Source organism: Sinohyriopsis cumingii, chromosome 10 (genome assembly GCF_028554795.1).
Source record: "Sinohyriopsis cumingii isolate HCF-2022 chromosome 10, ASM2855479v2, whole genome shotgun sequence".
Classification (NCBI taxonomy): domain Eukaryota; kingdom Metazoa; phylum Mollusca; class Bivalvia; order Unionida; family Unionidae; genus Sinohyriopsis; species Sinohyriopsis cumingii.
The window spans coordinates 49,066,208-49,135,085 of record NC_142970.1 but is presented as its reverse complement, the minus strand read 5'-3'; the positions used below and the strand labels follow the sequence as shown (position 1 = coordinate 49,135,085).

General features: G+C 38.3%; 1 protein-coding gene across 2 annotated transcripts; it reads left to right on the top strand.

The window, feature by feature from the left end:
• The first annotated feature begins 10,779 nt into the window (after window positions 1-10,779).
• On the top strand, window positions 10,780-34,539 carry LOC149790111 (uncharacterized). 2 transcript variants are annotated; one of them, XM_089972108.1, is made up of 2 exons: window positions 10,780-10,867; window positions 31,475-34,539. In XM_089972108.1, exon 2 carries the CDS (start codon window positions 31,499-31,501, stop codon window positions 33,524-33,526), a length of 2,028 nt encoding a protein of 675 aa, XP_089828234.1. In that variant the 5' UTR covers window positions 10,780-10,867; window positions 31,475-31,498; the 3' UTR covers window positions 33,527-34,539. The 2 variants fall into 2 exon arrangements, with proteins under 2 accessions (XP_089828234.1, XP_089828235.1); XM_089972109.1 differs by lacking the exon at window positions 10,780-10,867 and adding an exon at window positions 28,948-29,013.
• Window positions 34,540-68,878: the final 34,339 nt, after the last annotated feature.

Sequence of the window (68,878 nt, the reverse complement as noted above, 5' to 3'; positions counted from 1 at the left end):
TGCTACTTTCAGTATTGAGTACTCCTGAGTCAAGCCTGTAAAAATGCTAAAATTGCATCAGTAGAAATTTGTCAATATTTTTTTTACATTACATATAGGACAAGCTCTCAAAAGATATTTTTCCTAAAATTTTAATTTTCATTATTAACCAATTATGGACCACCAAACCTGTAAATACTCTATCATTTCTTCACCCATTTCTAGACTGGTTCACAGTTCTTCCGTATAATTAGTACCGTGTGTCCTATATAGACTTCCGTCTACTAAATAAAATCATCAGATTTTATGCGGAACCGATACAATGTTTGGAGTTTCTTTCAGAATTGGTTACTCGCCAATACAGTTCAAAGTTTAATTCTCACCAATGGTTATTCGCAGGTGCCTATCGCTATTAATATCCACACATTCGGGACCCTTTACGATCTTTAATAGTTTAATGTGATATATTTGGGGTTTGTCAACTCTGGTGCGTATTGCGTTCTTATTATGAGCAAAGTGTTGAAAGGAATGGAAAACGTAAGCAGTTTCGTTGACGGTAGTATTGTATACACGCAATGTTGGAAAGAGCTTATTCTATTATTAATCGATCTGTTCGACAAACTCCGCAAGGCTAATGCCACAGCTCAACCCAAAATTTTACTATTGCATATTCTAACTTTGAATGCTGTGAACATCTAGTATGCGGGTCCAGGCAGTTAAAACTACACCCCACCCTGTCATAAATGGCACAAGCAGAGCTGGTCCTAAACCAGAAACCAAGACAATAATTCGATCGTTTCTTTGGTTGAATGGGAGTTTACGCGAAATTACGCTGATATAGCTTGTCCATTCACAGACATAATTAGGAAATGACGACTCGATAAAGAGATTTGGAATTCATGATAAGAAAGAGCATTTAACACTCTTAAGTGAAAATTGATCAGTACACCAATCCCAAAGTTGCCAGAACTGGATAAATCAATTGTGATGAGAACTAATGAGATTAGGAGCAGTTTTGTTGCAAGAGCAAGAGGAGGTAATGTTAGCCATTGTCTATGCAGTTAAAAATTGTTGCCTGGGGAACAAACCTATGCTGTGATCGAAAAGAGGTTTTGGCACAAGTGTAGTGAATATAAACATTTCACAATTACCTTTTCGGAAAGAAATTTTGTCCTTGAAATGAACCATCCACCTCTAATGTATTTGAATAAAGCAAAAGTCATCAATTCAATATTGAGCATTGGTCATTGACTTTACATGCCATTTCGGTTCCGGATCGAGGCAGTTCGAGAGTCGTAAAACATAGGCGCCCGTGTATGGAGTAGACTGATTGGAGGACCATGTTGATCCAAAACTGCACGTGTACGATACTTGCAGTGAGAAAACCGATTACCTTTTGCTCTCTGGCGACAAATTGTACCACACCCAGGGTACTTATAGAGTCAGATCATTCAGTATGATCACAACACAATACAAAGTTTCAGGAAGATGTCCACAATACGGGAGAAATTTATTATTGCGCATTGACTTTACAGCCATATCGTTTCCGGATCGGGATAGAGGCAATTCGAGAGTCGTATAATGTAGGGGTTGATTTATGGAGTAGAGTGTGATTGAAAGATGATTTTAAAATTTAAATCTAGTATTGTAAATAGTAAGCTTCAATACTTATTTTTGTTCACATTCTCTGATTTCTAAAAGTGTTATAACTTATTTTAAGGGGGAGGTATTGTCATGGAATTATGTGTACTTAACGGTTATGCATTATACCTGAAGTAAAATATGCTCGTGTTTCTTTTCCGCTATTACGTGTTGGGGCTCTTTCAAACATCAACAAGAAAATACTGAAGTGAACAATCTTTGTAAAATTTAACAGATAATATAGCTTTCTTTGAAAAACGAGGTAAAACTGAAGAAAAAAAAGAAATTAACGTTTTTATGAATCAAGACCAAAAATAATCCAAAACTGAGATATAGAAGTCCTTGTAAAAAAAAGTCCTAAATGAAACTGAATTTGAATCCCGATTGTCGCAGAATAGAAACCGAGTGGGTTTTGGATTAAACGAATAACACAAACACAATGTGTGATAGATGGAAATTTATGAAATGAAATAATAAAGAAAAATATATGGTGTATAAATACAATGATTCTCTCACGCTCTTAAGATACGATTGATCCAATCACTCTACACAAACATTCACACATTGAAAATAAATCAAAAGTATGAATTCCATATGAAATACAGATTCAAGAAACCTCATGGACTGCATATACATTTTAAATAATATTATGCACTAAAAAAGAGATTGACATAATCTCACGTGTGGTACTACGAATAGGATTCAAATAATCTCAAGGTATTCAAATGTGTTTCAAATAATGTTATACTCTGTAAGTGAGATTCACATAATCTCATGGAATACAACTAAGATTGAAAATAATCTTATGTAAATAAAAATGCACCCAATTGAAACAATAATTGGTACACACATATGCTTCTTGACCCTTGTACGGTCGTTCGATTCATAAACAGATGAACCGCACAGTTTCACAGAGTCCTTGGGTTGGCCCACACTTTTATCGGTCGCTCGCACCATTCACGGATCCACCACATTTACTGTCTGTCATACGTATGCACACGTACAGACAGCATACAACACCCTTGAATTAGCTACGTCTAATTCCGTGGCTCGACCACATGTACAGACATGCGTACATACATGCATATCGACAGCACGCAGCCCTAAATACTCTGGAAACTCCAGACTGATATAAACAGCTTTAGACAGCTTCAGACAGCTCTAGTCAGCTCTAGTTAGTCATAATAAAACCAAACTGGTCATACTAATGGGTTCTGAAAAATATATATATAGATATATGCTAATACATTAAACTCTAATAGCAACTTGTAATTCAAAGTTCACAGCGTTTCAATTCTGCGTTGCAATAAATGCATCATTACACAATATGACATTACAAACTGAAAAAGCTTCGCATATCAAATGAAATATAAATTTAACACATACCCCTATGGCTGGAGATTGCAATGGAGAGCGTACACTCCTTGACGAGATCCAAAACGACCAGTGTGTCGGTTAGAAATTGATCTTCCTTAAATCCATTGGAGAGTGAGTAATAGTCAGGGTAAAATACTCGAGCATACCATGTTTTGAATGTCCCTCGTCGCAAGTAATTTCCGGCGAGGTACATGTTAGTATAGTCGCTTACCTGGAAAAACACTTATTCACCTTAACTAAGGTTGTACGCATGTACAACGAAAAATAGTCAAATAGTTCTAAGGCAAAACCAAGTTATTTTTGGCCTAATTCTGTGTCAATACCTCCCCCCTAAGAGAAACATGTACACATGTTTAAAATAAACAAAAACTTTCACAGAATAAAAGAAAAATAAATATTAATGATATGTTACAATATTTACGCTGGTTATACTGCAATATGGATTTTCTATACTGGGTAAAAATTTATCAAAATTTCCAATCATGCCCTACTCAAGTAGTCTGCCCCTATATTTTCAACTCCTCTTATTGCCTCTACACGTAAGCGATAAGGCTGTAGTGTCAGCGCCCAACGCATCAATCGAGCGTTAGCGACCTTGGCCTTGTTTAAATACAATAGGGGTTGGTGATCAGTCTCGAGAACGAAATCTCTCACAAAATGATACGTATGATACTTCCCAATTCCACACACTATGGCCAAACGCTCTTTCTCTATAACGGAATAATTTTTCTCCCTGGATAGCAATTTCCTACTCGAGTAAGCTACTCGAGTAACTAATTGTTATCTTGCTATTGCAGTAAAACTGCTCCCAACCCAGTTTAAGAGGCATCTGTTCTTAAAATAAAAGGTTTGCTAACATCTGGCAATTTTAATATAGGTGCACTGATTAGCTTCTCTTTCAGCGCGCAAAATGTTCTATCTTGTGGCAGTCCCCACTCTAATTTGTTTGGTTGCCCCTTCTTTGTCAGATCAGACAGTGGGCTAGCAATGGATGCAAAGTTTGGTATAAACTTTCTGTAAAACCCTTCTAGACCTAGAAATGAACGAACTTGCGTTTTGTTGTCTGGCTTTGGTTCGTTTCTAATCACTTCCACTTGCTTGGGGTGAGGTTTCAACTGACCAGAACCACTGACCCTATGACCCAAACAATCTAAATTTGTATAGCCAATACTGCATTTAGTGGGTCTCACCGTGATGTTCGCTCTCCGGAGTCTATCAAAGTGTTTCCCCCAAGACGGACACGTGCTCACCCCAATTATTCGTGTACACGAATATGTCGTCTACAAAGCTATCAACGCTTGCTAAACCTCTTAGCAACTTGCGCATCAAACGACAACAGGTGGCACTGGCACCTACTAACCCGAATTACATTGAACTGATATAATCCTTTCTGGGTCGCAAATGCTGTCAATGCACGGGACTCTTGGACAATGAAAACCTGCCAATATCCCTTGGACGGTTCCAATTTGGAAATCCATCAGATGCCCGACAACTTCGCAAATAGACCCTCCATATCTGGCATTGGTTCTGCATCGAACACCGTGATTTTATTTAACTGTCGGAAGTCGATACAGAATCGGTTCGTCCCATCTTTTTTTTCTGACTAGCCCTACGGAAGAAGAATATGGCGAGTTGGAGGGTTTAATCACCCCCAGATGAAACATTTTACTCACCTCTTTGTCCACAGCTTCTCGTGCGTTGTATGGTACCGGATAACCTGTGATTCTAATGGGGGTCAGATGTATTCAGTTTAATTTTGAGGTCTACCTAAGTTGAACAACCTGGTCTGTCGGTGAATACATTCGAGTATTTAACCAAGAGCGCATTAATTTGTTGACGCTGGTCTTTGGTCAACTCTTCACTCACATCGACTTTATCTACTCCTTCCCTTGCAACACCCAAAGGGACACTCAAGGGAAACCTTGTTTTCTGATTCTCCTACGTCGTAGTCGATGATTGCCGTACAAACGATATTTAAGACCCCTTTTCCTACATTGTCGCTCTGTCTCTTGATGTACAACTTAAGCATGTTAGCATGGAATATATTTAAATTACTATGTCAATTTTATAGTCCATGTCACCCTTGACCTCTTTAACTTCGTTGGGACCTTCCCACTGGACTAGTAACTTATTTGTGTTAGTAGGAAAAAGCAATAAAACCTGATCTCCTACAAGAAATTTCCTATTTCGCGCTCTGCGGTTATAATACTTGGCATATCTGCGTCCCGATTTCATTAATTCATCACGTGCCATCTGGCATGTACTTTTTAATTTCTCTCGCAGATCTAACACGTACTGGTAGGCAGTTTTTATTTCCTTGTTCGCTACGTCACCTGTCCATAGTTCGCGTATTATCCGCATCGGGCCTCGAACTGTTCTTCCGTACAGCAATTCGAAGGGTGAAAATCCTAAACTTTCTTGCGGTACTTCACGGTACGCGAACAGAACCGCGTTCAAATAGCGGTCCCAGTCTTGCGGACGTTCCGCGCACATTTTTCGTAGCATATGTTTTAAGGTGCCATTAAATTTCTCTACCAGTCCATTGCGCATCGGATGGTATAAGGTAGTGTTTAGCTGTTTGATGGACAAGAGCCTACTTATTTCACCCATGAGGTTAGAGGTGAATTGGGCACCACAGTCCGTAAGGATTACTTCTGGCACCCCTACCCTACTGAAGATGTCAACCAATGTTTCAGCCACCCGTTCCATTTCAATAGTTGGTAACGCTACGGCTTCGGGATATCTGGTTGCGTAATGCACAAGAGTAGGAATATACCGGTTCTTCCTTTCGGTAACTGGTTGTATTGGGCCTATAATATCCACCACCACTCTTTTAAACGGTGTATCTATTAATGGAATCTGTCCTAAAGGCACCCTTGTGACCCTTCCCTTACATACGGTTTTCCTGGCATACGTCACAAGACCTACAGAGCTGTGTGACATTGCCATTAACGCCGTGCCAGTAGAATTTAGCGACTACTCTGTTGCCGATCTTCGCCTTACCTAGGTGTTCTGCCATGCTAGACTCATGTGCCACCCTAAGTACTTAAGATCTGTATCTCTGGGGTACGACCATTTGCCAATACCTCTTACCCTCCGGAGTGATAAACTCCCTGTGAATTAGCTCGTTTCTCCGAACGAATCTCCAGCTGCCCCCACCCTTGCAGAGTTTAATTGCGCCGGTCGCGATTTTCTCAAGAACGATTTTAATGGATTCGTCACGTTCTTGTTCTCGTTTGAATTCGTCAGGTGAAATTCCGGAGATCGATTCAGGGACTATTACTTTCTTAAACGCGTTTTTCTCGTCGGGTTTGAGCTCGCGTTTCGACTGCCTGGGGAAAGGTATCCTGAAATCGGCCATGGTTGGAAGAAGCGAACCTTCAACATTACCGATCGTCAGATCGTAAATAGGGTTTTCCATACAAAAGGCATGAACAGTTCCGGTTAGGAAACGTGTTTCTACCGTGATCCTTGTTACGGGAATGCGACCGATCGTCTGATCGAGTACCATACATGGGGACTCCCACCCGAGCATTTGGTTATCCTGCGTTTGATCACTAAACTCGTGCAACCAGTGTCACGTAATGCAACGACTTCTCGACCGTTCAGGAAAACTATCGCGGTTGGTACTCGTGCTTCGGGAAAAAAACACGTGCCAAGTGAATGAATACCTGGTTCTACCCGCAAAAGATTATCATATATACCTTTACTCTGTATAGCCACGGCTACCTTATGTACAAGGCCCTTTATTTTAGGACATTTTGCTTGAACATGACCCCATTCCTTACACAAGTAACATTGTATACCCTGACGACCTGTATCCCTAACTGACCTACTTGCCTCAGCTGATTTCACAAGCTCTCTAGGCATCGGTCTCGTAGACTGGTTTCCGGACTTAAAATCTTTTGAAACCATGTTTTGGGTTCCCACATGAACCTCGGCAAAGAAATCGGCATGCTTAGCCATATCTTGTACGTTTGAGAGACTTAGTTCCCGCCCAACTGTGTTCAACAATTGATCTCTGAGCAAGAAATCAGTCAACCCTTCAAACGTTGTCACGGCTTTTCCGCATTCAATCCACCGCTGCAAATAGTTCGCTATTCTAACGATGAACTAACCAATGGTTTCTCCCTTCTCGGGCTTGCTATACCTGAACTTTTTTACGGAAACCCTGTTCAATGAGCTCGTACATTTTCAGAAGTGCTTCCTTGAGGACGTCGTATTTCAGCACATCGTCTCTAGGAAGTCGCAAGTACACAATCAGCGCTTTACCTTTTAATAAAGCACTGAGATGCAGTGCCCAGTCATTTCGACTCCACTTCTGGTTCTCGTCATACCGCTCAAACCGATGAAGATAACTATCCATGTTATCTTTCTCATCGTCAAAGGGGGGTAATTTGAGACCCTTTAATTTACTAGAGACAGAATCGTGTTCTCCTTTTCTAGCTGTTGCTAACTCTACCTTACGTTCATGATCTCGTTGCCTTAATCTTTCTTCTATCTCTAGCTTTCTATTCTCTACTTCTTTAAGCAGTTCTATTTTATCCCTCTCCGCTCCCCTTTCCCATGCTATCCTTTCCTTTTCGGCCTGTTTTCCTAATTCTATGATTTCTAATCTTGCCCGCTTTTCTAACTCTACCCGCCTTTCCTCCGTTTCCCTTTTTTTCCCTTTCAAGTTGTTTGGTCATTTCCATCTCCTTTACCCTTTCATCTCTCTCCCGGGCTTGTTCTTCCTGAATAAATTTCCTTAAACTTTCTCCCTCATACCCAAGTTCTTTGCCTAATGCGACCAAGTCCTTAAAGGATGACATGACTAATAGTAATGTAACAAATATAACTTTACAGAACAGACTAACCTTATATTCCTTATGAAGACAAAAAAAGCAATGCTTTGAATGTGTTTACACTGGACCCACAGACCTAGGACAACTAAGCAAAATAAACACCTACTTGAAGATTAGTTTGTCAAGAAGGTGACACTCGAATATAAACAATAGGTGTAGACTTTCACAAACAAGATGATGACGATTCACTTAATCCAAAGATCCCACTTCTGACACCATTGTAGCAGAATAGAAACCAAGTGGGTTTTGGATTAAACGAATAACACAAACACAATGTGTGAAAGATGGAAATTTATGAAATGAATTAATAAAGAAAAATATATGGTGTATAAATACAATGATTCTCTCACGCTCTCAACATGCAATTGATCCAATCACTCTACACAAACATTCTCACATTGAAAATAAACCAAAAATATGAAGTCCATATAACATACAGATTCAAGAAACCTCTTAATATCCCTCGTCGCATGTAATTTCCGGCGAGGTACATGTTAGTACAGTCGCTTGCCTGGCGAAATACTTATTCACCCTAGGTAACTTTGTACGCATGTACAACGAAAAATAGTCAAAAGTTATAAGGCAAAACCAAGTTATTGTTTTGCCTAATTCTGTGACACCGATGAAATCCAAAAATGGGAGGATATGACGTTTGTTGTGCTCAGTGTCGTACTGATGTGTCAACAGTTCTTTGTTAAATCACAGAAAATAATATTCCAGTTTGAATTCTGTATAAACTTCCATAACTGTCTTGGTTCAAGAATTAATTTAGAGCCAGAGAAAAATAATCTCTTGGAATCCAAATAATAAAACCGATTACCTTAAGCTCTATGGCCGTGAATTCCACCGCAACCAGGCTACCTATAGAGTCAAATCAGATAGTATGACACAACATAACACACACTTTCAGGAAGCTGTCCACTTTCCTGGAACAATCGTCAGGTCTAGAGCTTATTTTCGATGTAGAGCTGATATCTTGTACGGAAAGCTGTACGACGCAATGGAGTTTCGTATAACAGGTAGGCTATAGTAGGTGGTAAGGTTGGTTCAGAGGAGGATAATAGTTTTATGGCGGGGATGGACCAACATCTTCTGGACTTAGTTTGCACAAATTCCATACTTTGATCTTCCTTAATTTTTGTGTTTAAGTCCTAAACATTGATCATCTATGATTATAGATCCACCCATCGATCATATTTGTTTATAAGTTCCATAAGTTGATTGTTAATGATTACTCGTTTAAGTTAAATGTTCTAATTAGTTCCAGTTAGGAACGGTATCATTCCCTTATATCAGTTGTTTAACTCGATGCGCTTCATTCTGTTAAATCCATTCTTGGATTTTATGCGTACGCGTTTGGTGTTCACATTTCAGTCGCCTTATACATAAACATCTCATTCACTAAATTGCTTTCAGTTTCTTCGCCATAATATAATCCCATCCAGGATCAGCCTGTTACAAAGGTAACATATGAAAGGTGTTCCTCCAAATCTGTAGATAGTCTGTTTGCGAAAAAGGGATAATTCTTGAGGAAATACTGACCAATATTACCATTCTGGGGATTGGTAAGCTATATTTATTTACACCTATTTACCGTAAAATTGTGTCCAACTTTGAGGAAGCTCACAATTGAGTTGCGCGTGACAGCCATCACTGTACAAACAACTATGGACATTAAGGCTTAATGTTAAAGAAACGATATGCCTGCATGTCAGACACTTATTTTAGGGACATAACATAATTATTCATCAAACTGAAATTGCAGGGGAAAGAACTATAATGGCATTTTTAGTTTTGATAATAATATCGGGTGATATTCATGTTTAGTATCAGGAAATACATAAACCTGTCTACATAATGTTTTAGTGGTATTTGAAGGGAAAAGTTCCCACCTGTTAATTTAATTGTATCCTGTGTCAATTGGAATAAAACTCATATTCCCACATCAGTCCTGCTAAACCCTATAATGCGGGATTTTTCCCAATTGTCAGAAAATATACAAACGCGCAGAAAACCAATGTTAAAAGCTACGACTTGCCATGTGTGTAAATCAGTTTCTAAAATACAAGACCCACCTGACTGTTTTGACACAAAAAAGCCACCCGACTGCTTTTGACACGAAAAAGTAAGACATTAGACTAGCGATACGATAATTTTATTTATATTGCATGTCGGTAAACCTCACGACCTGTGTACTAATAGTATGAAGGGTAGCTAATGTATATTTTCCAATTATTATATAAAATGAACTTAAATATGTGCACTTACAATCCCGATAAATTAGGATATGATTGAGCCTCATTGTGTGAACCTCTACAATGACCGCGATTTCACGCTACATGTAAAGCCACTGCGTGGGTGGTATAATTTAGCGCGCTATCAGGTTGCCAAAGAACTGCAGCCAATGATTATAAAATAAATTAATCCTTACTCGAAACTATTGTTGAGAATGTACTATCATAATCATATAGTTAAAATGATTGCTGTTTGATATTGCTCTCGTGCTAAAGAAATTAATGTAAAAGAGCAAGATAATAATTACGCCCAGTACAAGATAACCTTTAGTTTGTCACTTACGAACAAAATATAAATATATAAATAGAAAGATGTGCATATATATATGAAAGATCAATGTAAGGCAAACAATAGCGATTTATTTTCGTACCAATACAAATTCTAAACGCTTGTGTTACTATATATATATATATATATATATATATATATATATATATATATATATATATATATATATGCCAACACAAATACTAATCGTTCTTACTCTATCTTGGTCTTCAAAAGTTCAGTGAAACTACATTCTCTTTCACATAACAATCTTCCTTAAAAACCTAAATCAAATTACCTTGTTTCTCTTATTACCTTCTTTGACTAGGTCCTTGTTACGGATACATACTACTTGCAAGCTACATGTACATTATCACGTGACCACTAATAATGGAATGCTACCTACAAGCCGACAGCCGAATACCTAATACACTGTGTTTGGATATTAACCAAGAGGGAATAAGGTAAGATATTGATGATATAGTCAAGCGATTTCTTAATAATGAGCGACATTCTGTAAGTATGACTTGTAAATCAAACATATATGGAAACATGTATTTATGTTAACAATTATTGTAGTGCGGCGAACTTGATCATTGGACCTAAAGGCGAGGTGTAAGTACGTCGCACGATGATTGGTAAACATAAGGCATAGTATAGTAAAATGGCGGAAAACCTTCTGTAATGTCTAATTAATGAACCACACATATATATATATAAATACACACACATACATACATACATACATACATACATACACATAAACATGCATACATACACATACACATACATACATACACATAAACACATACATACATACATACATACATACATACATACATACACATAAACACACATACATACATGCACACACATACATACATATACATACATACATACATATATACATACATACATACACATAAACACACATACATACATACATACATACATACATACATACATACATACATACATACATACATACACATAAACACACATACATACATGCACACACATACATACATACATACATACATACATACATACATACACAGACACACACATATACACACACACACACATACAAGCATTACCTACATTATGAGGACCTTGTAAATCCACATACATTAGGAGGTCCACCTCATGGAAAGCATTTATACGCTTCCTTTACAGAGGATTTTGTTTGATTTTAAACAAAAACTTATCTCAGGGTCTAGATGTTTTGAAAAACTAAATTTTTATTTTATTGATATGATGTGTTTTCCACGTACAATGGGGGATGACACACATATGGTAAATGGCATACACTACAGTGACAGAGATTTACACACCTGTAGTTCACTACTCTTAAGAGGACTTTGCAGAATTACCTCCTCCTTGTCCAAAGGAAAATTTCAGAATTCCGTTTGCTTCGTAAATTTTATTTATTTAATTGATCTATGTTTCCAACTTTTTTTGTGTGTAGTATAAAACAAAATCAAAACAATATATAAGTATATACATTATTCCTATATTTGTTTTACTTTAGTATAAGCCATTCCGATCACTACAAACGACCCAGTAAGAGTTAAATATCGCTTGTCGTTTTACAATTTTATGAGACAATTTAAAATTTTAGGGATTTTATGGATCCAAATAAGACAATAAAAACATGCGATTGCACAACAATAAATTATTTTGGCAGTAGCATATTTTACAAATTTGTCAATTTAAGAGTATGCATTACTTGAGAAAGGGGAAATCAAAATATTAAAAATAAGACAGCTAGAATCGTAAACAATACAAAAGATTTAGTAACTATTGAAGTTTTATGTCGAGAAAAATAAGGCTGGATAATCGTGGATCAAGAGTACAAAAATGCCAACTTACATTTCTGTGCAAAATGGCAACTGGCTCAAGGCTTCCTTAATTATAATATCTCCGATTGCACCAGTTATTAGCGACATAGCTTATGACGTAAATAGCTTCCAGTCTTTACTACAACATTTTCTTCCTTTAGTCATCCGACAGAGAAACACATTATCTCTCAAGATTCGTTAAAGCGATTCCATTAATAAAAAGGTCATTTAACAATTGTGACAATCATGTTCCTAGACACTGTTACTGGGTGGAATGAAATACCATTTTTTCCCTCCTAGACCTAATACAAATTTCGTCTCAAGCAATGTTGTTGTTATTGTTGTTGTGGGATTAAACGCCATTTTTCAGCACACGATAGGCTTTGCATGGCGGTCAGTATTAATGGTGGAGGAAGAACCCGAGAAAACCCCGGGAAGAACCACCGACCCACGAGAATCTATTGGCAAGCTTTCTTACATACCCCCATTGGCCAAATCCTAGACTCGAACCCACACAGACAGAGGTGAGACGACAGTGATCCGTAACGGATAGCGCTTTAGACCTCTTGGCCACTCGGGGCCCCGTCTCAAGTAATGAACAAGCATTTTAAAAAATATTTAATTGGATCACCTCTATATTGATGTTTAATTGAAGAAAGTACACAACACATATTTTTCTCTTGCGAATATTACCAAAACAAGGCCATGTAATGTTCCAAACCTTATTCCATATGGTAAATTAACTTTAAATATCTTTAATATGGTGATACAGTGCTCCCATATGAAATAAGTATTCATGTATTTAGGTCAGTCCAAATTTGTTTGACAATCATGCCTGCTGAGACTCGAACAACCAAACTTTTGCTCAGAAATCAGCCCACAACACAGACGATATAAGTCTTCGATGAACCTAGTTTTCGGCTGTCTGTCTGTCCTTGCTGTGGAATATTTTGTCAGTTTAAAATATTGTATAGAAGGATAGAAAGTACGTTATTGCATGTGTATAAAACAGTGCTAAAATCCATATCTCAGTATGATTTTGTTTTTTCTTTCTTCCCTGTGTTTACTTGTTTTAAAATGATTTATACCGTAGAAACTTATTAATTATTAACATAGGACCTATAACTGTCTCAGTTCTAGAAAGACAGCTCCAGTGGCCTAGTAGTTAGGCATCCGCTTTGTATGCGGGAGGTCGCGGGTTCGAACCCCGATCGAGTCATACCAAAGACTTATAAAAATAGTACTAACAACTGTCTCACCATGCGCTCAGTACTAAGAGGTTAATGTAAGGACTGGTTGGGCTGTTGTCAGGATAATGTGAATGGGTGGCACATGATGCTACATGTCAGTGGTATGATCCCACAGTGCTAGACATCACTATAAAATGCCACAATGCAGACAGCATATATATATATATATATATATATATATATATATATATATATATATATATATATAGATAGATAGATAGATAGATAGATAGATAGATAGCTGAAATATTGTTAAAGCTACGTTAAAACCCCACATTGCACAAACTCATTTCAAGAAGAATGCGTGACCATTAAGTAGCCATATTATATTGCTGTGTATTTTACTGATTGTATTGATTTTCTGTTGGAGGTAGCTTGACCTGGCACACATTCAGATATCGTTCTGTTGTGCCGTCTATCCTCGTCTCGTTTCACCACCAAGGGTCCGTATCTTTTCTAGGGAGATTATGTTCATTTATTATGCAAGTAAAGATCGTAATGTGTTAATTATCAAAATATTCTATGTGCGTTTTTATTGTACCTTCTGTGCCCCACACGAGATGGTATCATTACAAAAGTGCACGTACGCTCGTGCTGTACTGGCGCCCCCCGAACCGGATGCTCTTGATTAAAACACTGTACAAATTTACTCGTAACCATACCTTAGATGGTATTGACTACAATTTATGAGTGCATTCCCCTACACACACACGTGACATATATATACAGCCAGGGTACAGCAAGTAGGTATATCATTATATAACGACAGTGTGGCAGTTAGCAAATTTGAGAAATATACTTCTTTATTCAGACCCCATACCAAATGTATAGAACTATTTTACAATTTACACTAAACTAAATTAAATTCACTATTTTGTTTCCTTCATGGTCGGAATATGTTTAAATGTGTTGAAATGTTTAAGTTTCATATTTGGAAACAAGTTGCATTATGGCTAAAATGGAAATCAGATGTACTCACAGACTCTAATTTTGGTGGTGTGTTTGTTACCTCTCAAAATATAAACCAACCTTTGCTATCTCACGATTATAATTCGTATGTATGTATGTGTTATCTCATTTGGAGTATTAATTTGTAAATGTATACTTTGCATGTATAATGATCACATATTATATAAAAACAATGTATAAACACCGCAATCGTGATGTATTTACAGGATTACATTCTTCTGGGTTCTTCTGAATTCAGTTATACAGTATCATTTGCAAAACGATATGGTCTAATTGATCAAAATGACTGTTTTCTTTACTTTGGTTTGTCGCAATAATTTTCTAACACAATACTAATAAAAACTGGTCACACATGACGCCCCAAAGAAGTAGTTGTAATTAAAAAATATATCGTAAATTTATACTATATTGATCAGGGAGAGGCGTTTGTTTTCATGGCGTTGTAAGGAATTACGAAAATATTATATTTTTGCTGCAAGGTTTCAGATTTATTGGGGATTTAAATAACACATTTTTGTAGTTTTTTTTAGTTGAATTTAAAATTAAAGGCAACACCATAGGTCATATGTATTTTTAGAGTGTTATTCAGTGGATACAGTATCAAAGCACTTTCAAGAAATGCAAAGAAAACTTTTCATTTCTCACTATTTCGGTCTTGATTATGAAAAAGTATACAAAATAATTAGACCAGTATGGTGTCCTGTGACCGTTAGAGAAGCTAACTAGACACAAAATATATTGACTATGAAAGAAGAAACATAAAGTTTCCGTATATTTTGCTGAAGATTGTTGAATCGCTATTGAAACGCGGCAAACATTATACTGGTTAAAATCTCTGTTCATACACATTAATCAGAGATTTGTATTTGAAAACTGACCCTTCCAAAATAATACCAAAGATTGTATAATATCTATGGAAACACGATACACTTTCGAATGGCTGAAACTACATATATAGATCTTAAATGATATTGTGCGTGTGTGTGTGTGTGATGGGTGCGGAGGTGTTGCATTGTGTCCAACGCACCATGAGATACATTGACTTATCACAACAATCATGGAGAGCAACACACATACACACACACACACACACACACACAGATGAATGAATGAGCTAGTGTGTGGTTTATTAGCAGTCGAAATAATCTCACCTACAAAGTCTTGATTTTAATTATGCATTGCTGATTAATCAGTCGTTTGGCAGTTTTCGTCGCTAGGCACATAGTGTATATTTGATTTAAAACGATTGGAGGATTCCATATATCCCTGGAAGGTACCATGCAGTTAGTAATATTTCATTTACATTATCGAGTACTGTTTAGAGTTAGAGCAGAGAAATAACAGATTTTATTTTGCCTGTTATATCGAGGTTATCACTTCCACTTCCTTCATAAAGAACCCTGGGAATAAAAACACAAGTTGGTTAATATAGGTTTACATGATCAAATATAGCTTCGGAAGAAAGAATTTGAAAAATCATCCCGACCACCCGCGAAATTATTTAAATGTTTCTTTGATTAGCTGTCCAGCTTTTTATTACTATGGAATTCAATACTGCATTTCAACAACAAAGGCGGTTGTAGTAGTGAGGAAAGAATCTTTGATTTATCATTTTACCTGCAAATGTGTGTGTCCTCTCTCTCTCCTCTCTCTTTCTCTCTCTCTGATACAAAATACAATTGCAATTGCACAAATAAGGAACGTTTACATAAAGTATCGCCAACGTCTTCACTACTGTATGTTTGGACATTGTTACTGCAATCAAGAACATTGTTTGATTTAAACACACGCCACTTAGTTCCTCATCGTTGATTCGGACCACTCGGAGCCTGATCTCCCTAGGTTAAGTGCTAACACCAATCGAACCAACTGATAAATCATTTTCTTAGCTTAAAACGATCCAAATCAAACACTTATTAATAAAAAAAAGGTTGCAGAGTGTTGATACAACTTCTTGTTAATTAAAAAGCTGGCTGTAGAGTGTTGACACAAATTCTAGTTGACTGACAAATATTTCCCTGATTTAAACTGTTTGATATTTGCCATTTACCTCCTTTGCTCTCATTTGCGACAGTAAAAATCCGGGTGAAAATGCTGAAATATACACATGTTATCCTTAAGATAATATGTACAACATTTTCCAAAAATAGTACAAAATATTTATGTTTCTGCTGTTTTGAGAAACTTGTTAACTTGAATAACAATATGATGGCAAATATAGTAAATATCCGCACATTTCCATAAGACGTATTGGCTAACTCTGCTCACTTAGACGCGCCTGTATGTAGCGTTAAGAGAGACAAATTTTCATGGCTAATACCAGTATCTCACAATTTTTGTATTCTGCCTTGATACTCATTACCAATGATTCAATCACAAAGTAATGTGACTGAAATTAGCAAGATAGTTGAATAAATTTGTCAAACTTATCATATAGGCTGATTCCATAGAATTTGCAGTAGAGGTTTCAAAATGTTTCACTTAACTGTCTGAATCCATGCTGTCCTGAGTTTGATAATTACTGAATGACTTAGCTTATGAAAACAGGATATGTACAATCATGAACATGTTGACGTATCTTAGAGGTTTACAGTGAGATATACTTTGTAGGACAATGTGACGTAACGTAACCTGCTGTTTTATAATGACATTATTTGGTACGCCTTACGATTTTTCTGAAGAAAATAAAATTTCAAATAATGCATAATTCAACATAATTGAAAAAAATGATTTCATTTTCAATCTGGCGTATGTATGTATGTATGTATGTATGGATGCATGCATGCATGCATGGATGGATGGATGGACAGGTCTATGTTAACATTTCAACAATTAAATACAAGCGGCAAAAGTACTTCAGGGTATTTCCTTGTGTTACACGGTTGCACGGGATGTAGATGTTAACGCGCTTTTTGAAAAAGAGCCCATTATATTTGGAATATATCTGACATCCATTTTACCTCTATCAAAGTTAATTCTCTTGACGCTTCATCGCAATTAGGCAATTTAATGAGTTTATTTTATATCATTGGCTTAACTGATCTGAGCAACATATATTTTGTAAAAAATTGAAAGTCGTTATAGAAAAGGCCACTTACATTTAAAACTTCGCTAATATGACTGAAACACGTGTATTCTCCAATTCCAATATATGCCAAAACCAACATTTTAGTTCACGAAACGGATGATTATCAATTGTTCCACGGAACAAAACTTGTCACAAGGTGCAACTTTACCGTACTCCCCGAGTGCTATAGAAATTGTCACAGTTTCTATTAATAGGGCATGGATATACTCAGCAAAACATGAGGGTCTACTGCTGCTGTAGTGCTATGGGCTATTATGTATATGCTGACATTTATTATGTCGTTAGAAAAGTGAGCATCATACATAATATACGTATTTCCATTTTCCTTAAAATCGAATTATGTCGTAAACGAAAGAAAATTCGATCGTTGAAGGCTACAATCGTTTCGAAGGGATGTCATTTTAAGAATGATTAAATAAAGTTGTCGTTTGCTTGTCAAGAGCGATTTGAAAGAAGATAATAGATTAGTTGTATATGTAACGGTGTATTATTTTTTTTTATTGATACTTTCTACTTCAGGAACGATTTTAATTTTAATTTTATATGTATTTGATTCGGGAATGCGAGTGAATGCATGTACATCTATTCGTAGGCGGATCCACAAATATCTTTTAAGATTGTTTAGAAGGAACGTAAAGAAACAGGCAAGACAGAACCTCAAGGCTCAAAGGGTGAAGTCACAGGTAGTTTCTGCCTTTGAAGCGTTTCAAGCATATATTTTAACTGTCTTACTGTAAAGTTACTCTAGGAAGCCTACCCATTTTGTCACCGCCCTTTATCTATTTTAGGAGGGGAGGATGGCACCCAGACTCCTCCATCACCATGGATCCACCATTAGTTACATCAATTATGGCATGATAAATCACGGGAGAAATGTTAACTTACAGAGTATTCATCCGTATTTGTCGTGTAATTGTTATATGTCAAACGAAATATGTGAACTGATGTGACACGTTTGGTTTGAGTTGAAAAATACATGTTTCGCACTCCTAAGTTCAAAAGCTGTGGTAAGAAAAGTCGCTATTTAGCGGCCTTTGTTTCCAGATAAATCGAAGACGTTTGATAGCTACCTGGCTAATATACAGGTGTGGTCTGATTTAATGCTGGTTACTTTGATCAGCATTAGTTATGTATTTGAAACATTTGTTAAAGAGGATGCACTTTAAGATGATAACTATTTATTTTGAATATGTATATGTGTTATATGTTCTGCAGAGTTCAAGAATTGGAGATGTGAGAGGGGGTTCCAGTGTTAAAAATGTCTCATATATTGTTCTCCATATAACTGATTGTTAATCGAATGCGTGATTTCGCTTTCTTTTTTCAAGTAAGTGAACAAAAAATATAAAATTATACAGTTGAAGGCATGGATACGTATCAGAACGGGTCGTTTACGAGTGAGAAGTATTTCACATATGACGGCTTTAGTTTTGTTAAAGAATAGTGCTTGTAGAAGTATCGCTTTCAAGACTGTGCCGCATGTATTATTATTATTTCTAATATGATCAACGCTCTGATAATATAACGTATTCACTTTATTTACATTTCTTGAATGATGGAACGTCTAAAAACAGTTTTTTCTTAGGAAATCGAAATATTCCAACATTGAAGTTTATATAGCACATAACTGTAATCAAACGAAAACTTATTAATAACTAGTGTTCTAAAACAAAATTGCTAAGGCTAATGAATAAAAATTCACAGATGTCACATGTGTAACTTTTTATTATTATTATACAACTTGTCTTGAGGCTAATGACTGGAACAGAGTAACCAGTGGATGGTGTACATGTATAATTACCTGCCGTTGATACTCTTGCACACTGTTTCTTATGACAACTGACTGAAAGATAATAAGCATGGCCGTTATATAAGTAACTTGTCGTCTGCATATATGCCTTCCTTCTGTCCTCCAACTCGCAATATGTCGTATTCCTGTCTGTCTGTTGCACTTTCTTGTAATTTACATAGCTCAGAAACTATAGATTCAATCCAGACCAAATCTGACATTTTTATACCGTAAGCGGATCCAATAACCTCATTAGTTCTGGCGATAATCATCATATTTTAAGTGTGCGTCACAAGTTTTGAACTTTTAGGATCAAATGTTTTCTTTTTTGCACAAAAGCCTTGTTATTACTTTAACGCAAAATTGCTGTATGTAGACAAATGAAAAATTACACGCACATTTGTATGAATAAACCGATCATCTGATGTTCAGACAATTATAACATTTATTCTTTTATATTTTGTTTCACAGTTTAATCAAAACAACGTTTGAACTGAGGCATTTTTTCATATGTATATATACTGGTGATCGCCTTTGCTTCACTCTGACAAACCCACAAGCACAGTTAGCTTCATTATCTCTTTGAATGTAGTTTATATAGCGGTCCAATCTTGACAAAAAAGCAACTTTTTAAGATAGACATTACGGTATGAAAGTAGAACACAGCTGCGTCCTTAAGACTGATAAGTATACAACAGTAACTACAAATAGTAGTTCAATGATTATCTAAGAAATGTTTGTTTCTTGCAACGAACACGTCTTCTTATTGTACAACGCAGCCTTCTTTGTTACAACGCAATCAGTCTTATTTGCTACAACACAATCTTCTTTGTTACAACGCAATCAGTCTTCGTTGTTACAACGCAATCAGTCTTCTTTGTTACAACGCAATCAGTCTTCGTTGTTACAACGCAATCAGTTTTCTTTTTTACAACACAATCAGTCTTCTTTGTTACAACACAATCTTCTTTGTTACAACTCAATCAGTCTTCTTACGTTGCTAAACCTAAACAGTCTTCTTACTTTTTAACAATAAAAACAGTCTTCTTACTTTGTTACAACTAAACAAGTCTTCTTACTTTGTTACAACTAAACCAGTCTTCTTACTTTGTTACAACTAAACCAGTCTTCTTAGTTACAACTAAACCAGACGTTTTACTTTGTTACAACTAAACCAGTCTTTTTACTTTGTTACAACTAAACCAGTCTTTTTACTTTGTTACAACTAAGCCAGTCTTCTTACTTTGTTGACACTCAGCCAGTCTTCTTACTTTGTTAAACTCAACCAGTCTTCTTACTTTGTGAAAACTCAACCAGTCTTCTTACTTTCTTAAAACTCAACCAGTCTTCTTGCTGTTAAAACTCAACCAGTCTTCTTACTTTGTTAAAACTCAACCAGTCATCTTACTCTTTGTTAGAACACAGCCAGTTTTCTTACTTTGTAACAACGTTCTTACTTAATAACAACACAACCTGTATTCTTATTTTGAAACATTGCCATATGTAACCTTGAGAGCTTTGTCGTAACATTCGATTCCTCGCCATTCTATTGAAACAGAGAAGACAAATTATCATCATTAAATCGAGTGTGCGAGTTAACACAATTGTACCGCATTCCTTCATAACCTGGTTGCTTGCCGGTGATTCCAAATTCAACGTTGGTAGCAGGTTAGAGTTGGCGTAATCTTCTTGCTCCTGTTTTTCTCTCACCCAACAACTTTCGAGTCATCAATCATAATTCGGCAGTCATGCGCAGTAAATATTTTCACAAGGTCGACAGAAAGTGCAATGTGCTCAGTTAATCGAGGCTTTATTGTGTCAGCAGCCCCAAGGGCAGCGCGCGATCTAAGACATTTTAAAGGCCTTTAAGCATTTTCAACAGTACACATTTGTTACCTCCATTCCAGACGTGTAAAGAAGCATTCCGTTCAGAAACTGCGATCAAAATCTGCCCCAAACAGATACAGTGCAATCTGGCGAAAATCAAAGCGTGCATCCGATGTTATATTACTGCATTATTACTGAAAGGAAACATAGCAACAATTCGAATATGCTAACTAATACTCATATATCCGTCCATCCAAAGTCACTCCCATAAAAACAGGTTACATTCGCCATTATTAAACAATGAAACTTGCAAATGTCGCAATCATAGGTACACTACATTCACTGTAAGCTACATTCACAGGAAACGGATGTGGACAGTGTGCCAGCCACTAAGCTTCTCACTCCGGAAAGCACTTCAAGCATTCACTATCTGCTGGTGAAATCACAGTTTGGATGGCAGGGCCACACTAGTAGGATATCAGAAGACCGTCTACCAAAGAAGAGATTATGTGGCAAGCTTATGGATTGAACGTGATCTCAGGATGGTCAGAAGAAACGCTTCTAAGATTCCATCAAGTCATTCCTGAAACGCTTCAACATTTAATATGAGCATTAGGAAGATCGCAAACAGAATTGCCTAACCTGGCGGAGTCTCATCCATACTGGAGCTACATACATTCAAGCGGAAGAGAGTTGCATATGCCGTGCAGAATCGCCAGCAGCGGAAATCTCGAAAGTGTAGCATGTTATTCCTGTTCCGTGTGTGACAGACAGTTCAGATCACAAATTGGCCTGATCACCTACTCACAGAAACAAAACCAGTTTGTGATATTATGGTCTTGTTTGAACTCAAAGAACGAACACAACGCAATCACATCCAGACGACTTTGACAGCGAGACTACATTCCTTTTTTTTTGTTCTCAATATTACCATGCAAATTTTGTATTCACAGTAATACAAAATTCCTTGTTTTTTGCGGCGAAGAACTCCACATGTAAACATATACAAAAAAATAATTAATCCACATGCAGAGACAAATTTCCTATAGAAGTGTAATCCAGCAGTTTCATCCTCTTCCTTCGCCAGGACTCTGGCTATCAGTTCTTTCGACAATATATTGTTGATATTGCTTTATTACTTTCAGTGACAATTTAATTTGATACACCAACCCTGTATTTTATGCGTTAAGTTAAAGTTAATTATTCCATTCATAATGATAACATTTTTTACTGTAATCACAAGTTATTTATTTGACAGTTTGTTGATAGACCTTTTATACAATGTACGAACTTTGCGTATTGAAATGAATGACTATGCGATGCGGCTTTTGCTGTTTAATATTCCAGTTCTTTTACGGTGATGCGGTGAAGATGAACCCGGAACAAAGGTAAAGATAGGTGAACAGAAAATATGTCTTGTATTAGTTTTTCTTAATTATAGGATGGCTGTGACGAATAAATTGCAGGGTTGGTGTATCTAAATACATGGCTTATTTGCTATCAGGTCGAACAAAGTCTAAATAGCTCAGGAAAACCTCGCACTCTTAACGTTTTCTAACTTCAAAGGAACAAATAATGTATTCAAGGACACTCACATAGGATTCTAAATGTATTTGTTACATAGGGCTAAAATGAAAATGTGCGCCATTGAAACATTAAAGATGACAAATGTGCACAGGTTATGTTGATTTTTTTTCAGAGTAAGGTAGAAAATGACCTTTTAAAGGCCCTTAAAATCAAATAAACTAAAAACAACATTATTATTTTTAAGCAGAATTGACTGTGAAATATGAAATAATTTATACTGATAAAAAAGAACAGTATTTGTCTAAATTTCTTTTTGTTTTCTTCAGGTAAAGGTATATATCATGCCAGGTGTGGAAACTAATTACTATTAATTAATTATTATTACTATATCAGAATATGAAAATTGATATATATAGAATTTGTATCAACCACTTGCACAATACAATTATGCATACATGTGCACTTTTCAACCCTAACCCTTGTCTCTGAAGAATTTTAAGAACTACCGAATCCGTTTAACGTCTGTCTTCTCCACTCTATAAATGTTTGTGAAAAGTGTCTTCAACCAGTGTGTTTTATCTATAGGTGTGGACGGACAAAAAGGATTGTCTGTTTCTTATAAAATCAGTGTTCTCTGTAGCAAAATTAAACAAAGATGAAAGTTTTTCCAGGAGTTTCTTTCCTCAAATAATAAAGGAAATCTAACTGAACTATTCACTATATATTTGATGGCACATACTTAAATATATGCATCTGTCAAGTCAGCAGTAAAATATTCGTTATATTAGCCGGTTTGTTGCTGTAATACTTTGAGACATGAACTATAGTACTAAATAGCTACCAACATACAAAGCTGCACATAATGTAATGCTGTTCATACGATTGGCACTTGCCTCTTGTTCCGACGCCAACTTAAGGAAGCTAGTGGTACCGCAAAAGGTCAAGGGCAAGAATTCCCGGTCTTACGCATCACCCCTTGCACATGCATCGTGTTAAAGAGGCGTCTAGTTACGGACGATCAAATACTTGGTTGGAAATCTCCCTGTATGTTGTTGGATCAAACGATTGAACGAGTTCCCGTCACGGGGATATAAATTGAGTCGCCTTTCCTAATCGGAACCGTCGAAACTTGGTCATGGACCTTCCCCTTTACGAGTTAGCGATTGAAAATGTCGTATGCTCTTGACTTCTAACCATGTCGAATTTTCGGTTTCATATTATCCAAGCGATCGAACATAGTCATAGGCGAGAGGGACGAAACAGCGTAAGTTGCTACTACTATATCATGCGATTAAGTTTGCGCGAGGAAGAGTTTGATGCATTCTTAAACTCAACAGTGGCCTTAAAAGGCGAGCGGGAATTAGACCTTAATACATACATTCCACATGTATGCCCAATAGGGTATGGAAGGAAGGGACTACACAAAATCAGCGTCTGCCCAGAGATACATAGATGTATCCGTCAGCAAATCTTGGCGATGTTGTGTAAATATTCATATGCATTTGAGGACAGACGAGTCCATATTGGGTTGACAAAACATGACATAAATTTTAATACATCAGAGCTGATCTGAATTAAAGGATATTTAACACCCTTTAATGCACGGGAAACGATCGATGAAGCATTAGGTAAAATCTTAGACCGGGGCGTGAATGAACTCGTATTCGTCTCCCTTGGTATTGGCCAGAAAGAAAGGAGGAAGAAAACGCTTTATATAGACTTTCGTCAACAAAATAAAATCATCCTATTTTATGCGGAACAGATACAAGATATGGAGGGCTTCTCTTAAAATTTTTTGGCTCAACAATATAGTTCAAAGTTTAGTTCTAACATATCGTTGTTAATATCCGCGCATTCGCTGCCCTTTATGGTCTTTACTAGTCTAAAGTCATATATTTTGGTTTTGTCAACTCCAGTGCCTAGCGCGTTCGTCTTATTCGTAAATGGATAAATGGCATGGAAAACGTAAGTAGTTTCGTTGCCTATTTTATCTTATACACGCATAACTGGAAAGACCTTATTAGATTATTCCTCAATCTGTTCGACAAACTCCGCAAGGCCAATGTCACAGATGGACCACCAAGTGTAGTATAGTATATTCAATTTGGAACGCTGTGCCTATGTATTTTGCCGGTCGAGGCAGATAAAACTCCACACTACCCTGACAAAATCGACACGATCAGAGATGCTCCTAGATTAGAAAGCATGACACATTTGATTGTTCCTTGGGCTAATTGGGAATTTACGTGACATTACACTGCTATAGCTTGTCCATTAACAGACTTAACTAGGAAATGGCAACCCGATAGTGTGGCTTGGATTTCGTGTCAAGAAACAGTTTTTAACACTCTCACTTGATAATTGATCAGACACCAATCCTAAAGTGGCCAGAACTGGATAAATTGATGGCAGTGCGAAATATCGAGTTAGACGCAGGAATTAGGAGCAGCTTCGTTGCAGGAGCAAGAGAGGGTTAAGTTAGCCGTTGCTTATGCAGTTACGAAATTGCTGACTCCGTAACAAAACTATGCCATGATCGAAAAGGGGTGTTTGGCACTGGTGTAGTGAATTGGAAAATTTCACAAGTATCTTTTCGGTAGGGAATTTATCCTTGAAACTGATCATCAGCCTCTAGTGTATTTGAATAAAGCGAAAGTCCCCAATTCAAGATTGAGCATTGGTCATTGACTTTACAGTCCTATCGTTTCCGGATCGAGGCAATTCGAGGGTTGTAAAATGTAGGCGCTTGTTTATGGAGCAGACTGAATGGAAGATCATGTTCATCCAAAGATGCACGAGTAAGGTACTTGCAGTGAGAAAACCGATTACCTTGAGCTCTTTGGCCACGAATAGCACCAAAACCAGGGTACTTATAGAGTCATATCAGACAGCATGATCACAACACAACACAAAGGAAGATGTCCACTATACAGGATAATTTTGTCAGCCGAAGAGCTGATTTTGGATGTAGCGCTGACATCTCGGACGCAATGGGGTTTTGTATAACAGGTGGACTGTTGTAGGTGGTGATGTTGGGTCGGAGGAAGATAGTAGTTTTATCGTGGTGATGGACCAAAATCTTCGGGACCAGTGAATCTGCAGCCCTAATGAGGATCTCCTGAGGTATCAATCGGCAAACTTGATGGTGTGGGCCATGCGTGATAGCTTCTCGACTATCCGACGAGAGCGGTGGAAATAAAGATACGTCGTGGTCGTCAATTGGACAGCACGAATTATATTTCTTCGTTGTTAAATTATTTAGTAGTACTATTTGATTGAAAATCAAATCAATATATGCAGTAAAACTATAGGATTAAAATCAAATATGTAAATGTAAACTTTCTACTTGTGGAAACAATACTGTTATCTTTGCACATATTCCATATTTTGATCACCCTTGGTGGTAGATGAATCTTCTTAAATTTTGTGTTTAAATCCTAAACAGTGATCATCCATGATGACAGATCCATATTCGTTTATAAGTTCCATAAGTTGATGTTTTATGGTTACTCGCTTAAGTTAAATGTTCTGATTAGTTCCAGTTAGGAAAGATATCGTTTCTGTATATCAATTATTTAACTCGATGCGCATCATTATGTTAAATCCATTCTTGCATTTTATGCGTACGAGTTTTGTTGTTCACATTTCAATCACATTATACGTAAACATCTCATTCACTAAATTGTTGTCAGTGTCTTCGCCATAATCTAATCCCAACACGGATCAGCCTGTTACAAAGGTAACACGTGAAAGGTGTTTCTTCAAATCTACAGATAGTCTGTTTGAGAAAAGGCAAATTACTGAGGAAATTTTTATTAATTTTACCATTCCGGACTTTATTAAGCTATTTATTTTTACCCATTTAGGATCGAATTATGTTCATCTTTGAAGAAGCTTGCAAATGGGATATGCACAACAACCATCTCTATTCGAAAGACAACAAAGCTTAATTTTCATGAAACGTTTTCAACGACAACGCTGCATGTCAAACACGGATTTCAGGCGACATAGCATAGTTATTTCTTGCTTTGAAACATAAGGGTAGAGAACAATACTGATATTTTGAGTTTTGTAACGAAATGTCTGCATGTCAAACACGGATTTTAGGCGACATAACATAAGTATGTATTGCCTTGAAACAGAAGGGTAGAGAACAATACTGATATTTTGAGTTTTGCAAATAATATGGGGCGACTTCATTTTGTTGTATCAGGAAATATATACACCTATTTATATGACGCTTTAAGGGGATTTAATGGAAATTTCTCACCTGTTAATTTCATTTCTTCCTGAGTCAATTTGAATGAAACCGATTTATATATTCACATCAGTCTTACTAAACCCCTATAATAACACTTTTTTTCTCTCCAATTTATACAGAAAATCTGCAACCCCACATAATACCAGTGTTGATAGCTAGGTCTTGCCATGTGAGTAAATCAGTTTCAAAAAATATAAGACCCACCTGACTCATATCGCCTTTGGAGACCATAAAATATCAAGACCTATATAATAGGAACTCATGTTTGACATGATAAAGTAAGATATTAGGCTAGCGTAAGATAACATTTTATTTATATTGCATGACCGTAAAGCTCTCATTTAGTTCACGAGCTGTGTAATGATAGTATGAAAGGTAGCTTATGTCGATTTTGCAATTATTATATAAAATTAACTTAAATATATGTACTTACGATACCGACAAATTAGGATATGATTGAGCCTAATTTTGTGCACCTCTACAATGACCGCGATTTCACGCTGGCGGTGAGGCCACCGCGTGGCTGGTATCGTTTAGCGCGTTATCGTGTTGCCATACAGCTATGGCCAGTGACTATGAAATGAAATAATCCTTAATAAAACTATTGTAGAAAATTTATCGTTGTACTATCATATTTAGATCGTTAGACATTGCTCTCGTGCTAAATAAATTAATGTAAAAGAGCAAGATAATAGGTACATCATGCACGAGAGAAACCTTAGTTTGTCATATATGTGCAAGAAATCAACCATAATATTTACCAATATATATATATATATATATATATATATATATATATATATATATATATATATATATATATATATATACTTTACAACCCGCCGTACCAACGTGGAAATCAAACGGTATATATCATAGATGATAAAAACATTTTTTTTCGTTTTTTATTTTACCTCGAAAAACGCGTTTTTTTACATTTTTTATTTGTTTGCGTTTTTTATGTTTGGTACTTCCAAATTTTTTGTCATCGGCCATACAGGTTATTATATGGAGGAAACCATAGAAAGGTCAGATCAGTCAGATGGTGAAAACGACGTTGAGTGAAAAAAACGCAATGTTATCTGGACTACGGTTTAAAACTTTTGAAATTTTTTCATATTTGTATCAATGAAACTTTAAAACTGGTATGTAGCGTGTAAATAAGTAAGATATTGATTTTTGTGTTGCCTAAAAACTACTGGAACGTTTTTATTTCGTTTTTTACTTTTTGAGAAAAAATAGCGTTTTTTTACGTTTTTTATTTTAATTTTAACGTTTTTAACATCTATGGACTATATATGCATACCTCGATAATGTCTGCATAAATATAGTGTAAGAAATCCAAAGGTAAGTCAAATGTTTAAGATAATCTACACTTGATCAACTCAGTATCATGCTTGACTTACTATGGCCACTGGTCAAGGGAATATTTATCCTTGAGGCTGCTCTTCTCTCTCGCTCTCTGGGTTCATTCGCCGGTTGTACCATCATTAATAAAGAGAAAGAGACATAGATCTGGTTCCATATAGGAAAAAATTACACTTACAGGCGCATGTTTGCATGTACTAACACTTACAGGCGTATGTATTCATGTATGCTCGAAAGATCAATGTAATGAATAATATTATCAGCTCCTAAACAATAGCTATTTATGTTCGTACAAATACAAGTTAAACGCGTGTCATACTTTATATATATATATATATATATATATATATATATATATATATATATATATATATATATATATATATATACATATATATATATATATATATATATATACCAACACAAATTCTACTCTTCTTCTATCTTGTTCTTTACAAATTCAATTATTTCTGTTATTACCTTCCTTAAAACCCTAAATCAATCAAACTACTTTCTGTTTATCTTAATACCGTCTCTGCCTAGTCCTCGTTACATATACATACTCCTTGCAAGCTACATATACATTATCACGTGAATTATCACGTGACCGCTAATTCAGCAATTTTACCTACAAGCCGACAACCGAATACATAATACACTGTGTTTTGATATTAACCAAGAGGGAATAAGGTAAGATGGGGATGATATAGTCAAGCTATTTACTTAGTATTGAGAAACATTCTGTAAATATGATTGGTATATCAAACATATGTGGAAACAATTATTTATGTTATTTATGTTATTCATGTGCGCTGAACTTGATCATTTTAACCTACAAGCGATGTGTAAATAAGTCGTACGATGACAGGTAAACAACAGACATAGTACAGTAAAATGGCGGACAAACTTCTGTAATATCTAATGTATGACATACATATATACATACATACATACATTACGATACTGTTTGGTTTCCTCTGTCTGCGGTGGTTCGAGTCTAAGATTCAGCCAATGTGGGCATGTAAGAAAGCTTGCCAGTAGCTTCTCGTGGGTCGGTGGTTCTTTCCGGGGTTTTCCGGGTTCTTCCTCCACCATTAATACTGGCCGCCATGTATAGCCTATCGTGCTGAAAAATGGCGTTAAACCCCACAACAACAACAACAACTGTTTGGTTTATTAGCATTGTAAATAATCTTCCCCACCAAGGCTTTATTTTAGTAATGCATTGCTGATTAATCAGTCGTTTGGCAGTTTTCTTCCCTAGGCACAGTGTGTCATCCCGACAACCTCCCTCCGCGAAATTATTTAAATTTTTCTTCGATAAGCTGTCCAACGTTTTGTTACTATGGAATTCAGTTGTTTGGTTTACTGCATTTTAGCTGAACATGGTAATGTATCGTGATACAGGGGGTGCAATTACCCACACACAGTCACATTGTCAGCGTAAACACATATGGTGTTATTTTAGCTGGCAATTTACGAGGGGACGAGTAGCATAAATATTTGAATATTTAATTATAACATTGGTGTTTCCTTGAACCTGTGGAATAAAGTACGTTGGACACATGCAGATATAAGTGTATATAAGGTAAATGAAAATTACCGAGAAATTTCGGAGGATTTGTTGTTGTTTAACGCCATTTTTCAGCACAAGATAGGCTATACATGGCGGCTAGTATAAATGGTGGAGGAAGAACCCGGGAAAACCCCAGAAAGTACCACTGACCCACAAGAAGCTACTGGCAAACTTTCTCTCATACCCACATTGGCCGAATCGGAGACTCGAACACACGCAAACAAAGGTGAGATGGCAAAGATCCGTAACGGTGAGCGCTTTAGACCACTTGGCCACTCGTGGCACCCGGAGAAGGAGAACAATTCTGCTACTGTGAAAACAGCATCATATACAATCCGGGTGCTCTCAGGATATTTTCCGACGGATAATAAGGCTAACTTGGATAAAATTTACGGATATACTACTTTGTCATATTCCACAATTTAGATATGTTTTCGTCGTTCTATGGATATACGTGAATCTCTGATGATGACCCACGTTCTACAAGACCGCAGTGTACGACTGATGAGTGTTAAGTGAATTAAAATATTTATATCATCTCGAACATTAATTCGTCAGTTTGTGTCAATAACCTGAAAATACATTTTAAGCTCTGAAACGCTTGGGTAGATGGATCTCGCATTCGTTGAAGGCTGATCAAAACAAAGCCGGGTTGAAATTACCAAACAGCTACTCGCCAAATATAAAAAAGTGACAAGAAACGTTTGAATCTTACTTTTAAAATAAAGTCTGGATCGTAGAAAATGTACAGAGACCGCAAATCGGAAGACGTAGTCATACTGACAAGTGTTTAGTATTCACGAGTTTTACCTGCAAAATACGCGGTCGTCCAAGTACCATGAATGACTGGGCTTGTGTCGCTGGATATATTTATACATCCTAGGTGTTGCTAAAAGTTATGTGACACATCCAAACCACCCTGAGGGACATACGGTGTTGAAAACCGCCATGCGGTTTAAGTGAAGTTGTTCACTGTATGAACACCATGCCGATAGATTGGCCTTCCCAAATTGGAGAATCAGAATAAGAAAATGTGTAGAGGTGAATGGGAAGGTCATTGATATGATTCATTGACGTCCTCTCCACAAATTAAAGACTTTGTTTTACTGTTGAAACACCCAACGTATCTTGCACAAGATTCCCTGCAAGTTTTGTGCTAATGCAGGTGCTGGAATTGGGTCGGACAAATAATTTCTTTTTCATGGGAGTATGGTGCAAAGAGATTTAAAAAGTGCTGTCTGAAAACATTGGTGCAAAAAGGAGAACATTTGAAACATTGATAGTTGGATACGCTGTAGAATGTTACATTGTAACTATTCCCCGTGCTTCACGTCGGAGTAAATAGAACAGTACGTTATTTCAAGCGCGATAAATTATTTTCCGATATTTCGATTGAATGTTTAATAAATGGGATGTTGCAATATGTATAGCCATAAGTATGGAAAACGTTTTGGAAACATTTTAAGATGAAAGAATATAGAGGATTGAATATATGAAACGAATTATTCTTTTCACATTATTGTTATTATTATTATTATTATTATTATTATTATTATCATCATTATTATTTTGCAGGTATCCAAATGCACGTAGAGAATAATGGAAGGAATCATTCCCGTGTATTATAGCGATGTATCTCTTAGATTATTCAATGTCCTGGACAAAGTGGGACTGAGGGAGGATATACGTTGGAAGAGGATAAACATGATGTTTCTTGTGGATGAGATTGAATCTATGGTTTATGAAAGTCCTATTCATATATTCGGGAGTCAGGCTGAGGCTACCACAACCCAAGGACTAGAGTCAGACATTGATATCATGTTTTGGTGTTCGGACGTCGGCGTGCTGCAGAGTCCCCCGTCTTTGGAAACTTTTAAAGATACATACACCATGGTCAGTGATGCGAGTACTCCACCAGGGTATGTGAAATTACAAAGATTGAACAGATATTCATCATTACCAGTGTTCAATGCGCAATGTGAAGGTCACTTATTGGATTCATTTGGTCGATCTGTTTTATGCAGTCGTAATTTCGTGTCCATTAGTAATATGGAGCGGCATGGTCCTGCAGATAAGACAATCATAAACAGAACGCTTTCTCTGGATTTTGTGAGGGCATTGAGAGTAAGATCGTGGCCTGATCAGGCCTCTCAGTGGGAAAACAGAATCAACAACTACCCATCTCAAGCAAATATAGCTATTATCAAGCAGACTGGTGCTGTACTGGTTCCAGTTGGTCATCCACTCAGTCCAGAGAATCATCTGGAGTGGAGAATATCCATTTCATATGGAGAAAAAATTCTTGTCTGGCAATTCAACTTAACTCAATACAAATGCTATGTTTTGCTGAAAATGATCAAGAAAGATTTCGTGCAACCAATTTGTGGAGAAAAAGCGTTGAGCAGTTATCAATGCAAAACTTGTATGTTCTATATGTTAGAAAGTACACCGTCTACCCTGTGGCAACCCGAAAATATGTTACTGTGTGTTGAGCTATGTTTGAGAACACTGTGCAAATGGGTTCAAAACGGTTACTGCCCAAATTACTTTATACCAGGGGAGAACATGTTCCATGGTAAAGTGTATGGCCATATTCAAGTTCAGGTGCTAGCTGTTCTACATGATCTGATGAGACAGGAGGGAAAATATCTCCTCAGGCTGACATGTGATGATATAGGTCAGAGACTGGCTCGCCTTTGTCAGACACCTCTAATCGATACAGTGCATCAGGTGACAGATGGCATGGAATCTATGGTGTTTGCAATTTGGTATTTAAATTGTAGAATGGACAGTGCTAGGAAGAAATTGGGTTGCCAAGATCTGGTTGACAAAATTGATTTTGTGAAGAAAGTATGTTGTACACATACAACAATGCGGCCAGCACTTAAGATGCTTTGTTGCTCTAGTCTTGGATCAGATTTGGCCTCCCAGTGTTTAGCACAGGCAGTAATTGACCAGGAAAGTCTTGATATGGCTCACGAGCTTCTCGTATTGGGCTGCTCGTCTGATGTGGCCTCTGGAAGACTGAAACTGGCTGCTTTTTATTTGATGCAGGATAATTTCATCATGGCAGAGAATGTTCTTCATCAAATTCAAGAAAATTACACATACCTTGTCATGGATGCCGGTACTGTTCCTTCAGAACATGCTCTCTGTAAAATAATGGAGGACAATCTCTCAGCAGCCGAGTTTGTGAGACAATATGTTGCCTTTCCAGTATCTTTTTTTCCATCAGAGATTCATTGCACGCCTAAAGCAATAATCATTGAGATGCTCCTATCCAGAGGTTCACATATAAGTTATGTCTGTCCTTTCCAGTGCGCTTCTGTCAATCCAAAGTTTTTCTTGCACTACCTTGAGTACCAGTGTTACTTCCGACAGGACAAGAGTTCACATAAGATGGCCGCCTTGGACAACATGATGTGGGTCGCATTTTACAATGATCTAGTGTACAAAGACTCCGCTCTAAACCTGCTGGCATGTTGTTTGAAGCAGGAGGGGATGTATATGGAAGCATGCAAATTACTCTGCATATCGATGAGGTTAAAGAATGAACATAATGCTGCAATGTGGCAGATATCTTTCCTACTTAATGATGCTTTCAGGTTGCTGCGCCAGAGACAATGAACGAAATGGACTTTACATGAGAAAGAAAACATAAAACAAAGATACATTTCCGTGCTAAATGTACCTAATGACATTGTATAATGTTTGTATCTTTCTAATTGCAATCTTAGAACTATTACGACTATGTGGTCTTACAATAAGTAATATAAAAGAGTAAGAAGCAATGACCTTTGTAAAATTAAAATTTTCCTTGGATACAAAAGTCAAAATGTTAAAACTATTATTGCGAATCAAATCTCAAATAATCACAGAATTACAGAAAGAAGACCTAATTATTAAAGTGTTGATTAAACTTCTAGAGGACATCCAAATTAAAACCCAAGGCTGATGGATTGGATATGCCTTTGGTGGGCTATGTAGTGGTGATGTGCCAATTTTTTTTTGTTGGATCACACTAATACAATATCCTTACTTGAAATTTCAATTTTAATTGAAGTACCTATTTCGAACAATGTTTTGCGAGATCTTTTCACTTCCTGTAAGAAATAATTTTTAATAAATCAAATTCCAGCCAAAATTAAATAATGGACACAACAATAATACAATTAATCCTGCTCAGATCTTAAAGCACGAATGACGTATTTTCAAATAGACAAGATTTATATTTTAAACTATCAGAGCACTTAAGATGTGTTTCCCGCATTCGAACTTCTGTGGTTGTAGGTGAACTGGTCCACTTACTGTTGCATATATTTATGCATGATGTGAAACAGAGTTTGGAACTCTACATTGCCCTGTATAGTTCCATTTTCTAGCTCGTGAACTTCTGAAAGTTGTTTACCCACTCTTGTTCTTATTTTCCGACCATTGACGAAATTTATTATCCATTTATGTATACGATCCGCTTACAAATGTAGTGGCTTAACTTTGCAATCAGTCATTGTAACATAAATTAAACCGAGTGTAATTTGGACTAAATGAATGACACAAATGCCATGTGTGTGAATGACGAGACTTGTGTTATGTATGATATGATGATGGTACAAAAATAATAAATGAAACAATATATGCAATACCAGACTCTCGCACACACCCTACACACATTCACAAAATATCAAGTTCCGAACCACGTCGGGTGCACTCTGGTTCAACTTCCCACTTTAAATAAAAAAAACACAAAATATCAGTTTCACTTTGACACAACTTCCCAGGATTATAGTGGCAACTTCACCCTCCACCAGTTTCTGTCTGCGGCAACATCACCTACCACCAATTATTTTATCGCAACAACGCCTCCTAACATTTACAGTCTGGTTCACCTACACCTACCGCTCCACCAGTTTCAGCTACAAATGCATAAAACTGGTAGCGTATAATACGAAATACGCTATCATCCAAAAAAACACAAAATACTCAAATATATGTATACGAAATGTATCAATATCCACTTATTGAAAAGGGTCCCCGACTGGCGGAGTGGTCTAAAGCGCTCTACGATACGGATCACTGCCATCTCATCTCTGTCTGAGCGGGTTCGTGTCTACGATTCGGCCAATGTCGGTATATGAGAAAGCTTGCCAGTAGCTTCTCGTGGGTCGGTGGTTCTTTTGGAGATTTCCCTGTTTCTTCCTCCACCATTAATACTGGCCGCCATGAATAGTCTATCATGTGCTGAAAAACGGCGTTAAACCCAACAACAATAACAACAACAACAACAACCCAATTATTTTAACAGCTGTCACTTACACCTACTGCTGGAGTGTTGTCGTTCCAAAGTGATACCACTTGACAAGATCCAAGCAATGATATACCTCTTGAAGTAAAACCTTATTATTTATACTATATGAACAAACAAGACGTTCAAGAACCAAGGGTAAAATACCCGTGCATGATGAGAAACATGGACATCTCGTTACGGGCGACCTACAGCGAGATGTACTCGTTCAGTAACTATTATTCAATGTAATAAAAACAAGCTATTCTAGTTAATGCTGTTCACTTCCACAGTCAAATATACATTATCATCGTTTAATGCAAAACCGAATTATTATTTTGCCTTATTCCGTGATAGTCCTTTTGTTCAAAATAGATCATAGGTTTTTCAGGATTGAGAAAACTGCGATTAGGTTTTGGTCATATCATATATTCCTTTTGCATTGATAGCCTGTTTTATGCTTAATTGCAAACGTATAAGTTAAAAGTTTGGGGATCTTTTGTGGAGAAACTCCTTTTTCTTTATGCTTGCAAATATTTACTTTCTTGGTCGGTGCTTCGGTCTGCTATTCATTATTGTCTCCATAATTGTACAGATGTTTTTAGTAATGGAGATTGGTCTCCATGACTTTCCATCTGCCGGATCCTTTAAGGGCTTTAGGATAGAATTTATAATTGCTTGTTTCTAATTTGCTGGAATCGATCCCGATCTCCTGATCGCATTCAGCAGATCCAATATTTTGGAGATTTAAAAAAAATACATTTCATAGCTCAGCGTGTCATCCCCGCAAGAGGTTATTTTTTATTTTCTTTCTCAGATGAGTTCCTCCATGAATAGTGGATACATTACACTTGTTTATCAACGACCCTAGGGTACATCAGAGAAAGTATTCCTTGAAATTTTGTCTAGACTAATGCTGAGTTAACTTATGGTCTGGTTGTGTTAACTGTGAACAATCGTCTAATTCTGGCATGCAAAACAAAATGAACAAAATGTAAATTCCATTGCCAAATTATTGCCATATATCCACTCTCTCTCTCTTCATGTTCATTGTTATTGAGAAATTTGGAAATTACTTGTAAAAAAATTGCTTATGAGCTAATTATTTCTAAATTAAACAGTCACTTCCTAAGTCTATTTCGTGTAATTTACACCTACTTAAAAGTCCAACAAATTTTGAAAGAAATGACTACAAATCATATATGTTTGGCTATGAAAGGAAACGTGCCATCGGTGATGTAGTCTAATTCAACAAACACACCTTACGGACAATAATGGGTTTCTTTGTTTTTCATACCTGACAGCATGACTGGAACATCCCCACTGGATATAAGTGGTTAGTTAATACCTTTTTAACGGGAAGTAGAGCAGCTGAATGTAGTAGGAAATGCATATGTTACCCTCAGTCATAACTAAAAATAATTAAGTTTATCCAGCAAAGGTATATTCTATTTAAGACATATAGCTTCAATAACATCTGAAATAATTAAAAATAGCACCATAATAGTATGGTTCTCCAATACAATTGAGCTTCATTTATATTGTGCATCTCTACAGTGACCGTGATATATAAATGTTGTTGTTTTTTGTTGTTGTATGATTTAACGCCATTTTCAGCGCAAGATATGCTATAAATGGTAAACATTATAACTGGTGGAGGACGTACCACCAACGCACGATAAGCTAATGGCTTGAATTTTCATGTACCCACGTTAGGAAAGCCGGTGACACAAACCCACGCAGACAGAGGTGAGATGTCAGTGATCCAGAACTGTGAGCGCGTTAGACCACTCGGTCACTCGGCGCCCCGATATATGACTGAAAGTGAGGCCACCGCATGGAAGGTGTGACTGATAGTGTTGCCAATCAATTGTGGCTAACGATTAAACTTTATAATGTATCTTTCCTTGGAACTATTATCGATAATATACCGTTTTGCTTGGATTTGACCCACAAAGGATACGTTATTTGGAGATACATGAAAAGTGTTCCTCTAATATTGCTGAGAATCCATTTACAAATTGATGGATACTTCAAGTAATGTTGATTATCTTTATCATTTCAGGGCTTAGCAAGCTGTATTTAGACATCATCGAAGTCGGTTCTTTATTTACACCCATGTTCAATAAAAATTACGTCTGAGCTAGACGAGACAGCTGCCTCTGTGTACAAAACTATGCGCATTGAATCGTAATGTTCCTGAACCAATTTTAAAGACATTCCTCTATTTCATAGACAGATATTATTCAATATAAAATAAATATTTATTTCTCTGAAATAACCGGGGAACAAACAATAGTTACATTTTAGTTAAAAACAAGAGAAGCCACAGTTTATCACATATGACCATGAAATGTTTCGAAATGTTCACCGCAATGGATCTACTGTACAGCACGCAGAAACCACGTGAAAACAACATCTGGAAATAACACGGTATATATGGACACCTGCATAATTTAACAGAGACAGAAAGAAGCATTTGGGAACAAGCTTTTATCCTGCAGCAAAACAGCAAGAAGAGGCAAGAAGGAAACGACAAGAAGTAGAAGAAGCAGCGAAGAAACAAGATAGCGAAAGTCAAACTTTTAGCAGAGTTAAGAAGTCTGAAACAAATGTATCAGACATTTTTTTTACGACCGAAGAGAAAAAGACCTTCCCGAGCTAAACAACCCAACCCTGTGGCTACGCCTGCGGTATCATTCCGAGTGATTTTTATCAAATCATCATCGACAGGAGGGAAACCAGAAGTAAGCATTGGCCGTGGCAAAGGCTTAAGGCAGTTAAAGTTGATAGCTTCCCATTTCCAAGTTTGTTTTTAAAACCAACAAATACCCAAAGGCCCTTTTCAGGGCCACGCATATCTCTCGAAAGATAGTATTTCAATTGCCAACATCAAATACAACTCAAAAAGCCCTTTTTACCACTATTGTATATGTGAATGTATGAGTGCATGAGTGTAGGTTTCTTTCTAAAACTTAAACCAAGAGGCACTTACGGTTTATGCCTGGTGTATTCTGCTACAAATTTTACAATTCACAACATAACACTTTACAAAGTTTTTAGGCTTCGTCTGTGTCTGTCTTCACTCTCTCTATTATTCAAATTTCTTCACTTTCACATTTATTTCCTCCACTTCTTCCTCACTTTCTTCCCTTCTTTTCTTCTCCTGTTTCTGTTTCTGCACGTGTCTAGATTCTTCCTTGCGGGAGGCTACCTCTTCTTCCTCTTCATAATCCCTCTCTTATTCTTCTTGTTCCTCTTTTTTCTGAAACCAATCTGAAGACCAATGTCCTTTTTCTTGACATTGATAAGAGTTATCTTGACTTTTGTCTCATCTAGCCCCTGTTTTGCTTTTTGATGGTCTAGACCCTCTGAAGACCAATGCCCTTTCTTCTTTCAGATATAGCAAGTATCTTGACTTTTATCTCGAAACGAGGGTGAGTAGTCGGTCGGCTTGTCTGAAGAAAGTTTTTGATGACCCCTCGCAAAGCTTTGATCAAAAGTTCGATCTGTGTAGGTTCTTCCATCGTTCTGAACTGTTTGAGAGTGAAATGAAATATGGTAAGGTAAGACACACACCCTTTATATATACGATGGTCTGCCATGAATATAAAGTGACTTATGGTGTTTAAAATGTAGTCATTTTACTTTTTTGCAGTCAACATGAAACGCTCGCATCCATTTGAGAAGAAAAAGGAAGAAAGTAAGAGGGAGAAACGTGATGTATCGCCTCATACAATAGCTGAAGTACTGGCACAAATTCATGCCAGTGATTTTGATGATGACATGAGTGAATCAGAAGCCAGACCCAGCGATTCTACATCCAATGAAAATTCACCACCAATAGTAAACCCTGAAAATCACATTCGAGAGACGGAAAAGCGCTCCTCTAGAAAATTTAGAACCACGGCTTACACTTATATGGTGAAGTTTAAAGATTTCAAGACTGACGTACCTCTGGAGAAAGCAGAAGGTATCATCACCGAGTTGTAGAATTCTTTGTTAACCACACTGAAACACCAATGTCAAGCCAAAGAAGACGATCGCTTGAGACTTTCCATGCATCACTACGGTTTGAAATCCCCTGTTTGGATCGAGTATAGTAGCCCAGCAGAAATGACACCTTCCAAAGTCATGCACTAGATGAAACACGTTCAACAATTCAATGACCAATTTCACATCACCGACGGAAAAGCGACACTGTTCATGACTCAAGTCTCTCTACCCAAGGGAACAGGACAACGCAGAAAACTGTTATTGGTGGACAACCTTCGTAACATTAACAGTTGCCTCCTCCAAATTAACAACCCTAAAGACCACATGTGTTGAGTCCATGCCATCTTGGCGGGACGTACGTATGCCAACACGAACGACACGGCAGAATGGAAAAGAGCCTGGAATACTATTCGACAATCGGACCGAGGCAAACAACGAAACGAAACATAATTCCTGTTACAACAAGCTGGTCTGTCCAAAGACATACACTGTGGCATTCCTGAAATGGAAAAATCGCAAGATGTCCTAGCTCCACCCTACACACTGAAAGTGCATCCTCAAGAAGTGAGCGGACCTCTGTTGTTTCGAGGCCATGATTTTAAAGATGGATAAAACATTCACATCTAATATCACAATGAACATTTCGATACCATTACCAGTATAACTGCATTCTTGGAATATTGTTATTACTGCGAGAAATGTGAATATGGCTATAACAATCGAGAGCAACACAAATAGTGTGGTTCTAAATGCTCAGGATGGTTGGCCTCTCAACCATGTGTGGATGAAAGACAAGAACGAGGGCTATGCTCTTCTTGTCAGCGTACCTTTGTCAGCCCTGCCTATTATGTGCTTGTCAACTAATGAGACTGTGTCCTACATGTGGACATGGCATACTTACCAATAATGCCAAAGCACACGTATGTTCAGGAAGGAAGATATTTCACATTTGTCACCAAGTCGTGGACTTGGAACACCAATGCTACATTCAAAAATACCAACTCCATTAGAAAGATGATGACCACATGAAGAAAGGGAATATCATCTTTTTTGCTTTCGAATGCAAGGAAGAGACTGGCATTCACATTCCTAATTTCTGCGTGGCTCATCGTGCGTGCGAAAAGTACATCGAAGAACCAATCTTTAGTCATTGCCCTCACTGTAGCAAGATTCCTGGAGGACGTGAAAAAATATTTCGGGGACCGAACACGCTAACCGAATTTGCTCAATGGATCTTATACCCCATCGACGAGACGTGGAGACAACAGGACATCGAATGTTACGGAAATTTTCATCGCCATGCCATAGTGATGGCTCACAATTTCTTGGGATACGATAGACAGTTTCTTTTGAGATACTATAGAACTCACGGTACGAATTCAGTTCCCATAGTAAGCCTATGCAAACATCATGATATTAAAAATCCAATAACTTAAAATGTTTTAGTGCTCAAAATCAAACCTATATTTATCAATATAGATGAAACCTGAATCTCAGCTTCTTTGCAGAAGAAAGGATATGAGCCGCGGCATTTTCTGGACCTGCATGTGTTTGAAACATGTGCTTTCAATTCCGCACCAAAGAGTCAGGTGCGAATTTTAGTAATGAGTGTTCCAAACTCAAGACTGTTAAAAAACTGAAATTCCATCAATAAAACAATGTCCTATTTTTTCACTTAAAACTAGGATAAGCTCTCAAAAGAGTCTTTTTCTTACAATATAATGTACATTATTAACCTATCCTGGTCAGCCTAACCCATATATGCTCTATTATAGGTTCACCCATTTCCAGGCTGGTTCCCATTTTTGCATACCATTAGTACCGTGTGTCCTATACGGAACAAGGCACAGCACGTCCTAAAGTGACTTTGAACGAAGCCAAATCATTTCCATGCAAGTGGGACAAGTACAGTTTAAAGATTCGATGAGTTATTTGGCCATGCCTTTGAGTCGAATGCCTAAAACGTTTGGAATGACAGAAATGGCCAAAGGTTACTTTCCTTACTTTTTCAAAACCGAAGCAAGTCAACATGCCATTCTACCCCATTTGCCAGAGGCTGACGATTACGACCCCGAGATCATGCGTACCGAACAAAGATAAGCTTTCTACGCTAGGTACCAGGCTCACGCCTCAGACCCTTTCGACTTTCAGGAAGAAATTTTAAATATTGTCGTTCCGACGTGGACATTTTACGGCGTTGCTGTGGAAAGGTTCGATAACTGTTTATGGAACACGGAGGGGTCGATCCTTTGAAAGAAGCTTGCACCATTGGCAAAGCAAGTTCCTTGGTGTACCGCCAACGATTCATGCCTGAAAACACCGTAGCTGTCATAAGTCCTCAAACGGCCAACTTTGTCAAACGTCAGTACTCGGTCAAAGCCATACATTGGTTAAATTACTTGTGCGACAAGGAAGACAAATGGATTCAGCACGCCCGTAACGGAGTGGGCGAAACGACCAGCGAGACCTATTCGATAGATGGCTGGGACTTAGAAAACCACAAGATCGTGTACGAGTTTAACGGTTGCTTATTTCACGGATGTCCCGTTTGCTACCCTGAACGTGGTACTAAAATCGGTTTTTACAACGTATCATGGAAGACTTGTACCAGACCACTTGTCGGCGACGATATAAGTTAGTACAGCAAGGATACCAAGTGGTGGACATGTGGGAACACGAGTACGATCACCGTTTGAAAACCGATCGAGTTTAAACGCATCGTAGAAAGTTACAAGCTGTTGAACCCCCTAAACCCGAGGGATAGTTTGTACGGAGGTTGGACAAATGACACCTGTTTGCCGTACCACGCTGACGAAGAGAAAGGAGAAGAAATCAAATACTTGGACGTGTATTCGTTGTATCATTACGTGTGCAAATAGTGTCGCGTTCCTGCAGGGCACCCGTAATTGCTGACGGAACACATCGACCTGGACCACATTCAACAATACGAAGGTTTGATCAGTTGCAAAGTATTGCCTCCCACGGATTTGTACCATCCCCTGTTACCCCACCATTGCCAAGGCGAACTGATGTTTCCATTATGCCGTACTTGTACCGAAACGTGCAACCAAGACCAGCCGTGTCCGCACACCCAGGGAGAGAGTTCCTTAACGGGAACGTGGGTCAGCGTGGAACTGATTAAAGCTCTAAACCTGGGATACCAGATGTTAGAAGTGTAAGAAATTTACCACTTTCCCAAGACACAACAGTACCACAAGGGTGACCCAACACAGAAAGACATTTTCGCAGACTACGTGGATTACTTTTGGAAACTAAAACAAGAAGCTAGCGGCTATCCTTCCTGGTGTCACACTCCCGAAGATATTCAAAGAGAAATACTGGGAGCAGGAAAGTATCACTTGAGACCACATCGCGAAAAACTGAGGTAGGCGATCGTATGCCAAAGTGATGTTAAATTGCTTGTGGGGCAAAATGGCACAACGACCATATTTACCCAAGACGGAATATCTGACAGAACCTTCCCGCTACTTCCAGATGATTCACGACAAAACCAAATACATGAAACACGTGGACGTTGTTCGTGAGGATTTGATCTTTGGCAATTTCAAAGAAGATTTGGACTTTGTACAAACCGACGATTTTGGAAATGTTATCATCGTGGTTTACGTGACAGCCAATGCTCGCCTAAAATTGTACGAAGCATTGGAACTGTTAGGGGATCGCGTCCTGTACTTTGACACGGACAGTAGCATTTACATTGATCGCCCGGGTCAACGTCACCCTGACATCGAAGGAGACCGTTTATGAGCCTGGACAGACGAGCATCCGACGAGAAAAATTACGGCTACGAATACCGGGACAAACAAGGATAAGTGCACACCGAATGTAAAGTGAAAGGATTGACTCTCAATTATTGCACCAGTCAGGTGGTGAACTTTGGCGTATTTAAAGAAGGCTTGCAGTCTGGAGAGGATGGAAACTTTAAAGTGACCACCTGCCAACCTCACAAGATTGTTCGTTTACCCACTCACTAAATCGTCAGTCGACCCTTGGAAAAAGTCTATAAATCATGTACCAGAAGCGAGTGCGTCTTCCTAACCACTTCACTTTGCCGTATGAACATGTCGGTATAAAACATTGGTTGTAAGAGGATAGGCCCCAACAAGAAGGATGATTTCGCCACAGCAAGAATCGAGTGAGAAACTCAATGAGAACTCCAAGTTCAATCCCTACCATTTTCAGGTCTTCTTGCCTGACTATTGTGATTGTGCCCGTCGATTGGAAACGTTTCAAAAATGGCCCACGAATAGGGAACGATTACCAACTTCAAATGTTTTAGCTAGAACAGGATTTGTCTACTTGGGACCTGTGACTGGATTGGGATACAAAACAGTGTTTCAGCTGTGGCCTGAACGATGTACAAGTTTGAGACTTCATTGCGACTAGTATAAAAAGGGACAATGTCCAATATCGATAGTTCATTGTGACAACCAATACCAAGCGAACAAGATGAATAATTTCAGAGAAACACAAAACAAATTCAAACAGGCACAAATCAAGTTTGGGCCTCTGAAGTGGAGTACGATGCTGAGCCTTGCGATGTGAGCGATGCAGTAAAGCATCATGGGAACTCTGTTCTCACTACTACCACTACGCATATCATGGAAAGTGATGCTGTGCGTGTCAAACTTGATGGATGTGAAAGCAATGCCGCTCGTCCTCGTGGACTCTTTACTGGTTTTCATTGCGGATGTCAACCTTTACGTCTACTACCCTACGGATGTCTTCCAGCCCTGAGCAAATTTCTGTCGATGTCACCCTACCGTCATCGAAAGGAACCTGCGAAAGACGAATATTCGTTCCCTGTGCATTTGCCTGAATACTGCAACTTTGAAAATCGTTTTTAATCGTTCATAGGAAAATGGCCTAAATATATGGGAGCAGCGAGCCCCAAAGAAAAACCAGAGTCGGATTTTACTACTTGGGCGAAGTGGATAAAGTCATGTGCTTCAGTTGCGGTGTGTGACTTCATCAGTGGGAATAACATGATTCGGCCTACCTGGAACATGCTCGATGGTCTCCCAGTTGTCACTAGTTACATTTAGTGGGACCGAGTCATTGAAATGACCTATTATGTCGTTTAAGAAACCAGATTGGCTAGGAGTCAAACGTTGGACACCACCGAGACCAGTATTTAAACTCCATTTAAAAATTGCTATTCAATGATTACCTAAAGAACTGCAAGATAAGGTGTGCAAAGAAGTTTGGCAGGGACTAGCAAGGGCAAAATCTCAATGGGTGACTGTAGAACTTTTGTGTCGAGAAATTGACAAGAGGAAAGTGAAAGAAGTCAACAAATGTGTTAGATTTTTCTGGATCAAGTGTGCGTTCACCCTATTATTCTACATTAGATCGTTTACATTAGAAGATTTAAGTGGCGTTTGTGAGCGTTACCCTGAATGGCAGATTGTAAATTCAATAATACTGACTAATATGATCATGGATAGTTTACAAGAGAACATTCGTAGCGTGCCTGTGGAGTTGAGAGAACGGATTCACAGAGAACTGGTCAAAATTCAAGTCAAATGTAAAGAACAATTGCATCCGTTATGTCACCGGTGTTTAAACCACTGGTACCTGAATGCTATAAGATGCTGATTCAAAAGAAAGTGTTCCACTGCTCAGACCTTGTTCAACACTTCAAGGCCAAAAAGGAAGAATGTCGTTACTTCGAGATACACCTGCTACAACGTATTCAGAAAGAAGTGTTAGAAAGTTACCAAAGTCTTTAACGCAACGTCAACTTAGTGGAAGAGGAAGATTCTGAACGAACTCTGAACTGTAGGATATTGCTTGGAGTATTTAGATTCCCTACTTGAGAACGACTATCTTTGTGTAGAAAGTACATGTTTTGCTCCCGAAAAAAAGAGAGTAAAAACAACAGGTTGCCATGACACGGCTTTTATCAAAAGATTCTGTGGAAGGAAATCAATGGCACTATTCAAACCCTGGAAGATTACCAACACTTAGTACGACAACTGAATTTGGGTCGACGTGTGGTGTTTGTCTTTGTGACTTGTTTATGGGATTTCGTTTACCAGCTGATTCCATGTGGACTCTTTACGAACAGTACTTTCCAATCAATCGAACATGAAGTGGTGCCTTTAAATGGTCACGATAGACTCATTTCACTCAAAGCCTTGCGTTTTCATCTGGATACGGGAAAAAAAGATTCGTCAACATTCGGGTACCGAAGAAGTGTATGACGATGTGTGTGTAGCTTGTGACTTACACCCCAATTGGTTAGATGTACGTGACTGGAAAAAAATGGGGTTTTGAGGCTTGGACCCAAGAACTGGCCCAGTACGCTCGAGAGTTGTGATCCAACATTTCAACGTCCATGGAAAAAGTCACTGTTAAACCTGGGTTAGTGAAAGTACCAGAAGAACCCGTCACCGAGGACAGGACTGTCATGGACATTCCCGAACGACCATTTCGGGAGGACACTTGTGTGACATTACCCCCTGTAGAGTGTGTCAGAACATTTCACATTGTCCCTAGGACATTTTGGTTACCCGAACCATGCTGTACAGAAACTTGTTTCTATTCCACTTTGATCGTATTGATGTGCATTTTATCGTTGTACTTAACCCTTTGGCTTTCATGTATTTTAGTCTTTCGTGTTTATTTTTAAAACACCAATAAACGTGTCCTTAAACATTATTAAAACTATTGCTTGTCTGTCTTCGTGGCACAAGTCACATTCCTTGCACTATGGCTACCTCTGCGGTCTTTGCTTCCTCTTCTTCCATTTTCATAGTCATCGACGAACACTTAGATCGTTCCAGTTGATATGCTTTGTATTTTCGCCATCCCTTTAACATGCCGATTGCTGGACCTAGCGGTTCAGGCAAAACCGAATTTGTCAAACGTTTGATCGAACATAAACATCATTTGATCGATCGTCCACCTCGACGAATCGTGTGGTGTTACAAAGAGTGACAATCAGAGTACAGCCTCTTGCGAAAAAGTCAATGCGATTTCATCGTGCTTGTGGAAGGCATTCCTAACGAAGAAGACGGAATCGTGTTTGACCCCCGTCAAACCCATCTGGTCATTTTCGACGACATGTTAGTAGAAGACGAAGAAGAAATTAAACTTTGGTTTACGCGCATATGGCATCATCATAATGCTAGTGTCATTTGTATCACTCAAAATTTGTTTCAACAAAGTAAAGCCCACAGAAAACAGCTTTTACTCGCAAGAGAGGCACTTCAGCTAGGACGCAACCTTACATTGGCAAACCATGACCTGCAAGGACGGTGACCGCGTCTACAGTAGCCTTAGGTTAATCAACTTCTCCGTTGATGACACCATGGAAGCCCGTGTCTCCAATAACTTCTCATCCAGTGGTGGCACCCTCCTCCTCTTTAGCTGCAGAGGCAGCTACTCACAAAGTACCGGCTTCAAAAATCAAAGTCCAAGAGAGATCGGGTATAATACAGAGTTTACTGGATTTGTCCGAGCAAGAACTGACTCGATTTAGTCCGCTGCGAACCCCTCTACGACGTGTGATGCCTGTCATCATGTTGATACGACTAAAAGACAATCAGTGGCGACGCGTTTCAGTATAAAAAAGGTCTGAGACAAAGAATGGGTATCAGTGTTCGTGTGTTCCTGAAGATCCAAAGATGTCACCCCCAGAAAGCATCACACTTCTAAACCCAAAAGAAGGAAAAGGAAAAGACTGCCTCCTCGTTTAGTCAAACATGGGGACATGTTGTCTGTCCTGTCCAAAGCTTTTCCACCCATGCAAAAATAACGCATTCAAACAGGGTCCAAATATGTCATCGATACCGTGCGCGAATGTTGTTTGAACGTCTTGAAAGGCAAAATCCGTTTGTCGAAGCACCAGAAACAATGTTTAGGCAAACATCGTCACGTGCTTCACCAAATGGTTCAAAATAAAATACCCATTCGTCAAAAGAAGAAGATGTTGGTCCAACGTGAAGGAATTTTGCCACTATTGTTAGGCCCATTGCTGAAATGAGTCTTGGGAACCATGTTGGGAGGACTCGTGGAAGCTAGGTAAAAAGGACATATGGAGTCCTAAGATCTCTGACGTGACTCATGACATCGAATGGAAGGATGAAAAGTAGCTTTAGTGCCTTACAAAACGATGGATGGAATACGATCGTTGGCAAGAATAACGAATCCAGCATTTGCCTCCCAATCCCAGTTTGACCGAGATGTCCCAGTTACAACACAAACTGCAGGCGTTGATGGATCGCCACGATTTGTCCGAAAAAGAAAAATCGCAAAAGTACGGTCAACTCTTGCAACGACTGCAACTTTTCACAGAAAGCTTTAGACGAAACATTTCTAACCGCTCTGAAATATTTCAAGACTTTGATGAAAAGTCCATCCCCCACACCACCACAACCACCATCTCCAGTGGTTGTGAGAGACGCTAACCCACGAAAGCCTGAGGAAGAAGAGATACGGTAATTTTTTTCAAACACCGTCAGCAGCTCCCATTTCTAGTAAGATTGCAGCGTCCTTGTTGACCCCTTGCCCCACACCTCAACAAGAAGAAATGAAAGTTTGGGTTAAAATGATGATGTCCACTCCTCCTTCAACAGAAGTGAGAAAGAAAGAAGGGAAACTAGAAGTGAAAACGAAGACCAATGCTATTCCATTACCACCTCCACCACTAGCTTCGAATTTTACTCCCGTAGCCCATCGGACACTTAAATCCATTTCCAAACCGTCCTTTCGCCTCATACAAAGTAGCATCAGCGTAGAGTGGGTGACTTATTACCAAACAAAAAATGGAGAAGGTGTTATTCGGCATTTGCTACGTTCCCTCCCATCCTGCAGGTTACGGAGGAGTTCAGAAATTGTATCGTGCTGCCAAAACTCGACTAAAATGTCTCCGTTTGCCTCAAGTGCAACGATGGTTACAAGAACAAGCTACCTACGCTTTACACCAACCCATTCGAAGAAAGTTTTCCAGCTGTCGCATCCAAGTGGAAGGCATCGGTCATCAATGGCAAGCCAATTTAGCCGATGTCGTGGCTACAAATATTTGTTTTGTGTCATCGACGTATTTTCAAAATTTGCCTGGGTCGTACCAGTGCCTTCCAAATCGAGTAGCGAGTTAGTGCGAGCCCTGCAACGGGTGTTGAAACAAAACGATCGTCACATTCTTTGATGGCAAACGGACAAATGCACCGAATTTCTGAAACAAGCTTTCCAAAAATAATTAAAGAAACGTGACATTTATTTTTTCACCACCGAGAATCCCGAAACCAAAGCCAGCATCGTGGAAAGTGTTCAACGTACCTTGAAAAAACGTATGTGGAAATATTTTACGCATCACCACACTCTCAAGTAAATCGACATCTTACCGCACCTGGTGCATGCGTACAACCAATTTAACCATCGATGCATTGGACGTGCCCCGCATGAGGTTACTCCCGACAAAGAAGTGCTGGTTTCTGATCGCCTATTTGGTACGTACCCGATGGTGGCTGCCCCGAAGAAAGGTGAAGTGTTGACCGTAGGAGATTGGGTGCGCATTGGGTAAAGCAAACGCACTTTTGACAAAGGTCACTTTCCTAATTGGACCATCGAATTGTTTCGTGTCACTCGAAGCGTGCATGACCGTCATTCTACCGTCTATAAATTGGAAGACATGAACGGAGAAGTGTTAAAAGAAACGTTTTACTTGCCTGAGTTACAATGTGTCACCAAAAAAGAAGACGACGTGTACGACATCGAAAGCATTCTCGAACGCAGAACCCGAAAAGTGGGCAAACGACGTGTCAAAGAAGTCAAAGTACGTTGGAAAGGATCTCCCAGTTTTGATTCTTGGATCGACGCTTCGCATGTCATAGACTATAAAAAGAAGTGACCATCATGCCCATTCATACAGCTTCAGCTACCGCTACCAATGCAGCGACCACTCCTTTTCCCAGTTCTTCTCTGCAAGATTTACAGAAACAGCCCTTGTGGGTGTGGTGTGGAGAACGTGTGCCCAAAACGCAAATCGCCTTTTCTGCCAAATCTGTGTGGTATATTGTGTCATCGGTGCAGCCATCGCCAACATGAGGTTACAACAAGGAAACAAACAATTGTAGACCATTTTATTGAGCAGTAAAACGATGTCTACTTTATTTTGTCCTGAATTGTTTGTCATCTTGGGCGTGGACATGGAGATGAGGATGGCCATGATCAAGAAAAACGAATTACCAGTCATTTCCGACAACGAACTTTTAGCAATTCAATTCGTTCCCCAGTAGAACTGAACCAAGGACTGAATTTGATCTTTGTGTACTCCGATGTGGTGGAGTACAACGTAGTGGGACACACCTCCGTACCGTTACTGCGTGTCATTCCTTTCAAAGTGGATTCTGCCACAGTCACTGACGAGAAAGGTGGAAACACCTATCACGTTCACCGCGAATTTGTACATCATCATTATTGGCCGTCAGTAAGTCATATTTTGACACTGTCAACATTGCTGTAAAGGAGATCTGGGACAAAATATTTCATTCACCAAAGGGAAAGTCACGGTGAAACTCCATTTTCGAAAACGATTTGTAAGTCATGTATACAGTGTACCGAGGCTTTGCTCGACAGCGAAGACACGGTTTAGGAGATATGCTAAAATCGGCTTTTCGTTCGGTGGTCCCAGTGTTGAAACCAATGGTGACACAAGGATTGCACGCCTTCAAAGATGCCGCACTGACGAAAGGCAAAGAATTTCTCCAAAATATCATCATCGACAAACAAAACCCTAAAGAAGCTTTCTTGAGAGCAGGCAAAACTGTCTTGCTGCAAACAGGCAAAGACATTTTGGGTCGACGAGAAACGCCTATAAATGCACTGAACGCTGCCGAATCAGGCAATCCCCCTTCCCTGAAGCCACATCAAGGTAACGGTAGAAAAAGACGACGGACAAAACACCCCTTCAGAAGGCTTCACACTTCTAAAGCTAGAAAGACAGAGAAAAGAAGAACCGTTTGAGACTTAGACGTTTTTGATTATTAAATCATTGATAAAACAAAAATGATGCACCGAGAGTCTTGCGCCTGTTCCAAGTCGGAACTGGATCTGATTGTCATGCAAGAATCCTAGTGGGTGGAATTTCATCCCGTCTCCTCTTTGACGGATTCAGCTCCCATTGAGTTCGATATCAAAGGTCAGCCCGAAGATTACATTGATCTGAATAGCAGTTACCTGTACTTAAAAGTCAAAGTGATCGAAACGGACAACACCAATCCAGGAGCCGTTGATAGAGTAGCTCCTATCAACAACTTGATGCATTCCTTGTTCAGCGAAGTGGACTTGTACTTGAATAACAAACTGGTCAACAGCAGCATGGATACTTACCCTTATCGAGCGTACCTGGATAAGCTCTATATGTACGGAACGGAAGCCAAGAATACTCATCCGGATGTTTGCGTGGTATGGAAACCTAACACATCGGGTGAGAACACGTTTAACGACACAGAACTGACAGCAGATGACGATCCTCACAATGTGGAGTTTAATGACCGTCGTAAGAAAATTCTGCAAGGACGTAGTTTAGAACTGTTGGATCGTTTGCACTTTGACATGTGGTTGCAAGAAAAGTAATTGCTGAACGGAGTGGATATCCGCCTGAGACTTAATCGTGCTTTCCATTTGATGGTCCATGCCAACGAATACAAAACTATCATCCAAGAAGCCAGGCTCTACGTACGCCGTGTGGAAGTGTTACCTAAATTGGGAAATGACATCAGTCACACTTTGAGTAGAACGACCGCCAAGTATCCGATACGAAGAGTGGAAGCAAACACTTTCACTATTCCTGCTGGACAGCGATCCATGATCGACGATCATCTATTCCAAAGACAATTACCCAAACGTTTGATCATTGGCATCGTCAAGAATTCAGCCATCATTGGACTTCACAACGAAAACCCTTTCCAGTTTCAACATTACAACGTAGCCAAAATCGAAGTCAGTCGCGATGGCAAGACACTGTACCAGACCCTTCGAGCCTTAGTTTGGTGCCAGGAATTATCTGAGATCGCACTTGTCCCTGTACGAAGCCACCAGACAGCTAAGGACCAACACCAGTCACGTTATTTCCTACGAAGATTATGCGGGAGGCTATGCTTTGTGGGGTTTTGATTTCACTCCAGACCAAGGCAGTGACGAGTAACATTTTCACCCTATAAAATCGGGTCAGATTTGTGTGGAACTTCAGTTTGCGAATCCACTACCTCCACATAACACGGTGAACGTCATCTTGTATGCAGAATTTGATAATGCCATATAAATTAACAGTTTGATAGAAGTCATTAAAGACTACTAGAAGCCATGGAAGACTGTTATCCCTCTTTACCATGTAGAGAAACTTTGAATATTGAATGTGAGGAGACCGTGGAAGGAGAACCCCAAGACAAAGAAGAAGTCATAATGATGAGGTCCAGTTGGCCAGAACAATAAGAACATTTAGTCTCCTGTTTTGCTACATACCTGTCAGAAAAAAAGGACTTGATCAAGAAAGATTGCTATGGATGTCAAAACAATCATCCCAGTCAAATTCAACACGATCAATGTCTGATGTTAAGTCAAGAAGAAAAAATGGACGAATATCTGGACGAAGCTTGGAGTCTCATCTCAGAAGAAGACGTGTTGCAACAGTGGTATAAAGGCGTGCGTGAACATTCTTGGCCTCCATTAACGCCTCTTGAGACCCGTCTCATCAAAACTCTTGGACCAGGGTACGAAGTCGGAGCTAATAACCGTTTACTTGTCAGACATTTTCCAAGAGAAAGTCAGGATCGAATTAATCCCTTATCATTACCTGTGAAGAAAAAAGAACAACACAACAAATGGATACGTGGGAACTTTATTACTTTAAAAAGGAGGACGTAAGCCCTGGGACACCAGAGAAACTTAAGCGACAACCTTCTATACCGCAACAGCTTTGCAATTCCGGGAAGCCAGCAGCACATCAACAATAGCAGAAAAACACAAGATTGCTACCATTGCCTTAGTGTACACGGCTTTCGTTTGACAGGAAGCCGTATTTGATATCGCTTTCTTAAACCAAATTTGACTTGTTTAGATACCGCCGTCAAAATTTGTAATACTTATTATTATCTATGCGTGATTATAACTGTTATTGGTCATTTTGACTTAACCGATTGGTTTTAATTTTTTGTAAATAAATGTACACTTTGTGCACTAAATTCAAACTTGTCGGGATTTAAATTCAAAATTGTTGACTTCATTATTTGATTAATTGCAGAGATGTCTAACACATTACTGGAATTAGGTTGTCCGTTTTTACAACTGGACTTGGATTAATGTACGGGCTAGCGTTTCAGGAGGTACAGAACGTCCGTGGCTGGCTTGCCGGGTGCCTTTTCCTCCATTTCCACACTCGAACAACGTACACGTGGCATGATGTGGAACGATTTCCACTTGCCACGCGACCAGGTGTCCTAATGTGACGTCATCGCAGCCGACCAGTCGGAACGTTCGTCACATGCTGCTTGGTTGACATCTAGGGCATTCCATTCCAACTGACATGAGTGTGTGTTTTCACTATTCCCACTTATGTGAAAGCCTTACATTTAGGTTGTTAGGGACTAATTCGTCCTACAACCTAATGGCTAGAATTAAATAGTACTCTATGAGTACACTAAAGCCTGGGGGATGTGCTCTGATTCCTTCCCCCAGGAGTAATTAAATAGATGCCTGTGGCATCATTAACCAGTGGTACATGTCCCTGGTTGGACGAACACCACTTTAATTAAATTTAGTCAGTCAGTCTGACCATCCATTGTCGACTCATTCTCCTACGACGATGTGCTCAAGATTAGCCAAGCTGAACGAAGCCTACGTGAATTTGCATCGTGTCACGCAAGGCCTGATACCAAAGCCTGAAGAGATAGAGAATGTTAGAATGTTAAAAGTCACCGAAGACCTCATAGAAGAGCTCTTCAGAGAGGAAATAAACAGGGAAAAAGAAGAATGGACAGAGAAGTACAGACTTCAGAAACAGCAGAGAGAGCAGATAGAGCAATAGTAACAACAGCAACGGGAACCTGACAGAGGCTTTGACGACTGCCGTGTCGACACCAAAGAGTTCTTTTTTTCCGAAAAAGCCGACCCTATCCTGTGAAAAAGTCTGCCACCAGAGAAGGTCGCAATCTTAGACCCTAAACAATTGCCATAGTTCCTCGTTCACACAAAAAACAGCCCTTTTCAGGGCTACCGCATACTCTAAAAAAGAAAAAAAATGTTATATTGTCAATGGTACGTTAGTCAGTTAGAAAGAAAAAAGGCGTATATAAGGACATGATTTCTGTCGCTTGTCAAATTTTTTTTAAAATAGTGATTGTCAGTACAAAACAGTGAGTGAGTGTTTATGTTAGGTCCGCGCGGTTTTTGGTGATCATATGTATAATGTAAGTTTGAGGATACTAACATGAGTGCGTGCTTTCACTGTTGCCACTCATGTAAGAGCCTTACATTTAGGCTGTTAGGGAAAAATAGTCCTACAACCTAACGGCTAGAATCAAAAAGTACTCTGTGAGTACATTAAAGACTGGGAGATGTGACACCATTTTCCTTCCCCCAGGAGTAATCAAAAAGGTGCCTGTGGCCTCATTAACCAGTGGTAAATGCTCAATGCGAGCGAACACCACTATAATCAAACGCAACAACAAGTTTGGGTATATGTAGATGTTTTCTTTCACGTCCGTGCATCAAGTATTTATAGGAAAACGATTTTCAGTCTGGCTACTATTGTCAACGAGACAACTTAAAGAAGATGAGCAGCAGAATCAATAAGCTATTAGAACTTCAGATGCACCTGCAATATGCACAAAGACTCAAAGAGTCAACTCGTCCTCTTGGACGAGTTGACTATGGAGGCTGTATCAGAGGAAGCCAGGATAGAGGAAGAAGAGGGGAAGAGGAAAAAGTAAGATGAGGAAAATAAAAGATCTATCCTGCCTCACGTAATGACGAGACCTATGTGTGAGGTGAAGCTATTGCTACCTCCAGAATCAATATCAGTACCACAACCACAACGTCAACAACAACAACAACAACCAGTAGAGCACGCACAGGAGGTAATGTGTCAGTTCATGCTCAAGTGTGGCAAAGAAGGCAAAGTAGGCAGAGGGAACAACAAGTGTTCACTATTCCCCAAACGGAGGAGTGGGATAGTGAAGCCACTCAAGCAGCCTCTGCGATCCCAGCCACAATGGTGAATTGGCAACCAGGTGCATTTAAAGTTTAACAAAAACCCAGCCCTTTTCAAGGCTAACCAAAGCTCTAGAAAAGAGATATTATTCAATTTGCCAGTTGGTGTGAGTGTGGAGTAGTGTGATTATAAACACTGACTCCTTTCTAGGTGTGATTGTGTGTGTGTTTATGTATGTATTTGTGTTTGTAAGCGCTCAAGTACGTTTGTGTGGACGGTAGATTATTTTGTTTTGTAAGCGCTCACGTACGTAGTGTAGATTGTAGAGATTATGGATGTTTATGCTTCTTCGCATTTGTGGATAGTAAACTATGGTTATATATTGTTTTCGCTTCTTCTCTTTGTGAATAGTAGTTTAGTGTTCAGTTTTTTCCTCTTTTTGTGTGTGGATAGTAGATTAAGGGTTTGATTTTGCTTCTTGACGTGTGTGGATAGTAAATTGTAGTTATGTAGATAGTATAATTTAGGTGTAATTTTACTTCTTCCCGTGTGTGGATAGTATAATTTTGTTTGGTTTTGCTTATTCGGGTGTGTGGATAATATATCATGGTTAGTTGTTAGCTTCTACCAGTGTGAGGATAGTAGATTATGGTTATTTTTTCAGCTTCTTCGCGTGTGGATAGTAGATTTTTGGTTTGATTTGGCTTCTTCACGTTTGTGGATAGTAGAGTATGGTTAGAATTTGCTCCTTTGCATGTGTGGCTAGTATATTTTGGGTTTGATTCCGCTTCTTCCTTCTTCTCGTGTATGGATAGTAGATTGTGGTTATACTTTTTAGCTTCTTCGCGTGTAGGGATAGTATAATTGTGGTTAGATTTTGTCTCCTCACCTCTGTGTGGATAGTAGATAATATGAGAAGAGATAAAAAATAGTGGATGTTTTCCTTCACGTCCGTGCTTCACAGATAAACTCAAAGCGTTCATCATTCGCGCCATTCTACGGAATAAGCAAATAAGATGGCAACCGCTACGATGGCCTAGTGGTTAGAGCGTCCGCCTCGGATGTTGGAGGTCGTGGGTTCGATCCCCGGCCGAGTCATACCAAAGACTTACAAAAATGGTACTAACAGCTCCCTCGCTTGGCGCTCAACATTAAGAGGTTAGTGTTAGGACTGGTCGGCCCGGTGTCAGGATAATGTGACTGGGTGGAACATCATGCTACATGTCTGCGGCATGATGTCCCAGTGCTAGACATCTCTATAAAACTGCCACTTTGCAGAGATCGTTGCGATATGACTGAAATTTTTTTAAAGCTACGTTAAAACTCCAAATCACATCACATCACATCACACAATAAGATGGCAGCAGTGACAACTTTATTCAACGATTTAAGAGATAGCAATTTTTGGATAATGGATGGAACATACGTGGTGGAAAGATTAAATAAGGAAGGGAGATTTCCAGGTAGCCTAAACAATGCAAAGAGTCTTGGAGTAGCAAAAGACCTGGTAGAGGGAATAAAAGAGGAGGAAGTGGAAACATTAAAGATTCATTGACCGAACCTATGTGAGAGTGGAAAGGAGGGACTGGATCATGTCATCGAAGTCCGGTGCTTCATAGAAGACAGCTTCTATTGGACCAACTGGTGGTATGTAAAGTGGGGTCTCAACCAGTTGATAAAGGCAGAAGAACTAATCAGAAAGGTAATGAAGGTATAAGCGAAGAAGATGAAAGAAAAATGGAGTAAAGAAACAAAGGAATAAGAGAATATGAAGAAGAAGAGAGGTTTGAAAGACTGAATAAAAACTGGAAAGAGATACAAGAGAAGTTGAGAGCATTGGGCCATCCAGACTGGATTCCAGAGTTAGAAAAGAAGAAGAAGAAGAAAAGAATGTGGGAAAAAGTGAGGACTTGGTGGAAGAAGTGGAGGAAATAGAAGAAGAACCCAAAGGCCCTTTTCAGGGCTCCTCATTTGCCTCGAAACGAAATGACTTTCTTGTATTCCCCCATTTTTTAAAAAATTGTTATGTCCGTATGTGTCTCCGTTCTCTCTGTACACTCAGCTCTTTGCTCAAGTCCTGTGACGTCACTTTCCCTAGGTGCTACATTGTTACCAATCTCCCCTACTGTGACGTCAGGTGTTATCTTTCCCTTGTCGCTATACAAACCCCTTATTCCCCATGTTCCATTTCCATTGAAACTATACTGGCCCAGGGTGTGCTTCAAAAAGTCTTGAGATTTTACATGCCAAAGGGGGGGGGGGTCTGTAAGGCTAATTCCCATTGAGGCTATAAATCTTGAAACTATACATGCCCGGGGGGGGGGGGGTCCGTAATGTATTTTCCCATTGAGGCTATATCGCCACACTTCACTACTGTTCTTTCTGGGGTTTTCCCGGGTTCTTCCTCCATCCTTCATACTGGCCGCCATGTATAGCCTATCTTGTGCTGAAATATGGCGCTAAACCCTATAACAACAACAACAACATAAAAACATGTATGTATGTTTGTACGAATTAGTGATAGCTGAATGGATCGAGGTATAAATAAACAATATAATTGATAGATGACCTGAGGCGAAAACAGTCAGAGAGACAGTTCAATAGATGGAGAGATATTAATAATAATAACACTAATAATTGATCAAGTACATTTATAACAGAAACGTCAACATTTCATAATGCAAGGTTTTGTTGTATAAATAATTGACATCTGACGAGCTTGCTAAATTCACGCTTATGCGATTTAATACATACTATCAGGCACGAAAGAACAGATAATGATTACTGTTGAACGGTATGCCTTATTACCCGCATGATCATACATTCGGTGTTTTTGATAGTCGCTTTTACGGTGGAGATAATGGACTGAAACCATTAAACGGGTCTAGAATTTCTGGTTGTTAGCCATTATAATTGGGGAGGTTGTCATAGTTTTGGAATGCACAAAATGGGAATATTGAAAGACAAAAGAGATTAAGATGTTATTTCTTTATGGCGGGATGGTCCTTAAGAGGGGTTTTACTGTATATCTTGGCAATAAGTGAAATATTGTCCTTTTAAGATCGATTTTCTGGAATGCATGCATTACGTAATCCTAGAAAAAACTCCAACAAAAACGTTATCAAACCATTTTAATACGTATCTACGCGGCAGTTGATCAAGCGAATGGAGATGCGATAACTTTTCCAAAAATATCCGTATGGTCGAAATATCTATGCATGTTGTTGTTGTTTTGTTGTTCATGGGTTAAGGCCATTTTTCAGCACACTACAACGCATCCTAACAGTTACAGACTGGTTCACCTACACCTCCCCCTCTACAAGTTTCAGCAACAAATAGACGAAAGTGTCAGCTTATAATACGAAATACGCTATCACAAAAAATTCAAAATACTCAAATATGTGTATATGAAATGAATCAATATCCACTCAATGAAAAGGGGCCCCGACTGGCTGAGTGGTCTACAGCGCTCTACGATACGGATCCCTGCCATCTCATCTCTGTCTGCGTGGGATTTTCCCGGGTTCTTCATCCACCATTAATACTGGCGGCCATGAATAGCCTATCGTGTACTGAAAAATAGCGTTAAACCCTACAACAACAACTACAACTCAATGAAAAGCATATATGTACATGGGAATCAAAATTATTTTAACAGCTGTCAATTACCCCTTTGGCTGTAGTGCTGTGGTTCCAAACTGACACCCCGTGACAAGAACCAAGCGATGATGTACCGCTTGTAGTAAACACTAACTATTTATACTATATGAAAAAGAAGACGTTCAAGAACCAAGGGTGAAATGCCCGTGCATGTCGAGAAACATGGGCATCTCGTTACGGGCGACCCACAGCGAGATGTACTTATTCAGTAACTATAATTCAAGGCAATAAAACAAGCTATTCTTGTTAATGTTGTACGCCTCGACAGTCAAATATACATTGTCATCGTTTAATGCAAAACCGAATTAGTTTCTTGCCTTATTCCGTGACGGTCCTTTTGTCCAAATTAGATCATAGGTTTTTCAGGATTGAGAAAATTGCGATCAGGTTTTGGTCATATCATATTTTCGTTTTGCATTGATAGCCAGTTTTATGCTTAATTACAAGCGTACACGTTAACAGTTAGGGGATCTTTTGTGGAGAAACTCCTTTTGCTTTATGCAAACAAATATTTACTTTCTTGGTCTGTTATTCATTATAGTCTCCATAATGGTACAGATGTTTTTAGTAATGGAGATTGGTCTCCACGAGGTTCCATCAACCGGATCATTTCAGAGCTTTTGGATAGAAAATATAATTTCTTGTTCCCAACTTGCTGGAATCGCTCCCGATCTCCAGATTGCATTCAGCAGATACAATATTGTGGAGATTTTTAAAAAAAATCATAGTCCAGCATGTCATCCCCGCAAGAGGTGATTTTTATCTTTTCTTTCTCAGTCGAGCCCCTCCATGAATAGTGAAAACATTACACTAGTTTATCAACTACCTTAGGGTACATCAGAGAAAGTATTCCTTGAAAACTTGTCTAGACTAATGCTGAGGTAACTTAAGGTCTGTTTGTGTGAACTGTGAACAATTATATAATTCTGGCACACAAAACAAAATGAACAAAATCTAAATTCCACTGCCAAATTATAACCATGCATCCACTCTCCCTTTATGTTCCTTAGAAACATTTAGTGTACTGTAAATTGTTATATTTATTGAGAAATTACTTGTAAAATAATTACTTATGAGCTAATTATTTCCAAATTATACAGTCACTCCCTAAGTCTAATTTATATAATTTACACCTACTTAAAAGTCCAACAAATTTCGAAACAAATGACTACAAATCATAAATGTTTGGCTATGAAGGGAAACGTGCCATCTGTGATGTATTGTAACTCAACAAACACACCTTACAGTCAGTAATGGGTTTCTCTGTTTCTCATACCTGATAGCATGAATGGAACAGCCCCCACTGGGTATAAGTGTCTCGCTAATACCCTTTTTAATGGGAAGTACAGCAGCTGAATGTAGTAGGAAATGCATATGTAACTCTCTGCAATAACTAAAAATAATTAAGTTTATCCAGAAAAGGTATCTTCTCATTTAAGACATATAGCTACATTACCATCTGAAATAATTAAAACTAGCAGCATACTAGTATGGTTCTCCAATACAATTGAGCCTCACTCATACTGTGCATCTCTACAATGACCGTGATATATAAATGTTGTTGTTGTTGTTGTGTCATGTAATGCCATTTTCTGCGCAAGATATGTTATAAATGGCGGACAGTATAACTGGTGGAGGAGGAACCAACGACCCACGAGAAGCTACTGGCTAGATGTTTCACGTACACATGTTAGCCGAGCCTGAGATTCAAACCAACGCAGACAGAGGTGAGATGTCAGTGATCCGGAACGGTGAGCGCGTTAGACCACACGGTCACACGGAGCCCCGATATATAACTATAAGCGGGGCCACCGCGTGGAAGGTGTGACTGATGGTGTTGCCAATCAATTGTGAATAACGATTAAAACATATAATTTATCTGTCCTTGGAACTACCATCGAAAATATACCGTTTTACTATCAAATTGAGAAAGTTAAAATGATTGCTATTTAATATTACTATCGTGTTAAATAAATGAAATTAAAAGAGAATGATATTATTTACCGTAAGTACAAGAAAAACCTTAGAATGACACATATAAACATGAAATCCTTTATGATCCAGTTTGTTGTTCGTTCCATCTTTGTCGGTTTATTTGTTAGTTTTGTTGTTATCAGCCAAGAGAGAGAGAGAGAGAGAGAGAGAGAGAGAGAGAGAGAGAGAGATGGAGAGAGAGATAAAGGGTGAGAGTTTGAGAGAGGTATATGTATCCATGACTGTAAAACTAACATATTCACCAACACACACACACATGCATACACACAAATTGTAAATATTATATTGCATTGCCAACGTTTCGTAAATAGAAGTCAGCTTTGGTCCAAGACGGTAGACTATACTTTACGATGATGATTATTTGTAAACAAAATGTGTCGTTGGATCTGAGTTACAAACATTTTAAAAAGCATATTATACCTGATTTTTACCAGGTAATTTATTAAATTGAAGTAAACATGCAAATTTGATGCGGCACGACCGACATCCTAGTAATCTTACTGTGAGTTAGGTTTGTACATTTAACAATTAATTTAGGCAAAAGTGAGTTTATCTTGATTTTGTTATACTTATACTATATTAACCAATTTTATTTAGTTCAGCTTTCTATCCTATTATTTTTTTCAGTGATCACAACCCTCTTACTTTCATGAACAAAATCAAAATCACAAATATCAGAGATTACCAAGGAGCAAATTGATGTGGCGGTGTAATACAACATTGTCATAAGTAACATCAAGGTTAAAGATAAACCGATTGCAGATGCACTCTCACGTGTATAGATGTAATATATTATTTTTATTTTGCACTAATTTTGTCTCATTCATGAGGCATGTTCCTATACAATTTTAAAACGTTTTATATTCGATTAAAAAGAAAAGAATGTTCTACCGTATAATTTGTTATTTTTCTTGATGAAAGGAGGGGTTACTTATATATATATATATATATATATATATATATATATATATATATATATATATATATATATATACATATATATACATATATATATTGTGTGTATGGATTGTCCATTATTGTAGATCGTAATGGTAATTTTGAATACAATATATTGCATAGCTAAGGTTTGTCCATTATTGTAGACCATACTTAAAGTTATTGATCATTTGTAAACAACATGATTTTTGGTATCTGAAATAAGGAAATTGGTTGTTCCCTTGAATAAACTATGGTCAGCCTAATCTGTGTAAGCAGTGTATTAAAATTTAAGCATACACACCTGACTTGTTTACGAATTTCATTGGACAATGACCCAAATCATGCGCCTATTATTGTCTCAAGTTTGTATAGAAGGGTTTTATTCAACGTAATTATTTTTACCATCTTCATATCAGCCATTGCGGAATCAGTTTTCGTTGAGTTCGTTTATAGTCTGAGATAATATGTTTATTTGTCAAATATTATTTGCAACCACAAAGTACTTATTGACCTTTGGACTATGCCATTTTTGGGAGCATTGTTAATTTCTTTAGTAACAATCATAATTATATCATTTTGATACATCAAGGTTGCTATAAAATCAGCTACCTGTATATCAGAGCACTCAATAGTAGAATTCATCCAGAAAGCTATACTTTGGAATGGTGATATAACTTTTGGGATTGCTTGGGATTCCAGTCAAAATACTGTAAGATCCTTTTTGAATTTGTAAATTGTGTTCTAAAGAAGAAAAAATTATTTGCTGAAATTTATTGAACTTTCTGATTTTTGCTTGTTTAAGACCAAAGGGTCGTAACATTATAGCTTATACAAATTAATGTTAAACACAGCATGTATGTATGTATGTATGTATGTATGTATGTATGTATGTATGTATGTATGTATCTATGTACTTATGTATGTATGTATCTGTGGATGGATGGATGTATGTATGTAATATGCTTGTATGGATGTTTGTACTTATGCACGTACGTGTGTGTGTATTTGGGAAACTTTTTTCTTTGCATGAACATCTTTCCTAATAGCAAGATATATTCGTAATTCTACACATATGCAATAAAAAACATTTACCTGCTTACTGGGAACCTGTCAGTGCAATTATGATACGAATAGCCCCTGACAAATAATAGAGTCAGTTTCAAAAGTATGACTATTCTGGTGGATAAATATGTAAATAACGTAAGTACAAAAACATTTCATTTTCTTTTAACTTGCGTGTTCTTGCTGCCAAAACATTCAGTTGAGCCAAGTCACAGCCGCAGACAACCTTCGCTCCAAAGAACGAAACCTCAACACAAACGTTAGCGGATCTTGCATCTGCCCATGTTTAGAAAAGATATCTTCCCTGCGCTCACTTCTGGTTAACAAAGAACCATCCCTTGTATTAAGTACTCTTTTATTTCAAGGATATGAATATTTGTTCTCATCAAATGGCGTAATTCCCATTTAACAATTGCCAGCTTTCTTTAAATACAGCGTACAAATGTATTGTAAATTTATGTTTCCTTATTTTCCTTATGGTGCAAAACTGATGATGATATTGTTTTCTAACATAAAGATTGTAAACTTTATGAATTTAGACTAACTAATTGGGAATAGCACGTAATAACATCATATTCACAGGCGACAACACGTGTCATCTCCACAATTAAATTGTCAGAGTTACAAATTAGGATCAGAAGAGTATTATATATGTACATTTTGATATTTGATTTTGTTTTGTCTATTTGAATGAACACATTTCTAATAGCGAACAATGTTCGTAACAGTACACATCCAATAAGAAAGCGGCTTCCACCTGTATAGCACCCTGTGAGATTATAACTATTTATGTCTATGTCAAACAATAATGTTAATGACCACCCTGGTGGATTAATCCTCAAATGATGTATTCTTCACTTTACTTTAATCACAGTATCATACAAATCTTGAAAAGGTACCTTGTGCAAGCGCGAGAAAAAATCCATATATTTTTCCCCCGTTGAAAAGACCAATCATGACATTGTTATATGCTTTAAAAATATTACAATGTTGGTGTTACGGTGTACAAAAGTTGTGAACAATAACATCCAACACAAAGTATATTCCCAGCCAATTTTTAATGTTCACCCATGCTAGGGCTCAAGTCGACGTCACTTTTCAGAGAACAATTTGGTAGTTTTACACCAGGGCAATTGTTTATCAAAACAACAGTGATGAAATCCTTTAAACTAAACCTACCATATGCACCCATGTCTCTTGTCTTAACGTTAATCAATATTTATAACAATAAATTGGAAGGAAATGTTAAGCAGTAATATGATGGCAACACCTTCGCCGTTAAGAAAAAACTTTAGTTTTCGAACAAAAGTATCAAAGATAGATAAACAAAATCGAATGCTCACTATTTGGCTGTATACAGTTCAAAGCAATTACCATACGTCATGAAATGTACAAGCTCTAGCATTTCCACATTCCGAATATAAAACAGGTAACACAAAAACTTAAACAAACATCTTTGGATTCACTTCAAATTAAACTGATTTGCATTACGAAAGTACTTAATTAGTACACAATCTATAATACACATCATCACATGGGTCTAAATTCAGATAAGTCTAAATAAAGGAATACTAAAACGTACAGTCTTAGACTCTAGTACGTGACAGTCCATCATCATTTGCATTTTATGCTTCCCGACAATGTTTGATCGTGAAATCGTATGCTTGCAGACACAGACCATCTCAAAAGCCGTTGGTTTTTTTCTTTGTATTAGCTTAGTCAGATTAGCGGGTTATAGTCAGCTTCGACACTGAATTGAGTACCACACAAATAGTAGCAAAGAAATTATATCGCCCATACATGCAAGACATTCTTTCTCAATTGTAGAATAATGCTGCTCCCTGGGCAATAATTTGCGTCTAAGATACGCTCTATGATGTTTGTCCTTATTGTCACTGTACTGACTCAAAACAGTTCCAATGCTCACATCACTTGTAATGTCACACTTGGAAGGTCTAATTGTCAGATTATTTTCTAGCAATCTCTCCAAGACTGCTCGTAGATCCTGAAGGTGATCATCACATGTCGCACTATAAATAATGATCAAAGTAAGATGCAAAATTTCGTAATTTGGACAAAAACAGGTCTATCATGCGCGCAAATCTCGCAGGTGAAGTTTTCATCCCGAAAGGCAATACAGTACATTCATAAAATCCACAGGGTGTCACAAAAACAGATTTCTCCTGCGCTTCTTTAGACAGGTATCTGCCAGTAACATTTGGTCATGTCAAGTTTGCTAATATACTTTGCATTTCCCACCTTTTCAAACAGTTCATCTATCCTTGGTGTAAGATAGGCATCAAAGAGTTTGATGTTATTCAATGTTCTGAAATCAAAACAAGGTCGCAGACTTCCATGTTTCTTTTACACTTGTTGAAATATATGTGCTTGTAGATGGTCTTATCAATTCTTGCTGTACCATTTCGTCTACTATAGCTCTGACGTCAGCCCTTTTTGCATGGGGAATACGTGATCGAAATGTATGTTGTTGTTCAAAACGTTGCGAGTGATCAAGCTGTTTTTGCATGGTATTGAGGTTAGCACGTCTTCAAACAAAGAGCATAGCTTTCGCACATGTTCTCATTGTTCGTTCATCAGTCTGCCATTGAGACCGATTTTGTCCAGACTCTCCATGTTGGCCAGTGGGAAGTCTATCCGTCCTCCCCCATACAATTCATCACACACAGTTGCTGATAACAGTACACCTCTCTTGCACTAACATAATAGGTTACTATGGTATGTTACTTGTCCACGCCTACCACCAATGTTGATCTTGTAATTAACATCATTGACCTTACACATGATACAATAAGGAAGGTCCCTTCAGTGAGCCCTTATCGTCCATGCATCGGATGGCACGAAAACTAGGACCTAACTACCAGGCCTAAATTCCCTTTCGGTAGCACTTTTGTCCTACCATAATTTAACTTTGTGACACCTTGACAGATTTTCTTTCACTAACTTACTTACATCAGCCAATCTGCGGCGAATATAAAGTACGTGTTCTACAACTAACTTATGTGTCTCACCCTCACCGGATAATATATCCTTAAGAATCTCCATTGGCCCTGTTACTGGCCATCCACAGAGCAGCTCAAACGGCGAAAACCCAGTTTCTTCATGTGATACCTCCCTATAGAAAAACAGTGCGTAAGGCAGGATCACAACCCACTCTTCATCGTTCGTGGAACACAATTTAATCAATAGAGCTTTGAGTGTTCCATTCAGTCTTTCGACCTTTCCATTGGAGTGTGGCCTGCAAGAGAGGTTGTTATCCCGTTGATGGTCAACATGTTGTAGTGTTATTTTAGAAGAGTACTTGTGAAGCTGGGCCCTTGGTCTCAAAGGGTAATCTTAGGTAATACCATCCCGAATAAATAGGCCAATAAAAGCTTAGCCACTGTTTTGCATCAATGTCCTTCAAAGGAATTGCTTCCGGATACCTGGTAGTTTCGTCTACTACGGTTAGAAATATATTTGTTCCACGCCTTTGTGAGCTGTAGTGGGCCAATGATGTCCATCGCAATCTTAACAAAATGGTCAGACACAATTGTTGGACACATCATTGAAGCTTTCTCCTTTCCTGTTCCCCTTGTTGTCTTATGACAGATGTCACATGGACTGACAGTGCTTCTGAATATCCCAAAACATTCCTGGCCAATAAAACGCGGCTGTTATTCTTGCTTTCGTTTTCTCCGTTCCTAGATGACCATCAAGCTGTCTATCATGTGCCAATACCACCACTGCTTGACGTAACTGCTTTGGCCAAACTAACTGGAGTCCATATATTTCTCTATCAGACGACTTCCACTTCCGTTTTGGCATTCTATGCTCCCAGAAAAATGCATCGTCCTTGCCCTGTGCTTCACTTGCAGATAACAGGACCTTTCTCTCACTCAAGCAAACGAGCTGTCATTCTCTTGATACTTCTTGCTGTTGTTGGTGTATGGTTTAATGCTATTTTTCAGCACAAGATAGTCTATACATGGCGGCCAGTATAGTTGGTGGACAAAGAACTCTGGAAAAACCCGGGAAGAACCACCGACACACCAGAAGCTACTGGCAGGCTTTCTCACGTACCTACGTTAACCTGGCCTGAGAATCGAACTCACGCATACAGAGGTGAAATGGCAGTGATCCGTAACGGTGAGCGCTTAGGACCACTCGGCCACTCGGCGCCTATCTTGATGCATTTCGTCCAGTTCATGGGATCGGACCCCGCATATTTTTATTTTCTGTCATTTTCTTTAGCTTCCTCTTTCCGCGTTGTTGCTTGGTTCATTGATACTACCATATTCCTTTTTTCCTACGTAGAGTATACATATCCAGCATCGCTCGTGCTGCCAAGTCAGATACCCACTCCAACCTGGACATGACCCTTGTAGTATGGCGTGTCTAATTCTACTATGGCTAATTGTGCATCAAAATGCTGTCCAATGGCCGTGTATAGTGTTTGTTTTTGTTTTTCAAGGATACATGACTTATCGACAAGTTCCTCACGTATCAAAGTCATTTATACACGTGTATCTTTAACAAACAATATTTTCTTGTTGTTCACCGTTCTCGGTAAATTTATCAACCGTTTACTAATGGTATTCTGGACAAAGTAGGTTGCTTGAGTTTAATTCTGATGGGACCGGCCACGTAAAACATGACCCTTCTGCTGCCATGTATAGGACTTTTTATCTCCATAAGATTGTTCTATCAAACCAGTTCTAGTGGACAAAAGTGTACTTGATGCTTGGTTATTCGCTTGTTGTCGGCTGTGCTTAGGGTCAGCAGCATCGACAACGTATCCGTTGCCCTTATTGCGCCTTATCCACTGAGCCTGAACTGGCGGAAGAGCCTTCAAGACGTATTCATCTGCTAAGCATCTCTTTGGATCACGAGTATCAATGACCCTTGTTAAATACTGCTCTATACGTACCATCAGACCTCTATATTTTGTGTTAGCATCCCTTCTTATGCTAACTAACTGGTTAAACTATTCGTAAGGTCTTTTCCCAAACCTAAGTATCATGGCCTTTTTTAGATCAACATATCACTTGCTTGTTTGCCGTGCTACCTCTATTGCCTCTCCCATTAGCAGCATTCTCAATTGCAGTGTTTTCATTTCTTCGCCCCATTTTGCATGATCATCAACGGCGTCAAATACTGAGAGAAATGAAAGAAGATCTTCCTTCGCTTGAAGATTGTATGTTTGAAGTTAGACTTTGAATGGGAGGCTGTCATTCCTTTTATCTACGTCTTTATGATGTTTGACCCTTTATATATCTAACTTCAGGGTCTTTAAGTTTAAGACTGTGCACCATTTGCAACTTCTCCCTTTCCAGGTCTATTTTTGTCCCTCAACTGCGCATTCCCAATCTAAATGTAGCCGGTCACGATCAGTTTGCTTCTTGGCGTCCTTTCATGATTTTAGTTTGCTTTGTGTTTTCTTTAGTTTTCTTACAGGACACTCCTACTCTATTTTCATGTCATATGCTTATTCACCACTGACGTCTTCTTCAATATCTGTGAATTGCGTCAATGTTGTTTGCCGTTTCCTTCTGGTTCTATCCCTTGCAATGCTGTGCTCTTCAAAAATCGTTCCTACTTCCTCATTGATACCGCTACCTTGGGTCGTCAATTCAGTCCTTATTTTGTTTATCCTTGGCTTAACAGGAGTCACATCCTGACAAAGTTACAGAGTATATCCAATAGAAATTTGCAGCTGTAATACTCAGACAAAACTTTTGTGCTTGAGCTGTTTCAATGTTACTGTCAAATTTTCAAAAACTTTGCTATTCCATCGCTGACACCAAAATTGTTACGGGGTACAAAAGTTGCAAACAATAAAAAAGTATATTCCTAGCCTATTTTCAATGTTCACCCATGCTAGAACTCAACACGACTTCTCTATACACAGAACAAATTGGTAGTTTTACACCAGAGAAATAGTTTATCAAACACCAGTGATGACAAAATACAGACTCCAACTCATATGGGTCAGACTATTTATCAGTATCAGACGTGAACTAGGTAGTATGTGTTTCTGACATCACATTATCTGACTGGTGAAAATCCTTTAAACTAAACCTACCATATACATCCATGTCTCTTGTCATAATGATAATCAATATTTTTATATTAAGGAGGGAAATGTTAAGCATTAATAGTATTGCAACAGCTGGTCTACCAGATGAAATATAATTTGGGGAAGAAGACTGTGCAAATAAAGGCAAAATAGAAAAACAAATAGAAATTCAAAATAGCTTCACATTAAAGACCAGTGAAACATGCCTGAACGATAATATACATAAAGCGCAACGTTTTTAAACACAGTTGTGCATAGCGATTAGCGGAGCATTATGCATAATTATATAACAAATTACTTAAATAGGTGGTGTCTCAAGACAGTGTTAGCGAACATCACCTTAGCAAAAATAAGCAAACATAACCTGTGTTACGAAATGCCCGATATGGCTCATTTAGTCTTCCATACTTTTCATTTAATCAGGTTGTCTTGTTTCACGCGCCGTAATATTTATGTAAATGTAATTTTTCGTCGTATCGCGTGAGGCTTTTATTGCTCGCGCGGCACGTGCGAAATAATGTATTATTGCGCACTACTATATATATATATATATATATATATATATATATATATATATATATATATATATATATATATATATATATCGGGTAGTGATATTGAAGAGCACAGCCAATATAGAGGGAAGCTCTTAAACATATTCAGCTGTCTGGCAGGTGCCATTGTAATTTCGTTAAAGCCAAACAGTTGGGTGAGTCGAATGTTTTTCTAGTCAACTCTTTTTATTATTTACAATAATTATTCAGTTTCGTAAAAGCACGTTCATTGTTGTAT

Excerpts from the sequence above, each read along its gene's own strand:
- LOC149790111 (XM_089972108.1), top strand. The coding sequence starts at position 31,499 with ATGGAAGGAATCATTCCCGTGTATTATAGCGATGTATCTCTTAGATTA.